This window comes from Micromys minutus (genome assembly GCF_963924665.1).
Source record: "Micromys minutus genome assembly, chromosome: 3".
Classification (NCBI taxonomy): domain Eukaryota; kingdom Metazoa; phylum Chordata; class Mammalia; order Rodentia; family Muridae; genus Micromys; species Micromys minutus.
In genome coordinates, this window is record NC_137972.1 from 3,909,645 (window position 1) to 3,970,592 (window position 60,948).

Below are 60,948 nucleotides of genomic sequence, written 5' to 3' on the forward strand. Positions count from 1 at the left end.
TCAGTGTGTGACTAGTGTATGGATGGTGTGAGAACAGGGTGGGAAGCATTCATCTCTCTCTTACTTCAAGCAACCTTGACTGTAATGGAAACCAGTCAAACTAAATATCTGAGAGACATATGTTCTCTCCCTGCCTCCTCCACACATTGAGGTGATCGGGAATGAGACACCATGATATCGTTTCTTTCAGGGTAAAATCATTCATAAATGATAAGCGACCTAGAGCAGAATAAGGTTTTCCGTGAGCACTTTGCGCTTTCATGAGCTTAGCTTCGTGGCATTTGCTCAGGAGAGCCATTGCTGAAAAGCTACGCTCATTTTGACCTATGTTAGGCAAAGTTTACGTCTGGGTAATTTGTGCTAGAGAAAGAAATCTTACAACACAGGCACTTGAAATTTGGTGGGGGAGGCTGAGGAAGAGCCTCCGATAAACGGGAAAACATGTCACAGAGCAGCGTGGCGTTCGGGACAATGGGAACAAGTGTTTCGTGGTACTTAGGTGGAGGGCTTTTGCTAGACATATAAGCTAGAAGATGTGAGGGAACAACACACTGCTCAGAGTAAAATAAAATATAGGGCGTGCCAGTGTGTCTTGTTTTCTAAACATGTCGCCTGTGCCTTCTCGAGATGCAGCTGGATGGCCACCCATCAGCTAGACTAGAAACCCAGATGAGGTCTTTGTCTAAATCTGTCTCCAGTCCCCACATCCTCTGCAGTGATTTTGCTGCACTTAAAACATCACCTGGAAATGACTCCAGCACCTCTTATATACAGAGGGGCCCCAGGCTTTCCTGAAACCTTATTAAAATGCACATAACACAGTCTACAGGGGAAAGGATACTGGCAGGTGACCCCTCCGGTGCTTCCGCCTCGAATTGACTGTGGCCTCGAACCGGTTCTATATGGAGTGTGTCATCTAGGTACATAGTCACGTGATTTTATTGGCCTTCTGCCCTGTAACAGCCTACCTCACACTCTGCAGAGGACCCAGAGATGAGTCGGGTGAGATCATTCCTCCAGGACTTATAGTCCAGTAGGAGCAGAAAACAGTGTGTACATAAAATCGCTTTAGGTCTAAGGAGTTCTGATTAACTAGTATCCTTATGGTCCCATTTAAAGTAAGACAGCTTCGACCAGTCTTTAAAAGAATACATCATATGTCTCACTTCGGGTGGTCCTAAACATGAGCCCTGCTCGACACAGATGTCCTATGAGAGCTACTCAGTGGCAGGGTCACTGAAGGTCACCTTCTAGACTTTGAAGGGGGAGCTCCAGGAGAGTAGATTTGTAGATGGCATGGATGAAGTTGGGAAGCAGGGATGAAGGGCGGCTAAGTCCCCAGGATCTCAGCAAACCAGAATTAGGAGCCGCTGGTGACATGTCCTGCGAGGAAGGGGGGTTGGAGCAGATAAAGATGAGTGTGACCGGATTCATGACCCATGCTGTCCCAGGGGAAAATAGCTTCATTCATTTGGAGTGCCATTTGCCCTTTCCCTGTCTCCCCATAACCCACAGTGGTGTGCATCCCTCTATTTTTTCGGAGTGACCTGGGTGTGCCCTTATTGGTACCCTCTAAAGTCCCTTCCAAATACAAGGTGATGTCATTAGCAACAGGATTTTCTTTCTTGTGGGTGGTCTCAACACCAGACAAGAGCCACACAGATGCAGGGACAAGCAGAATGAGAGGGGAGAGTGGTGGAATAGTTTCACACAGAGAGCCAGACACGTTTATCAGACGATGTCATCTGGACCTTCACAAGAGACAGTGCCTCACTGGAAGTGAGGGAAGAAAGTGTCCCCCCCCCAAAAAAAAAAATCCCAATCTCTGACACCAGGACTTGGAAGCTGTTTTTGAGGTACAGTATTGCCCTGTTTCAAAAGCCATACTAAAAATGCTGGAGAGAGCCCTGTGACATAGTGGTCGGGTGGTAGCGACAACTTGCCCCACAGACCCAAGAAACAGGAAGGACGCTCAGGTCCGTACTCTGTGATGAGGTCCAGCTCGGTTGTCAGCCTGGCGATTTAGAACGCCCTGGAACTCTGGGTGTGACATTTCCAGAGGTTTAACTGGTGACCCACCCTGGAGGAGGAAGGAGCCATTAGGCAGGAGACCCTGAGCTGAACAAAACGAAGACTGTAGAATAGATAGAGTACCGGCAGCAGCTTCTCTCTCTGCAGTGTTGGTGCAGCGCGAGCCTCTGCAGCCAAGCCCGCTCACCCGCCCTGCCATGGCGGACTGTGCCACCTTCAAACCGTGAGCCCACACGTGCCCTCCCTAAGTTGATTTCGTCAGGTCTTTGTCACAGCAGTGAGCACGGTAGACACCGCACCTTCCTTGTTAAGATCTGCCTTACGAATGCTGACAGGGTCAGGGAAGATTCAGATTTGGAACTAGGAACTGCAGGCAGTGTGGGGGCCCAGGCATGTAATGGCTGGAACTGAGGCTGGAGGATTGAGAGACCATGGCCGGCCCCAACTCTGTGATACTTTATGTACAAGCAGCGCACCTGAGAGGGCGTTGGTGGCAGAGGAGAATTGGAGAAAGCAGGTCTAGTCTGGAAAGCTTGGTTACAGACATCTCTGTGGGAGGCATTTATAAAGTCTAAACAATGAAGGGGCACTGGCAAATCAGCATAGTATGAGCTAGGACGAAAAAAATCACGGTGTGGAGGAGCCGGCTAGGCAGCCAGTGGGAAAGCCGGCATGGCAGGTCGGGTAGCTGCCCGCACTTTGCCCATGTTTTACTGCTGAGAACCGGGGTTGGGTGCCCTGCGCTGCACTTTTTTATCGTGTGTTTACTTATCGAGGCTCTCGGAGGCGAGTTGGTGCCATGGCAACCCACACAGGCTTCACAGCCGTGAGGTGGTACCCAAGAGTCGCAGACGATCACGGTCCATCCATGCCAACGAAGGAGAACTAAAAACCTCTCCACACGTTGCTGGCTGTCGTATGTGGAGATGCTGCTGAATCCGGAAAGGTCTCCTGTCCTTAATGAGAAATGCATTTCTCTCCCCCAGAAGCTCTGAGATTCCATACAGCGCAAAGCCAAACCAAACCAAAGCTCTGAAAGCTATCTACTTTGGGGCATTGAGGTTCCTGTGTTCACGTCCTGGGGTGTCACACGGAATCATTTGGGATTTATAACTCCAACTGTCAGACTTCCTGGCACTCTGAAACCAGCGATGGTGAATGACTTTCCACTGTTTCACTCCAGAAAGACCCGAAAGAGGTGGCCCAGCAGTTTACTGAGAACAGGACCAAAGTCTCCTTTGTATTTATAGAAAAGGAACCAGGCAGTTTTTGGTCTTCTCTGAGTGTTAAAAGACTGTCATGTTCACGCATACACTCCCCCCTAAGGACGAACAGCTCCCAGTCCAGGGTGCTGTGATGTGAAAGCCAGCATTGTGCTAGTCACAGCTTTGAACATGAATTAGAAATGTCAGAGCCAAGTCAGATGTGACGCTCTTAACATTAGTAATAAACGATTCGGGAAAGCCTTTCGCCTTGGGCTGGAGGGGCAGCTCAGTGGTTAGCAGTACCGATGGCTTCTGTAGAGGTTTGGCTCCTAGAACTCACGTGGCAGTTCACACCTGGCTGTGATCTCAGTCCCAGGGGATGTGACATTCTCTTCTGTCCCTCATGGGCACCGCATGCTACACAAGCGTACATGCAGGAAAAACACATAAACATTAAAAAAAGTTTTACAACCAAACATGGTCTCAACAGAGTGCCTACCAAGGGCTGCAGGATTCTATAGTACTGTCATTAACCAACAGCTCAATGTGTGAAAGGGACATTTGGCAATATGCCCCTAGTACTCACACGCATGCACACACCCCAGTACTCACACACTTGTGCACTCCCCAGTACTCACACACATGCACACATCCTAGTACTCACACTCATGCACACATCCCAGTACTCACACACATGTGTACACCCCAACACACATCCCAGTACTCATACTCATGTGCACATCCTAGTACTCACACTCATGTGCACACATCCCAGTACTCACACTCATGTGCACACATCCCAGTACTCACACTCATGTGCACATCCCAGTACTCACACTCATGTGTACACACCCAAGTAATCACACTCATGAGCACACATCCAGTATTCACACTCATGTGCACACACTCCAGTACTCATACTCATGTGCACACACCCCAGTACTCACACTCATTAGCACACACCCCAGTACTCACACTCATGTGCACACACCCTAGTACTCACACTCATTAGCACACATCCAGTACTCACACTCATGTGCACACACCCCAGTACTCACACTCATGTGCACTCACCTGCACATGACACAGACTCTTACTTTTCTTTTCCATTTCAGTCCCTATATCTTAGACTTTTCTGAGTTCAAACATTTACATAACTACAGAGACAACACTTTCTACACTCTTGGACCTTGTATAAACACTTATACAGCAAATTTTCATTTATAAAATTATATTGGGGCTGAGCATATAACCTGGTGGGTAGAATGCTCAGGCTTCTTGAGAGGGGAATGTAAAATTAGATTGGCTATTGAAAGTTTGCTAATTTTGTTTGCTTTGCTAAAAAATGACTTCAGGCTAACAGCTTTTCTATATCTTAATGGGGAAAGAGAAATATTTGGAATAGGTTCAGGGGCACTTAATCACCCCACATGAAATCATTTTCCCATCAGCAGAGACAGTCGAATGGAGAATTTTGTCCTTCGTTGTTAATGGAATAGTTTATTTCGGGGTGACGTTCTGGAAACACACGTTCACTTTCGAGTTAAGCCCGTGTTCTTGGTTGACCACATTCTTACTCATTCTGACACATGTCAATGTGTATTTTTGGACTTCTTAACATTTTTCCATGTAACATTTTTTTTGTGATTATTGTGTGCTCCAGTGATGGAAAATCCACACCGAATAAAATAGACTGAAAAACAGAATTTAAAAAATCCCAGATTAATTTCTACTTCAAATAAGACAGACTGTAGACAAGTAAAGAAATGAAACTTGGTGGGCGGCAAGTGGTGGCAGGTTCTGGTGAAAAAGAAATGTGGAGAGAGGGAGGGGGAGAAAGACTGAGTTCTGGAAGTGAAGTTGGTTTAAAATAAAAACAACAACAAAAAACAGTTAAGGTGGTTAGGCCTTGAGGAGAAAGTAGCATTTTAGCAAAGAGCCAAAGATAACAGAAGAGAAAAAGGAGGCAGCTTGCTGGAGAGGGGAGGGAGGCTGGCCACCAGGATTTACGCAGGGAGTGTGGACACCCAGCTGGAAAAGCTCACCCTCTGCTCACCATTATTAGGATTTGGCCTTTGAATGAGAGACATCTTGGGACGTCTTAAACTCCAGTGGATGGGACATAATCACCTGTGTGTGAGCCAGAGTGTGTGAGCTTGAGCAAGGCTGGGGAGTTTCACAGTTTTAGTCCTTCTGAAAATGCAAAGGGGAGGTTTAAAGGGGGGATAGGAAGGCAGGAATAAAGGAAAGAAGGGAGGGGGAAGCGTTGGGTAAGGAAAGAGTTTACAAACATGAAAGTTAAGAATAACGAAGACAGTATCCTAAATAACCCCAGGGCCGCCCTGGTCCTGATAAACTCAAAAGCCTGGAGAGCACAGAGCCTCTCGTGGTCATAACATCTCTCCTCAGCACAGAGCCTAAGCCTTCAAGCCAGCCAAGACCTACTGCCAGCAGCTCTCAACCTGTGGGGAACAACCCTTCTGGGGGTCGAATGTCCGATACCCTGCATATCAGATGTTTACATATGATTCACCACAGTAGCAAAATTCCAGTTATGACGTAGCAACAAAATTACTGTAAGGCTGGAGGTCACCACAACACGAGGAACGGTATTGAAGGGCTGTGGTGTTAGGACGGTTGAGAACCGTTGCCTACCACTTGGTCTGTTCTCTGTAACTATCCCCAAAGTGCCCGCAGTTTCACCTGGAAACCTTATTGTCAGTCTGGGAAGCCGAATCAATAACACTTGTAAAATACTTCAAGGTTTTCCTTATTCCAAGACGGACCTAAAACCAAGGGGGTTCTGTGACAGGATGTAAGGGGATCGTGTGCGGGCTGTTTCCCTTTGTGATTCATCTTAGTGGTCTCTCTTCCAGATCACCATTCTCGGTAGGTGCTGTACGAGAGTCTGGCCCTTTCGAAGTTCCGGAAAGCTCACTACTGCACGGCTATCATACTAGTAAACAGGTTAGTGCACCTGTCTTTTGTACAGCAGTGTTCCAAGTGTGGCCCAGGCGTTCTAGAAATTCCAGGACCTTTGCAAGAGGTTGGCGAGGTCAAGTCTATACAGGCCTCGACAGGATTTGGAAGTATTACTCTCCTGTTCCTTTTTCATGTTTCTCATTAACACACAAGAGACTTACTGGATGCAACGGTGATATCTAAACAGGATAGAGTATTGGGCAGATATGGGGTGCCTAGGTTCTTTTGCAAGCCAGTTAAAACAATGTCATCCTGAGAAGACCCACACAGGAGGACAGAAGGGCCAGGTACACAAGAGACAGAACCATTCGGTAGAGGAATCGAACTCAAAACCACGAGTGAGGTACCTGCTCACACCTGTTAGCCACACTGTCTGAGAGAAAACGAATGACAAGTCCTGTTGGATGTGGGGAGAAATGGGACTCCTTGCCATGGTGGGTGGGAAATTCAGTAGGAGCTGCCATTATAAAAAAAAAAAGGTGATTAAGGAAGAGCTTATTAAAAACAGAGCCGCCATATAACCTGGCAGGCCGGTTGCTGAGTTTGCTGTTGGATGAAATCTGCATCTCAGAGACAGAGCTGCAGTTTCGAGTTTCTTTCCAATGCCGTGGGGAAAATAAAATCAAAGACCTGAGCTGGAGGAAGTGTGCCCCCATGGGTGGACAGGCGAAGGGAATGCGTGCATACAGGATGGAATGCTAGGTGCTTGTGAAAAGAAGTGAAGTCTTGACATTCACCAGGCTGTGGACGACCCTGTAGATGTTAAGTGAGCTTAGCCAGGCACAGAAAGACAAACGCCCTAGGACCTAAAATGTGATGTCATCAAGATTGCAGAAAGCGGCCAGGCCACCTGAAGTGGTAGTTGGGGTGTGGAGAGGCCCCGGCCAGAGGACTTTAAGTACAGTTAGAGGGAATGGTGCTTTCTCATGTGCAGACAGAGAAGAGATGAAGGCCTGAGGTGGGAGGTGCAGGGCCAGGACAGATGGGGAGAAGCAGAGGCAATCTCATGGCTGTCGAGTTTCTTTTGGAGAGTATGAAATGTCCTAGAATTAACGGTGGTGATAATTGTACGGCCTCGTGAGCTGGGAAGCACTGGACCTTCGCTTTACAGAGACAAACGCATTGCAGTTCTCAATAAAGCTGTTTTAGAAGAAGGGCAGCCACGACTTGAGCAGTAAAGATCCTTGCTGACAAACCCGATGGCCTGAGCTCAATTCCTGGATCCCATTTGGTGGAAGGAGAGAAATAATTTCTAAAGATTATCCTCGGCAAGCACACACAAACGCACATGCCTTCACACCTATGTGAACACACACTCAAGATAAAGAAACATACAGCTTTCTAAAGCTAACAGTACTTTCCATTATTTTCGAATGCAGTTTATCTTGTAACAATTTGTATATGATAACATAATTTTAAGTATTAAAAAGACCTAGAAAGCAAATGGCCCACAGTCCATCTCTTCACAGGGCGAGCTCCAGGAAAGTAGAGGTTTTGTCTGGCTTGTGTGTCAGTGCATCCTGGACACCCCAACGTGCCCGGCACATATGAAATGCTCACAGTGCCAAGTGCTCAGATTACATTAGCTGTTACTCGAACCCACATTAGTTTACTAGGTTTTAAAGCTGAGATTAACATTTTAAGATAGGTGTTTTCTTATGAGACCCCCTTTAAAATTATCATCTGAAATGATGGCTTTCTATGGACAGGATTATTTTACACGAGCGCTAGAATTACTTATGGAAAGAATTCAGATCAAAGGAACATTATTATTTGTTCCAGCTAAATCTCCCTCATTAACAGACCCCAGACAGAAGAAACCATCTGCCAGTCACAGTGATCTTCCAGAGAGTCTAGAAGAATTTAACAAAAGAAGTTAGCTTTGTTCAGCTGAGGGTGTGTGGATCCTGAGTTCATGATGCTGGACTCCAACCGGTAAACTGAGGCAGGAAGTTAGAAGGAAACACCGTTTTAAACACCTGTTGTGATTTCTCATATTCCTGAAGATAATTTGGATGCTGAGTGAGATCTTGTTGTGTTGAGTACACAGACAGCAAGACGCCAAGATGAGCTTGTGGAGCCGTTGCTGTTTACCTCCTCAGCATTTCTTTCATTAGCTTGAAGTATTTTATTAACTTCTGCAACCACTCCCGCATAGGTAAAACTTACATATTTAATACAGTGCATGACTACTGTGGAAATGAAAGAAAATTGAGTTTCATTGTTTCTAGGTGAATATGACTATTAATTTCCACATACCATGTCATCATGGCAAACAACAGCAGTGTGTCTGCAGAGGCAACAACAGCAACAGCTTTCCAGGCTCTGCAGTCATTGGAACAAACGATTGGAGACATCCAGAATGTTCCGTTAAAAAAAGTCAAACACAAAATCCTGAAAAACAGCACAGTTCTGTCACTGTTGTGATATCTTGCATTATCATTATTTATTTTTTTTAATAAAGCTTAATTTGACCAAAGACTCTGGGTAGAGGTCTTTACTCTTGTTAGGTGAGATTTCTCTCTCTTTTTTCTTTTTCTTTTTAAATGTTTATTTATTTATTGCATATAAGTACAATGTCACTGTCCTCAGACACGCCAGAAGAGGGCATCGGATCCCATTGCAGATGGTTGTGAGTCATCATGTGGTTGCTGGGAATTGAACTCAGGACCTCTGGAAGAGCAGTCAGTGTTCTCAACCCGCTGAGCCATCCTTCCCGCCTGCGTTATCTTTTTAAATTAGCTTCTCACTCATCACCTAAAAAGAAAAACATCCTGAGTAACATCAGTCCAAACAGCCCTGAGTAATCCCAGCCACTGCTACATGATGTCACCGAGCAGACGCATAATCCATACATCTAACCCTAGCAGGTACACGCCCTCCCCGTTATCACAAAGTGACTTCTGTGTGCCCGCTTCTTTCGGGGCCTTGAGGGATTCGGTGGTCTCTGATTCATCAAGTTTTTATTTCACAGGAGGAAGCAGACAAGCGAGCCATCGAAGAAGTTTCAGATGTGAAAATCTTGAGTCAAAAGGACAAAGCAGGGCATGGCAGTATATAGTTGTAGGGTATGAGTTAGGGAACAGGATGGGTGGGGCTGGCTCAGACAGGGTGTTGGGGTCATTCTGTGAAGTGGTGACAGTGAGCTGAGCTGTGACAGGGAAATGAGCTCTCTAGCAGGAGCTCCCTCCCCACCTCCCGGAGAAACCGGTAAACTTTGCAGACGTACACAGACAGATTTGTTTTAGCTCACATGCCTAAGGGTGTGTGTGTGTGTGTGTGTGTGTGTGTGTGTGTGTGTGTGTATAGTGTGCACTGGGAAGGGGGCTGGTAGCACTGGAACCTTGGGAGGCCTACGGTTATACACGGTTATACACGGTTATACACGGTGTGGTCAGAAGCCAGCAAAAACCAAGTCGTTGAATGGCTTGGAATTGGGGTTTCCTTTCCAGTCCCCCGAGAAGTCACTGGAGTGCTGGCTCTGGACATATGACCCGTGTTGTATTTGTAGGAGTCAGTCCAGCCTCTCCTAGTGGAATGGGGTGTGTGGCTGTAGCCAGGAGCAAGGAAACTGTGAACAACCGGGCTGGTGACCGTGGGGTGAACTCCAGGGGCAGCCAAGGAGGGCAGAGACAGATGGGGACAGGTGTGGGAGACTTGTCTCATTAAAGGTATTTTATATCAGCGGCCACAAGGCACGGCCTCACCCAGCCACGAAGCAGCTTTCAGACATCCAGGGATTTGTTTGAGCTCACAGGGCAAGTCCACAAAGCCAGGCCACCGTCCCCACCACCAGCGGGCATGTCGTTGCCATCCTCAAAATGCTTTACCTCAGGTCTTTTCCCCTTTCGATCTTTCTGCTTGTAGCTGCCGTTGTAATCTCCCTCAAACACTGCTTTCCTCGTGTTTACCTTGCTGATAAGCACATACGTGTATTCATGGAACTCTTGAGCAACGGGAGGGAGCTAGTCTGGTTTGCTGGGTGCGGCTCATACACCTGAGATACAGCCCTTACTTCCTCTAGGATTTCATGAGAACTCACATGATGATGTTTTTAAAACACATGAAATGATGGAATGGGGAGGCAGGTTAGAGTTAACAGAGCCCACAGAGAAGGTAGGGCTTGAATAAAAGAGAATCTTAGCAGAGAAGTCAAGGGGGCTCTGTGAAGAAATAAAAAAGACACGCTATGCTTACACACACACACACACACACACACACACACACACACACACACACACACACACAGAGAGAGAGAGAGAGAGAGAGAGAGAGAGAGAGAATCTGGGAAACAAAGTCACAGGGTGCTGGTGCTGGACTAACAGATGCCTTCAATGTCGGGTACCAAGGCTTTGGATTTGATTCTGCTGGATATAAGCCATTAAAGATTTGCAAGCAAGACTAAGACTTAGGGGAGGCTTAGCTGACACCAATAATTATTGTACACTCTAATTTTTATGTATTTATCATCTCTAGTTATTATAAACTTGGCATGTAACTCCTTGCACTGAAAACTACATATCCTATGTGTGCGCAGCCTCTGTGGAGTCGGAACATAGTAATGTCTGGTGGTGGCGGCGGCGGCAGCGGCAGCAGGGGTGGTGACTGGAATCCATGCATAAGGAAGACTGATACAACAATAGCCTGTGGTCTGGAAGAAAAATTATAAATTTAGGAGGTGAGAAGTTAGTAAGGAAGATGCTCCAGAAATGCATAAGGAAGGAATGTGGAAAAGGCAGCCATGACAAAACAGGGCCTGGAGAGATGGCTCAGTGGTTAAGAATACATACTGCTTCTGTAAAGGAGCCAAGCGCGGGTCTCAGCGCTGTGCTGAGTGACTTGCAACTGCTTGTAATTCTAGCTCCAGGAGAGCTGAGTACTCTTCTGGCCCCCATGGATACAGCTTGCGCTTAAGCACACACATGCACACACACATACACACAGAGGCACCCACACACAAAGACACACATAAAATAAATAAAAAAGAATTATTTTGGCAATATAGTTAAAGGAGCTTTGAATGGGAAAACGCATTAAAAATTAAATTTTCATGTCTAACGTTTTGGGGAGCCATGATGCCAGTCAGGTAAGATGGAAGAAATCAGTGAGAGAATTAGCTCAGCAGAGTAAGATGGGTTTGGTTCTGGATGGTGTACGGATTTCTTTTCTCATCAGACACACTCGAGGGAGGGAAGAGGTATCTTAGATTCTGTTTTAAGGGACCACAATTCATCATGGAAGGAAGACATGGGGCTTTCTCTGTCCATGCTGTCTGACTGATCAGGAAACCTTGGGCAGAAACTGAGGCCTCAGAACAGGTGCCTCAGTAACACACTAGGGAGGCCTCACCTACTGAAGTTTTCACAAGCTCCTCACAGTTCCATCAGCCAGGGACCAGGTGTTCAAGCACAGGAGCCTGTGAGGGACAGTTCACACTATGCTCTAACACCCGAGACCTAGCTTTAACGGCAGGAGATTTAGATACGACCTGGAAGAGCAGCTCAATGGAAGCAAAGCTGCTCTGCGGAGACAGAGCTGAGGTTCTGTGATAGTTCGGTCACTTCAGCAAACACACACTGTGCTAGCTGCTCTCCAGGAATCCTGAGTTCAGTAGCTAGGGCCTGGATGACTGTGTAGCCCAGGGAGAAAAGCAGAGAAGCCAAAACAAAATTCAGGCTCATGAAATTCTGTGTAGAAGAGACAGCGTGCTGACTTAGTGAACTAGACGGGCTCCACTCACCTGTGCACACTTCCTACCTGAGCAAGACTGTCCCAGAGAAAGCAGCATAGATGGCTGCTGGTGCTTAACTTTCTTACCCTGTGTCATGTTACTGTGGCCACCACCAACGTCAGGACTCAGGATTGGAGCACAAAAGGTCAGAAGTCTTTTAATCAAATATAATCATAGTGGACACCAGAAGCCTAGAGAGCAAAGAAGCCTACACAGGCTGGTTCAGGGATAGAATAACCCGAGTTCAGGCAAAGATGCTTCCTAAAGAAGGAAGGGCGAGGCTTTAGAAACCACCACTGGACCACAAAAAGCACAGTTGTTCCTGGACGGAACTACCATTTTTTTGGCCAAAGATGTGATTCTTGTTTTTATTTCATATATATATATATATACATACATATATATATATATATATATATGTATGTATGTATGTATGTATGTATGATGTATGTATGTATGTATGTATGTATGTATGTATGATGTATGTATGTATGTATGTATGATGTATATATGTATGTATATTGGGCCTATGTAGCTCAGGCTTGCCTTACTCTCATAGTCTCCCATTCGGTCACTTGGATTAAGAGGAACCTAGCAGATGATATTTCCTCAGACGTCCTTATTTAGAAGAAATTTCTAACATTTGTGGTGTAGCGTCTTAACATTTCACAAGAAACACAACAATACTCCTGTTTTGTTGTTCAGGGCTTTTTGTTTGTTTGTTTGTTTGTTTGTTTGGTTGGTTGGTTTGGTTTTGACTCTATCTGCAGAAGAGGATGCTCCTTAGAGAAAGGGATCCGTTGATCCTCAGAACACAGATCAAAAGACTGTGTGCACGTGCATGTGTAACTAATTTTCCGGAAGAGTTTAACAATAGAGGGCAGAAACCCCAGGAGGCTTGCACAAGCCGTGAGTACCATTTAGGCTTGCTGTTACCCCTTCTTCCTTTCCTATTGTGATTTCAGTGCCTGTGTCCATGTTCTCAGGAAGCCTGTGGAAACAGGCAGACAGGTAGATTTGTAGTGCAGCCGCTAGGCTTGAGGAAAAGCCTCCCCAGAAGATAAATGTAGAAAGGACGGCTGCCAAGAACTGAGTATCAGTGTGCTAACTGCCAGGTTGGGATCTCTTTCTTGGTTTGTTAAAAGATTTCTGATCTACCGACTGCATGGCATGCCTGGTTGGGGGTGGGGTGAGGGATAGGCATTTGGTTTATGTTAGCATGGCAGATGATTCTGGAACCATGGAAAACCCAACCCTCCCACGTCCCGCCTCGGCCTCGGACCCTGTAGTGTTAAGAAAACAAAGGGAAGATCCCTGGGGGAGGTGGCTGTTCCTAAGAGAGTGCCAGGGCGTGGATGGAAAGGCCTGGCACAGCTTATGTAAGAATTGCTGGGGGGTTGAAAGGAGACGTCCTCTGTGAGGTGACACTGGAAAGCAGGGTTCACGGGACCTACAGAAGGAACTGTCCTACTTAGCTTTAATTGTCCATTTGGAACGGGTTATGGTTGTCTGGGAGGGAAGCCTACACTGAGGGACTGCAGTTGGGGGAGGTGGGAACTTCCCGGACTGTTAATTGACTAAGGATGATCCAGCCCATCATGGGCAACACTATTCCTAGGCAGGTGGTCCTTGGCTCAACCTAGCTGACTACCAGCCTGGGAGTGAGCCGGCAAGAGGTGCTCCTCCACGGTTTCTGCTTCAAGCCTGAGTTCCAGCTCTGACATCTCTCAGAGATGGCCCGTGACCTGGAAGTATAAGCCAAATAAACTCCTTTCCTAAGTTGGTTTTAGTCAGAGGGTTTTCTCAAAGTCACAAGAAGAAACCGGAACAGGAACTCGCCTTGGCGACCACGAGCCAAGGTGATAACTGAGACCCTGTGAATGGATAAGATTTCTGCGGCTGCCAGAATTTTTATAACCAGCATCGGAGTGCTCCACAGAGCATTGCAGTCCCTTTATGGTTAGCAGAGTACCAATTGCAGAGGACACTGCATTAGCAGCTGTGAGAGAGAGCGATGCTTATCGTGGGCTTAAAGTAGCACAGAATAATCTGTGATTTGGTACAAAACAACATTCCAATAAGCGCAGATTAATTTAACAAATTGTAAGAGCTTGCTGTGTAGCAGATAGTTTTCTCCTCACCCTAGGATGTGGTTCATCAGAAGGTGACCTTGGTGAGTGTCAAAGCCGATTGCATAAGACGATAAAGTCAGACACTGACGGGTTTAAAGAACTCTAAGCAAGGATTTAGTCTCAGGGTTCATAAAGAGGGTGCCTGGATTGTTTATTTGGCGTTTCATGTCTTTCCTGGATGTCTTATTTGTGTCGGGACTGTTACAGGCACTAGAACTTTAGCAGTCAACAAGACAAGGCAGAATCCTCGTACCCACAGAGTTTATTCTTTGTTGGGGAAATACAGGCGTTAAGAATATCAAGAGAACCAGGCATAGTCCCATAAGTCTTTCATCCAGGAGGCAGAGGCAGGAGGAGCTATTCGAGTTTGAGGCCAGCTTGATTTTACATAAAGACCCTCTCAAAACAAACAAACAAACAAACAAACAAAAAAAAAAAAACCAAAGAAAATCAAAGTGAAACTCTAAGACACTAAATGGTGATGAGTGTCTTGGAGAAAACTAAGAGTGGTGTTCAGGGGCTGAGGGGAGACTGCAGTACCAAGGACGTTCTTGAAGGAAGCTCTCACTTAAGAAAGGAGACATTTAAACAAGACCTATATAGCCTGAGGTATAGGAGGCTCTGGGCATTCATTGGTAGGTAGGAGACAGTTTTTGGAAACTGTCTCAGAGGAAGAAGGCAACCTCCCCATTCACAGAGCAGGCAGGAATCAAGGTGAAGGTGGAATTTGAGACAGGGCAGAAGATAAGGTAGCCAGTAGTCAATTGCAGTACAGGATTTTAGAATTTTGTTTTTATGTGACTTGGAATGTGAGCCACGGGGAAGCTCAAGGCAGACTGAGATACTCTTGAGTTAGGGTCCTTCAGCTTAGCAGTGTGAATGTGGACGCCATTTCTACCTTTCCGTAAATTCCTTCCTGCATCTGTAAACTAGTGGAGATGATTCTAACTCGCGGGGGTGCTGTGATAATTAAATACGGTCTGCCCAAAAACATTTAGCAGTTACTTGACACAGAGTAGGCACGTTCTTTCTTTCCCGTCTTCCTCCTTGTTTGATGGGCCTCCCGGGAGGGAGAGGTGATAGGGTACAAAGAGTGACATCACTTCAGAGAGCTAGTGTACAGTTTAGAGGGTGGCTGTGAGGACAGACAGTGGGTGGGTGGGCAGACTTTTGGGCTGAGGCCTTGGCTCTCCAGGCCTCAACTGATGGAATTTTCTAGAAGGGGTGTCCGTGAAGCCCATAGGAATGTACGTTTATTTGCCTCCCTCTTTAACTCTGCGGTGGTAACCGATGAATGAATGTCGGGTGTCTTCTGCCTCGCGTCCGGTGCGGGCAGGTCTCCTCAGGTCTGTCCTGTGGAGCAAGGGCACTTCCTACAAACCGGCTCTCCTTGTGCTATCCCGGCAGAAGGCCAGCCTGGTCTACACAGAGAGACCCTGTCTCAAAACCAAAAGAGGAGGTCCGGGTGGGGAGGCCTTGGGACCGTGCAGGGCAGCGGCTGGGGTCCGCCCCCGGCGGCGCCGCGCGCGCCCGGAGGAGCAGCGGGGCAGGCGGCGGCGTGCGAGCGGCGAGGCGGGGCGATCGGAGCCCCGGGTCGGGGTCCGCCTGGGCCGCCGCCCTCTCGGCACCACCCTCGCGCGCCCCCGCCCAGGCCCGTCCCGGCCGCCGCTTCCCGCCCTCGCTGTCCTCCGCTCGCAGCGCCGCGGCCGCTCCCTCCCGCGCGCGCGGCCGAGGCAGCGCGGAGCGCCGAGCGCATCGATCGGCTGGCTCTGCGGCCGCACGCCCGCCTGCCGGGCCCATCGCGCGCTCCGGGCTCGATTCGGCAGGCGGCGGCCGCGGCGGCTGAGGCGGCAGCGCTGTGGCGGCGGCTGAGGCGGCTGGGGAAGGCGGCGGCGGCGGCGGCTCGGCCCGGAGTCCCGCTCCCGCGCCATTTCGGACCCGGAGCGAGCGCGGCGCGGGCCTGACGGCGGCGGCGGGAGCCTGAGGCGCGGCGGCTCCGCGGCGCGGAGAGAGAGGTAGGGCGCGGGCGGCGCTCCTGGGCCGCTGCCCGGTGCGGAGCTCGGCGCGGCCGGGCGGGGCCGCGGCGCTGAATGAAGCCGGCTCGGGGCGGCGGGCGCGGAGCGCAGTGGTCGGGGCCGCGGCCGTTCCGCGGACCGGGCAGTTTCCCTTCCTCCTCCGGGCCGCGGCGGGCCCTCCGCGCTCGTCCGGCCTCCGCGCCCGGCCTCGGCTGCACCCGGCATCCGCGCCCCGCGCCCGGCTCAACTTGTCGGGCGCGCGGGCTGTGCTGGGACGCCGCTTGCCCCGGCCGGCCGGGCGGCGGGTCCCCGGGGAGGTCGCGGCGGGAGGTGCCGGGACCCAGTGGCCGGAGGGCGTCGTGGTTCTCCGGGGTTGGGGGGAAAGGCGGCCGCCGCCGAGTTCGCGACCGCTCCCCTCCCCCACGCCTGTAAGGGCTGTGACATTGCCGCGGCCACAAAGGAGGAGGTGGAGGTAGGGATGGTGCTGGCAGAACAGGTGGCCCACGCCCTGCGCGGAAAGCCCGCGAGCGACCCACACGGAAGCAGAAAAGTTAATGCGGCAAGTCCGAGTGGCTTTGTGTCGCGGAAACACAAGGGAACGAACCGGGCGAGAGCCGAGGCAGGGGGCTCTCCCCGAGTGGAGCGCAGGCAGCTCGGCTCACAGCGTCAAGTTTGAGTCGCCTGCCGTCCTCTCTCCCCTCAGTCCTGCGGTTTGTCCCTTGCCCCTTCCAGACTCCAGAGTTCATTGTAGCAATCGGGCGGACCACTGAAATTGTCTCAGGCCCGAGTAGCAGCTCAGGACTTAAGAGCAGAGTGGCATGCTATGTTTGTCGTGGAAAAATCATCCGAGAAGAAATGTTGAAAAAGTCTCCTCATAATAATCACTTCGGAATTGCCAACAAATGACTGGTGTCAGTCACTCTTAGACCAAGGGACAGATTGCTGAAACCCCCCCCCCCCATGTGATAGACAATAGACATCAGATAGGCTAGGTGTCAATATATTTAATTTGAAACTGTAGCCATTCACAAGCATCCTTGGTTGTGAGCGATGGCGGCTAGTAATTTTACTGCTGGAATCTAGCCCCTTTACTATTACTACCTTTTGTAACTGGGGGGGAGGGGTTGAGGGGGGGTGGGGAGGCGCTTTCTGGCTTAAGATTTTCTTGAGTAAGACTTTTTTTTTCCTAGTGGACTTAAATATTACTAGCTTTAAAAAACCCGACTCAGTTTTTATTTCCAGCAAAAGCCACTGTGTAAATAAGTACCAGGAGATGTTTCTCTAATCGCACAAGTGATTCAATATTTGTTCACAGTGTACCCTAAATTAGCCAACATTTTAGTCTGTAGAACTCCTTTACATCTGTAAACAAATTACTGAGGGTCTCAAAAATCTTTGGGGGGCATACCAGTATTTACTATATTGGAAGTAACATTTTTTCAGCTTATTTAGGATTAGAAATAAAATGCCTTTTGGTAACATGTATGCATTTTTAATGAAAAAAAACTTTTCTAGAACAAAGAATTAGAGTGGCATTCATTGTTTTACACATTAGCAATCTGTTTAATTGTGTCTTCATAGGAGATAACTGTATTCTTTCATATCTACATCTCATATCTGCATCTGCTTCTCTTTATTGTGATTACAGGGCCTAGAGAACCAGCTGTCCTTGTAATAGTAGGAGGCTAAAAAACAATTGTGTGAACATCGTTCTAACCTCCTAATCCTGTTCCCTACCCCAGAGTTTTAGGGACCCAAAATTGCTCTTGTAAGCTAGCCACACTGTTTGCAGGAGGGAGGGGCAAAGGTCACAATTCCATGTGATTCTTTTCATCTATCCTATTTGCCATGATCTACATTTGTTATAAAACTTGAAGGCAAACAGGTAAGTTAGGTTAGTAATGGCTCACAGGATGGCCCCAGACAAGCAACAAGAAAGGATAGGTGGGGCGAAGTGGGCAGGAGTTGGATGAAGGTCTAACAACCGTGGTTTTCTGACCTTGTGCTACTGTTCCTGAGAGCTTCAGGCACAGGGCAAGGAGGACGGTATGTTGGAAAAACAAACTACATTTTTCCCTCTTGGTGTCTGTGTTTCTTTACACTATATATACTTACATTGACCTGGAACTACTTATTCTATAATAAATACTTGACTTTAGTGCCGTTCTTTTGCATTCATATATTTCTTTATTTGTAATAATATGTGTTATACAAGGAAAGGAGATAAAGTGAATATATTAATTTTATTTAAAAAATGTTTAGAATAGCAGACTAGAAAATAACAGTGTTCTATTTGCCAGTGCTTAGTGCACCTGTTGGGGTGCAGTGTATTGTAAGCAAGGTAGAGGCCACAGGGTTACTGAGAAACTCTTTACATATTTCACATTTTTTTCTTGCCAAAAATAGTCTTTATCTCTGATTTTTATTCAATTTTATTTTCTTGTGCAGAGATACTGTTTTTAGTACTCAAAGGATATGTTATAATTGATCTGATCTCACACCAAATAGTTAATCCCATTCCCCACAGATAGTGTATAGATTAAAATGCCATCAAATATTATCTTTATTTGCTTCATTGTTTAAGTGTTTCTTTCCCCACAACAATTCAGTTTTGACCCCAGCTTCCTATTCTGTTGCCTATCATTGCAGAACTGCTTTGATGGCTTTAAGACAGTTTTCTGCAGCTGTTGGCAAATTAGGAGACCTAACTTGTAACTTTACAATCCAGTGAACAAAGAACACTGTAAGGGTAGGTGTTGGGATAGCTGTCAACAAGCTCATACGGGTGTGTCCACAGGGTATAGAGTACTGTGCAGGATATTGTACTGAGTGAAGTCATGATACATTCCTTTGAGAGCCATTAGCTGCTACAAAACAGTACTCTGGCTGTTTAGATCAAACAAGCTCATGATAGAAGATGAAAGTCCTGGTATCCCTGTATTTGTATGAAGTGTTGATGGGGGAAGTTATAAGTGATGTACCAGTTATTCTGTGTCTCTGCGGTCACTGAATTCAGAATACTTTATAGAGTTTTACATACAAAGATGAGTGTTAAAATATTGATAAAGTATTTGATAATTTTGTTTGATACATGTTCTAATTTAGTTATATTTTACTATTTTTATTATAAGGCCTGCTGAAAATGACTGAGTATAAACTTGTGGTAGTTGGAGCTGGTGGCGTAGGCAAGAGTGCCTTGACGATACAGCTAATTCAGAATCACTTTGTGGATGAGTATGATCCTACGATAGAGGTAAATGTTGCTTTATATCCTACATACAATTTGTAAAGGATGATGGTTTCCTTTGTTTGAAAAAGATACCTCTTTTATCATTTTATATGTATTAGAAAATTATATTAAAACTTGTTTCAGATATATATGATGTCCGTTAGTTGCAAGGCTTTAAAACTGAGCCACAGGTACAAGGAAACACACTTCACTTGAGAACATGTCACAGAGAATAAGATTCAAGATGCCTGCGGTGCCTTGTATTTCCATTTTACCTGTTCCTGGGAGGTTTGTTGCTGTTGTTGTTTTATGGTTTGTTGTTATTGTGTTGTTGTTTGGTGTCTTTTAGACAGGGTCTTACTATGTAGCCCTAGCTGTCTTAGAGTTCACTGTGTAGACTAGACTAGCTCTGAATTCAGAGATCCATTTACCTGCCTCTGCTGCTCAAATGCTGAGATTAAAGATACGTACCTCATGTACAGTGTTGAAAACATTTTATTGTTATGGATTTCTTGGAATGGTGATATGGGGAGGAGAGATTTGATTAAAATAGAAAAATAGAATCAATTGATGGTTAAGTTTTTTAAGCTCAGTACAGCTTGATGAGTAAGATCTTCAAGATTATATTCTGATATTTTCATTTCATAGAATCTTAACCAGTTAAAGGCCAACTGCTAAATAATAGAATTAGAACTTGGAAGAGATCTTGAAAAATCAGGTAGTATATTCTATTGCTGTCAATAGGTTCAAGTTTTCCAGACCAAAGAAGAATTTATTTAACCTCCAAGACTAGCAGGAAGGGCTATTCTTCAACTGCGCTTGTTAACTCCTTTTCTGAGGTAATTGTTCACATATTTATGTGTAGTCTAAATATATTAAATTTAATATCAGTGAAGTGTGAAGTAAATGTTACTTTGAAATAGCCTTATTGTTAGAGTAATTCTTAGGCGTCATTACTGCAGTGTGATGATATCCTGATTCTTGCCTTTTCTTTCTTTGTTCGAATGTACCATTCTTAGTTCTTAGATAGGTTCTAATGCACCCCAAGGTGGGCCTTCAGGTAGCTGAGACCTAGCATGTAGTCCTGATCATCTAGCTTCCACCCCTTGAGTGACAGAACTCCATTGCAGGATATGTGCCTCCATGCTCATTCTAGCTTGTGCTGGGGAGTCATTTACTCACCATGTTACATCCTTACTTCATGAACCAATTTAAAAAGAAAAAAAATGACTTCTGAAGGATTTTGTAGTGCTTCAGAACCCATAGCTATGAAATCTCAAGTAGGTCACAGTGCCCTGGTATGGTTCTCTGTTATGTCTTGAAGAAACAGTGTGCTCTGCTGGGTTTTGATGGCAGTGAGCTTGGGAAGATGGTTATATAACTTTGAACATTGAAGGTTGATTAAATAATTGTTAGGAAGTGTCAAATAATTTTAGTAGTAGTATACCACCCTCCAAAAAGATTGTACTTAAAAACGACTTTTATTTGCTTTCCAAGTTAGAAAAGTTACATCAGTGAAGCAGAGCTCCTGTGCACTCTCCTGTACACACTTATTTTGACATGTCAGCTCAGTGCTGTATGTAGTTCTGCTTCTTTGAGGACGATCAAAAAGTTCACTCATTTTGACTGGTATTCTAAATGCAAGGTTACTTGGCATGTTCAACCATTTAAATCAAATGTAAAAGGAAGTTTTAATAGAATGCATATGAAATGTGGAAGTTTTCCTGGAATTTGGAAGATGCTTTCAGCAGAAGAACCCTCCATTTTCCTTGAAAATGTGTTCCTTTATGCTGTCTCCTGTTATGTCAGAGGCATTGTGCATGTATACAGCCTGAGGTCAGACCTGTGGGAGCATGGAGAACTAAAGCTAAGGAAGCCCTTAGCTCACACTTCTAAAGTGTAATATACACCTAATAATCCATTATGTATAAGGAAGGCAGAAAAAAGTTGTACATTTAAATTTCTAATCTTGATTATGGTTCCTCCCAAGCCAGAAGACTTGACTCTGGGGAGCACTGATAACATGTGCACTTTGAACCTGACATTCCCCAAGGTAATCTTTGGCAAGTCTGAGGGAACTGACATGGTCCTTTCTTGGTGTGGTTCACCTATAAGAAGGGCAAAAGAACGAAAGATTTGATTGACCAAAAATGCCACCTTACAAGCACAAGAAGTTTCAATTGATGAAAAATGCCAGAGAGAAAATGAGAGCATAGAAGCTGGTTGGGGGGCAGATACTACTCAGTACTCTGAGGCAGAAGGATTTTCAGTTCAAGACCCGCCTGGGTTACAGAGCAGCTGCAAGGACAGCCCACACAGCTCAGTGAGACCCTGTCCTAAGGTGAAAATAAGGAGGGCTAGGAATGTAGCCATTGGTGAGGTGCTTGTCCTTTGGGTTCCATTAGTTTCTTTATATAAAAATGGCAGAAAGCTTTTTAAAGTTTTTAAATGATAATACCGCCACTTTTTAAAAAGTGATTTACAATTTGTAAAATATCCTAGGAGGTGAAAGAGAACAGTCTGTTGCTTCTTTGATTTTTATCTATAAACTTGTGAGGTATTCTAACTTGCCTCAAGCTAGTTAGTGGAAAGACTGAATTTAAAACTTTGTGAAACAGGTGATATTTCCACTCTGGTAAGTGAAAAAGTAGCTGTCTTTCAAACTAAGAAAATATTTAATAATCTTCTAGACTAAATAGTATACTTACTGTAACTTGACTTTACTAATGACTGCTTGATGGCAGCTACATAATAGAAAACTGCCGTAGAACTTGTTAATATCGGAGACAGTATATATGCAAATCACCTTGACTTCTGTTCTGAAATGTTTTATCTTTTATGAAGTGCACTAGTTTTTCAATTAACTTCTTAGTGGGACATGGTTATTACATCTCATGTGAAGTCCTCACAAAACTCAACTAGAGATAGCAAAGAAAGGAGCTAGCCCAGAATACCAGCCATTCTGAGGTTAAAGCCTTATGAGCTACATACAGTTTTAAACACTGCCCAGTTTACCAAATTCATGTCCCAGTGATAACTTTTATTTTGATTTTTAAGTATGACATAGATTTAAAGTTCACTTTTTATAAAGTTAGGTTACTGTGCATTATGTCTCCTTACTCCAAAGTTGTATTAAAACTTTTTGACTTGAAAATAGTCTTTTAAAGCAGTTTGAAGAAAACTTTCCTCTAAAGCTGCGACCAGCTCTTCTCCCCCTTTTGAGCGCCCTCTACTGGTAACTTACTTGCTTTTGTAATACATAATGAAAATTCAAGGTTGTTTTTTGTATTTTTAACCTGTAGATGCAACCTGTGATTACATCAGTTTATAACTCTGTATCAGCTTTCTCGGGAGTCTATATAGTGAATATATAAGAGGAGAGGAGCACAGGGTGCGTCTCCTTTGAGAACACCGACTGAGCTTGCTGGACGAAGGGACTGAAAGCTGCAGGACACCCTGAGTTTGCTTGCTTCAGCTTAATATGTGCCTTTTAGTGTCCTTGTTTTCAAAATTCCGATATTTCAGTTTATTCAGCATTTTGAACTAATGGTAGTTTTGCCTCTTAAGGAGTAGTACACATTTTATATTCTCTAATGTTTGTTTTCCTAATTTCAAGAACTTAGAAATAAGTTTTTGTTTCCTTTATTCCTACTTTAAAAGAACTTTATAATCTTCTATTTTATTATGACAAGTTCTTTAATATCCTTATTCCCCCATCAAAATAGAAATCTTGAACTGTTGGTTTCAGCTTTTTTCCCTGGGACTTATCTAGACCTTTTGTGTTGTGACATGGTGACTAGGACGGCACAGACCATCTAAGTGCAGATGTGCAGTGACTGTCAGGACAAGGTGTGCTCTGGGCAGTCAGTAGCAAAACCCTTCTCCTTCCAGCCCCTGACAGCCAGTAACTACTATCTGCCTTAATGTGCACATTCCTAATATGTCATTTAAGGGAATCATGTATCATCCAGTATAGCTTTTGTGTCTGCTTTTTATTTAGTCTCATGGCAGGGTTTCTCTATGTAGCTCTGACTGTTTTGGAGTTTGCTTTGTAGACCAGGATGGCCTCAAATTCTGCTTCCCGAGTGCTGACTGGGATTAAAGGTGTGCGCCACTGCTGCCTGGCCTTGTGTCTGATTTTTACATACATGTTTCCAGGGTTTGTCCCTGTTACAATATTAGTACTTTGTTCTTTTTTATAGAAGGTGGTTCTCTCATGTAGGTATTCCACACTTCACTCATCAATTAGTAACGTTTGGGCTCTTCTTTAGGACTCTTGAATAGTAGTTTTGTTTTGCATTTATGTACAGATTTTTTTGTGTGACCACTCTTTTAGTTCCTTTAAGATTGGCCAGGTTTAACTTTTTGAGGACCTGCCAAGTCACTGTTCACAGCAACTGTACCTTTTCTACATTCCTGCTAGTAGCCTGTGAGGGCAGCTGTGCCAGTTAGACCGGCTATGCGTTCTCCATCCCAACTGCTTTGCCGCCTTAGTAACTTTCCCTTGTCTCCTGTAAGAGCTTCCTTATTCCCTCCGTTCTTCCTTTTCTCCCTTTTTATTGTGACAGTCACTTAAGTCAGCAGTGCACTAGATACTTCCAAACTGAGAAATTCATATGGAGGATTAGTTAGGTATGAGAAGACTAAAAAGACAACACTAAAAGTAATATAACATCAGGAAGTGGCTACCACCCTTGATAGTCAGGGATTGCAGCAATGATTTGGGGGATATTAGAATTAAAAATTCAGTCTTCACCTGCAACTATTGCTGGTACCTCTGAGTATATGTGTTGAGCTGAAGCAGTGTCTGGAAGGGCAAAAAAAAAAAAAAAAAAAAAAAAGAACAAAACCAAAACCAAAAAAAACCCTCCCTGTCCAGTTTGTTACAATGCTTGCAGTTAGCTTGGAGAGTCTGAGTGTCCCTTTCTACCTAAAACCGTCTCAGAGGTGACGGGACAGTATGAAGTACAGTTTGTTATGTGCACTGTTTAAGACTCATGGAAACTGGTTTTTGCTTGATTGTCTGTCTTACTCCCTGTTATTTACCTTTGTCTCCACTAAGTTAAGATGAACTGAACTCTGAATCTGCAGTGCTTGGTGTGGTATTTTGTACTTGTATGTTTTCTCTGCTTCTGTCTTGAATGACCTCCTCTCCTGTCTAAGGCAAAGTCGATCTCTTGTGTGGTACGATTCCATCTTGTCCTGCATAGTGTTTACATTTATTTCTGTTTACTTAATTGCTTACATTTCTTTTCCTCTGGATCTGCCTCTTCCATATACAGATTGAGCTGGTTATGGTGGTACACACCTGTAGTTCTATCACTTGGAGGACTAAGGCAGGAGGATTTTAAATTTGAAAACAATCTGGGCTACATAGTGATTCTGTATCTCAGAAAAAACAAAACAAAAGGCAGGCATGGTAGTGCATGCCTTTAATCCCAACACTTGGAAGCAGAGGTAACCCATCTCTCTGAGTTCTAGACAGCCTGTTATACATAGCAACTACCTGTTTCAGGGAGAAGTAATAAAAAGAAAGATAAAACAGTTTTTTGGTGTCTTTTTGAAACTATATACAGATTGAATATCTTACATGAAATGTTTGGAACCAAACATTTTCTAAAATTTCAGTTCCCATGATTTTGGAATATTTGTGCAAATTTACTGGTTGAACATCCCTAATCCAAAAATTTGGACTTTTGAACATTTCTGTAGAGATTAAGGAGCTGTAATACATAGCACAAAATGTGACCTTTAGGATCACAGTAAGTACTGGAGTTTAACATAGTAGGTACGAATGAATTTGCAAATCTGTTTATGTACTTCACATGTTCCCCTCTCCTGCAGTTGATTGGAGCTTTTAAAAAGAGTGTCGTGGACCCTAGACTGGCCTTATACTAAGTTCACCGACTGACCTCAAACTCCTGATCCTCAGCCTCCCAAGTGAGTTCTGGGATTATAGGCACGTGTCACCCAAGCCTCAGCCTTGGCTCCTCAATTCTGTTCTGTTATTAGTCATAGCCAGCCGCTGTGCATATTTCTCGCTATCTTTGGGAACCGACTGAACAATCTTTATAAACAGTGGTATGGAACACATTAGTCTCTAATGGATTTAAATCTTTAGAAAGAAAGGAAACAATATAAAGTGTTAGACCATTAACAGAGAAAGTAAACTCCATCATCCCATAGGTGTTACTAAACAGTGAAAGTACTTATAATACATGTTAAGAAAACAGCAAATCACTGCAAAAATAAATCCCTAAATAAGACATGAGCTGGTATTTCAGCACCCCTATTCATAGAAAGACAAAAGCACAGCTTGAAAGTAGAGATTGGATGAACTAGTAAAATGTGTGTATCACACTGTTTGGCATATAAGTAAGGGCTCAGTACACATTGGCTGCTGTAATTACTATTATAGTAGTAAGAGTCCTTTCAGTGAAAGTGTCATAGTTTTCTGTTCACTGTTGCCTGTCTTCCCAAATTGATTATTCCAAAAAAATGAGCATGCTCAATATAATCAAGTTGCACTAGAAAACCACATTGAATTTTTCTTCTCTTGAGTGATCTCCCACCCTGACCCCAACTGTTAATGGTTCCACAGATAAAGTTTATGTTCATTAAAACATAAAGGCAGGCAAACACTTTTTAAATCATACAGGTTATCAAAAAAGATACAAAGGAATCAAGACATAGAAGTATGAGGATTCAAAAAGTAGTATTAATCCTTATAAAACCACAACCATTTTTACTATATGGAAACATTTTTTCAAAATACAAACACAGAATCTCTGCTAGTGATGAATGGGTGTGTTTGCAGTGTTGCTTGGGAAATGCATAGCTTGTGTACACCAACTTTTTTGTTTTTGTTTTTTTTTTAAATACTGAGTTTTCCCAGGTAGCCTAGACTAGTATTAAACTCAGTATATAATAGCTCAGACTGGTCTCCTCCCTCCCAGGATTACAGATCTCTTACTCAAAGTTGGGCAGTTTTGTCATATTTTAACAGTTGTACCTCAATTGATGTCATTCTTCATTGTCTAAAATTTAAGATACTTAAACATCTTAAAATACTTGAAAAACCTAAGCTTTCTCAATCTTATTCTTTTTATATCATAAATGTTCTAAGATAGTGTATATTATCCTGACTGTGCCAGCATTATATGATTTGAATGAAAGTACCATATATTAAATTTGTTAGCATTTTGTAATTAAAAATGACTTACCTTATTAAAACTTATGACATCTTTTAAAAATTTATCTTAAGCTTATACTTAACTTTAGAAGACACTTAAAACACTGAGAAATATTTAAAGCTGAACTGCTAATTTAAAAAAAACTTTGCAAACTAATAAAATGAATAAAAGTAAAAGCAATAGTTTTCTGTGGTTTCATTTCAGATGAGCGGTGTCTTTAGTACAGAATATTTAGGAGAAGTTGGCACATTCTTTTAAAAATTCTGTTGTGTTTACATTAACATAATTGTAATTAAAATTACATTTATTTTTTTGTATTTGCTTGTATTTATATTAAATAGATTCATCCATTCAACAGATAATTATTGATTCCTGCACTCTTTAAAACTTAGCACTGATAGTTTTCAGTTCAAAACCTGGTAGGGGTGGGCAGGCATGAGCTTAAATAAATACACAGTTAAAATACATGTTCCAAAGTAAATGATGGAAGTGTTGGAGAAGGAACGTTCTTCGGGCTTTGTTTTTAAGATAGAAGAGAAATAGAATCGAGAGATTAAGCAGATGATATGATCAACATTTAAAGAACAATCCTCTGCTTCCTTGAAGAAAACAAATTCTGGGAGTCCAGGAAGCACACCAGTGCCTGCCTGAGACTAGACAGCCGTGGACTCAGTGTCTCAGTCAGTATCTTCAGGTGTTCTAGGGGTGACTGATGGGGTATTGGTGGTGGTGGGTGCCTGGATTTATGGTATATTTTGAGAATAGACAGATGGTGTGATATTGTGAGTTGTTATTGCATACCTATGTAAAATTTTAAAGACCTTTTAAGATACCTTGTTAGTGTATAACTTGTCATTTTTAACTAAACTGTTACTTCCTTAAAATCATCATAAATGGGATTGTGTCAAAGGCTATGAACATTTATTTGTATTACTTTAAATAAATACAGAATTGCTTTCTGAAAGGAATATGCCTCATTTTATCACCAGAAATTATTTCATTCTACCTGCAATGCCTTCTTGCTAGCAGAGTACATTTTATTTAGAAGTTTTATACTACTTCACACATGGAAAAAAGTCACTTTTGTTGGGGATAATTCCCCTACATGGAATAACTTTATTCATTCTTTTATTGTTTTTGGTGAGTTTAAATGACTTTATTTTGTCCTAATTTCCTGAGAATAGTAGTAAGTTACTATTTGTTGTGCTTCTTCCAAGGCTGGAAATAACACTAACTTAAAACGTGAAATATTGGTGCTTTTCTTTGTCCCATCATTAACTAGTTTCCTTGTCTAATCTGCTTTTAGATTGGTTGAATTTTGATAATATGTACCTTGATAATATGATTATTTTTAATAAAGGTAATACATTTGTTTTCAGAATACTTTAAACCTATGAAGTTATTTTACTAGCTTACTCACAGGAATTGGCAGATTTTTCTGTAAGGGCTACATGGGTCTTTGCCACATTATCTTTGGGGACTTGGAGTTACTGACTTCAGAATCATTTTAGTGTGTAAAAGCTAGTTCTTGGGACATATAAAACAACGGGCAAGTGGCCATTGTGGAAGTGTGTTAAGCTTTTTGTTAAAACCTCTTGGGGTTTTAGATGCTACATTGATACAGACTTTTGTTTTGTTTTCCCCTATTTTTTGTCAATAACATGAAATTGGAACAAAATATTTAGTGTACACATATCATTTTAAGTTAATTTATTAATTTCTGTGTGTGTACAAGTGTGCATACTTTGGTGTATGAAGTAGTTAAATAACAAATTGTGAGTGTTCTCTCCTTCCACTATGTGGAATCTTGGGACTAGTCTCAGGTTGACAGATTTAGTGACAGGTACCTTTACCTGCTGAGTGTCTCTTCAGCCCTAAATGCCACATTTTGTTCTGCCTGCCTTTTGCTTTCTTTTCAGACCTATGGTTTCTTTCCAGATCACAATTTGTTATTTAGCATTTTTGACCCTTAGTTTTTGTCAAGTTGCCCTGCCTTTATGTAGCACAGAAACTGCATGTTTTTGAGGCTACTGACTGTAGTTAAATAACTTCACAGTGACTACATTTTTAACACAAACCCATTGTTTGCAGTTAGCAGCATTGTTTATAAATAGGCTGTGGATTACTCTTTATGACAACTGTGCGTGGCTCACGATTGTGCTGTCAGTCGGTATACATCAGGAAGGAGCAGAGGGAGACAGCTTTCCCAGTGCCTCCCTCGTTTGAATGAGTGAATGTTCGTCACAGAACCATCTCTTATTTTATGTGTGTACTGTCAGATGAGATTTGAAAGTTTTGTAAGTTGGTAGGTACAGGGGCACCTGTCATGCTGTTACTTAGGAAGCAGAAGAGACCAGAGTGTGAGCTATAATCATAGCTCAGGGGTAGACCATATGCTTAGCGGGTGTGAGGCTCTGGGTTTAATTCTCAGCATCTAGAAAATGAATTCAGAAAGTAAAAGCAAAAGCTAAACAAAAAATATATTTAGCATCAGTGCAAAAGAGAGACAAGCAAGAGCTGAATCTCTGAAATTACCTCTCTTAAGGATGTGAACCCTTCGGGCTGGTGAGATGGTTCAGGTAAAGGCACTAGCCATCAAGCCTGATGATCTGAGCTTATTATTTATAAATTAGTTGATCTGACATCTGAGTCATCATGAATAAGAGCTGTGAGAGCTATTTTTGTAGTATTAATATTTTATACATTCTTAATCTAATCTGTATAATTACAAGTTTTAATCTTCACATAGTGTGTGTGTAAATTAAAGTTTGTCCCTGGCTTCGTTTTGTTTGGTTTTGTTTGGTTTGTTGTAAGCCTGACCTTTAACGGCCAAGCCATCTCTCCTGGAATCTTTAAGTGTGTGGTTTAGCGGCATTAATATAGTCACAGTGTTGTGTGAACATTAGCATTGTTTGCATTTAGAACTTTTTGTTCTGTACCAAACTAACAGTTCTAATTGTCTCTTTCTTAGTCCATAGGGGAACCTCACTTTTGTCTCTTGAGTTTTCCTATTCTAGGTGTCTGTTATATATGAAATAATAAAAGGTTTGGTGTCTGATTTATGTGACTTATATGTATTCAAGACTCATCTATTTTGTAGCATGTTTTCAGACTATTATCCCTCCTTATGATTGAATGATACTTGATTGATTTACATAATTTTGATAATTCATTTGTGATTCAGTATACACTTAGTTTGTTTCTATGTTTTAACTACAGAGTTCCTGCTTTCATTTCTGTGTATGTGTGTGTAGGAATTGAGTTGCTGGACCATACAGTAATCCTACATTAACTTTCAATGATAAACTGCTTTTCTGTGGTGCCTGTACCATTTAGCATTCTTAGCAGCACTGCCTAGCAATTAGTTTTTCCACATCCCTTCTAATACTCAGTGTTGTTTCCTGTTTTTTGTTTTGTTTTGTTTTTGTTTCTTTGGCCAAAGGTGCATTAAGACAAGGTCTCACTATGTAGACTTGGCTAGCCTGGAATTTGCTATATAGACCATGCTGGCCTTGAACTCAGAGATTTGTCCACCTCTGCTTCTCAAGGTGCTTGCCAGTAACCATCCTAATGGGTGTTTAATGATGTCTGATGTTTTTGATTTGCAGCTCTCTTAATGATCTCTTCAAGTGCTTATTGACCACTTGTCTGCTTTGGAGAATATCTGACTTGCTTTGCCTATTTTGAATGGGGCCGTCTATTGCTGAATTGTTTATATACACCTTCTAAAAGATGCACTGTAATAATCCAGATTGTTTCTACCTTCTCAGGACTCCTACAGGAAACAAGTAGTAATTGATGGAGAAACCTGTCTCTTGGATATTCTCGACACAGCAGGTCAAGAGGAGTACAGTGCAATGAGGGACCAGTACATGAGAACTGGGGAGGGCTTTCTTTGTGTATTTGCCATAAATAATACTAAATCATTTGAAGATATTCACCATTATAGGTGGGTTTAAGTTGAATATGAAAGTTGGCATGTGAAGTAATGATAGCTTACACTTTTTCTTTGCTAATTGTTATGCCTGCATGATCTATTCAAATTGGAAAACATTTGTGTCAAGTATGCAGAATTCCTGTTTTACAAACGCATCCCTTAGGGTTACAGCAGTTGCATAACTTGTCCCTGTTTGTATAGATAGCAAAGGTGCTGGATGCCAGGGCCTTTGTACTCTAACCTATCCTGCACTAGAAAAGAAAGGTTTTTACTTTGTTAGATACCTAGAAGTACTAACCAGAAACAGAAACACAAAAAGAAGGTTTGAGATGGTGCCACTCCAATGGTCTTAAAAATAATTATATTTTATTACAGAATTCCATTGGTTGGATAAGCAGTAGCCTTAAGTGGGTTGGTTATTATTATTTTTTTAAATATGTTTACATGGTTGTAAGAGGTTGAAGAATTAGAACAATTACTGGCTTTAAGAGTCTGAGAAATGTACATAAGATTACTTAATCATTACATGAAATGTATTTTGTATTCTTTCCTTGGTAGTTTTACAGTGTTCACTGAACTGCTTATTAAGCAATTATCCCCCTTCCTGGCTGTGCCTCATAACTGTGTGTTAGCCTTGTTTAGTGTAGCATCTTCATTAAGAATAGTTGCCTGGGTTTAGGATGAAGTCATTGGGGGAATACTTTTCTGTAGATATGTCCAGGTGAACTTTGTTGATAGAAGACCTGGGGATATGGTCCTTCCAGCCAGCATCTTGGATATTCACAGAAACTGTGGAGGAATGAATTTTTTCCCCAAATTAGAATTTATTTACACATTACATTGATAACAAAACATAAAAAGGATTTTGAACAGAATACACATTGTATTCCCTTTAGTGTTGCTCTTAAATAAAAAAACAAAACAAACAAACAACAACAACAACAACAAAAAAAACCTGACTTCAGGGCTGGAGAAATGGCTCAGCAATTATTGACTATGTTGCTTTTCCATAAGACCAAAGTTAATTCCCAGTATCCATGTCAGGCATCTCCTAAGCACATGTAAGTATAACTCCAGAGAAGTTAAGACCTTTGGTGTCCACTGGCACTTGAATTCACATGCATATACCTATACACAGACACACATAAACATGGTTAAAAATTAAAACTAAAACCAGTCTTTAATGATTGTCTTTGTGTGAGACGTGTAGGAGCCCCTTCCCATAGCTTGTTGTGTAATGTTTCTCTCATGATCACCTCATCTAAGTATGAAAATGTGAAATGGGAATTTCAAATGATAAAGGATTCCTAAGTTTGGAGTCTTTTATTACATATTATAATTTTTGTTTTACTCTTTCCTACTCTGTTGTCAAGTGTCAGACTGTTATTGACGTGTACATAGAGGAGAAAATAGTATGAAGAGTTGGGTACTATCCTCAGTTTCAGTCACTCAGTCAAGACTCTCAGAATATTTACCCACAGATGGTAGGGAAGAGTCTCTGAAATGTCACTTACGATGATTTCATGTTTGGGTAAAACCAAACACATTTTTTTCCTTGAGATAGGGTTTTACTATGTAGCTTTGGCTTGCCAGGAACTCACTGTGTAGACCAAACTGGCCTGGAATTCACAGAGCTCCTTCCGCCTCTGCCTCCCTAATGCTGGGTGGGATTGAAGGTGTGAACCACCATATCCACCGGATGAAGATATTTTCAATTGTAGACATACACATTAAGTATGTATCTTGTTTCTAAGATAATCTTAAACATTTTGAATGGAAACTTCGGTATATTTCTTTAAATATGCATACGAACAAGCAGATATGTAAGATTTTTATCTTAGAGGAAAAATAAGAGAAGTGAGGAAAATTTGGTAGAAACTAGGATTCATATAAAAAAACATTCAGTGATGCTTGTAAGACAAAGTTAAGGGCAAAGTTTGAAGTATTTTTGTGTTACTTATGCCTCTGTTTCAATTTGTTTCTTCCCCAGAGAACAAATTAAAAGAGTAAAGGACTCTGAAGATGTGCCTATGGTCCTAGTAGGAAATAAGTGTGATTTGCCTTCTAGAACAGTAGACACGAAACAGGCTCAGGAGTTAGCAAGGAGTTACGGGATTCCATTCATTGAGACCTCAGCAAAGACAAGACAGGTGAGCACAGTGGGTAGATGAGACAGATGGTGGTCACCACTGATCTCCATTTCCTAATGGCATCATTGCGGTATACATGCTACCATAGCTCTTGTTACATGTTAATTGTTAAATGTGATTCTCCAGTCTTTCTCTTATCCTAACAGAAAATAAAACAATGTGTATTTGGCAACTGTCTTCACTTGAGTGGACAGTAAAATGTTTTTTTTATCCAAGAACCATGTTATTACCTTGGATTCTCCCTCTCCCTGCCCCCATCTGGATCGTGGGGATTTAATTAATCTCTCTGTGTAGCCCAGCGTGGGGTTGAACTCTCAGTCTCTTAAGTCTGTCTTGCAGGTGCTGCGAGGACAGGTATACTTCATTGTGCTTGGTATATTGTTTTCTTTTCATATTGAAATTGTTTCTTCTGCCTAGAGTACATTTTACATTTAGGATTCAAGAAATGTGAGAAAAATTTCCCACTGAAATGATAACGACAGAACAGTGGAATATAGTTTGAGTTTCCTGTTAGAAGCAGTTTTAAGGATTTGTTTTTTTTTGTATTTGAAGAATTATATTTTGACAGAAAGTCTTTAAGGATCTATTCTTTAGGGAGAAAGTTGTGATTAATATAAGGGAATATTTAGAAAACGACTAGATATTCTTAAGAAGTGAGTTTCAGTAGTTAGACTGTCACATGGGTATTTCCTGAGTTCCAGTCTGTTCTCTGTAGACCTAGTGTATGAAGACTGGTGTACATCACCTGGCGTCATGGTAGAGGTCCATTTATTCAAGTCCGTCCCACATTCCAAAGACAGGAAGAGGTTTGTTTCTATGTTCTATTTGCAGATCTTACTGATTTTATTTAGAAACAGCCCAGAAAATATAATATCTGTAATTTTCCCTAAGACTTCTTATGAAATCAGTGTAAGGAATTTTATTGAAGACATATTATATAGATTTTACCATTAACACTTTACTCCTTCCATTGTTTAAACATGTAAAGGTACCTTTCATACTAGTGAACATTGTAGTTGACATTTCACGGGGAAAAGAAAAAGCCAGAGACTAGGTTGTAAACACAGACTTGAATATGCACACAAATCAATTGACCTTATTAAAGTCAAAATCCAGATTTTCTGTTTGTGTTGAAGCCCATGATTATACATCCTTTGCACTGTTGGATGGTGCTGATCTGAGAGTTGGGCCACAGTTTGAGTGAAAGGAGTCTCTAGGTTATCCTCTCTGTCGCTCCTATTTCTCATTTGGTAAGAGCCTTAAATGCTACATTTAATTTATTACTTGTGTTTGGCATCAATGCTCTGGTATACTATGGTTCATCATTGATTAGAACATTGCCTACTTTCCTTTTAAAATAGCTTTCTGGCTTAAATAGAGTTTGTGACACACAAAAAATTTAGAAATTTAAAAAAGTGTTTGCTTTTTTCATTTGTGTTTGGTTTTGGGTATTTTGACATTGACAGCCCAGGCAAATCTTAAACTTACTGTGTAGTAGAGGCTGGCCTTGAACTCTGCCTCTACCTTCCATGTGCTGGAACTGCAGGCATGTGCTGTCAGGCCAAGTTCACTTTGTTAGTTTAAAGGCATATGGTATAGAAACAGACGAGCTTAAGTTTGGATTGTAGATGATGTGAGTTGTCTAACACGTATACAGGTAAAACAAACAGAAACTTCATAAGCAGTGCTTAGCCCGTCTTGATTTATTTGTATTTTATGGATCTGTTTTATACAATATGTTGCCTAACTATGACTTGGATGCTCACTTTTCACTGGACTTGTTTTATTTAGAAATTTGCTTTGAAAAGTCATTAATAGTTCTTAAATTTAATTTAATATAAAATTTTGGAAGATTCTAAAGAGTTACTCAAATTATTTTGGTAATTTATAATATCTGAGGTACATTTTAATAAATTTTACCTCCAATTTTTGTGAAGATTTGAAGCTCCTTTTGGGGAGTATTTTGCTACTGTCTTTTATTTGCTTATTTGTTATTTTAGCTATGTATACCTGTTCTTAATGTATTTTGTCTGCTTGAGTTTTTGTTGTTTTTCATCAGCTTAACAAAAGAACCAAAAGACTTCTATTTATGGTAGTAGGAACTGAGCATTCACCCAGAAGTTCTGTGATACAAGTCAGAGCATGGCAAGTGTTTTCTACAGAGGCCCAGAGAGCAATGTGGTGTCTTACACTTTATCTTCCCCAGAAAGCCTTGAAAATGAGAACTGTCAGCTTACACAGCGCAGTTGGCCCTGCCCGGGTCTGGCCTGTAGCTTGTAATGTGTTAGTCTCAACCTCCAGACGGCGACTGACGGGGCTCTAGTAGATGCACAAGGCCTTCAGCCTAAAACCACAGGATGATTTCTACCATTTTAAAACAAAACTTGTATAAGAAGTCATATTCTATTTTTAAGCTGTAGGTTATAGAATATGCATTTTTATCAGTACATTTCTTGCTAATTTTAAAATGCATATTACCTTGCCACTATATAATGATTAATCGTGTGTGTGTGTTTTCAAACGTAAAAATCATCTAATACTGGTGATGTTTTGGTTTCTAGTTACTTTCTAGATATATGAAATTAGTTGATAGAAGGCATCATAAAGCTATTTCATGAAGCAAAACAATTTTTAAAGCCTCAGGTGCTATGAAATGAGTGTCTTGAACTTTATGAGTTAAAGTTGACAGTTTTTGGACACTTGCTGTGTTGCACATTAGTTGCACTTGAGATGGGTTATAGTTTGGTAGCTTCCTTGTGAGAAAATCGGGACCCCGAGGTTGGTACTGAGAATGTGGCTGGTTTCTCCACCCCTCCCTTTAGAAAGCTGGTGTTGTGTTGTTACATCTGCATAGAGTCATAGTTGATGCTGCATGTATATCTTATCTCCTTGACAGATTTCTGAAAGTTTTACAGATTCAACAGTAATAAAATACTTACTAAATTATAGTCTTACTGAGAACAAATAGAGAATATTATTTGTTTCCAGGTCTCTACAGGAGTGCTCTGTTCCCATAGTCTCAGTTTTGAGTTGAAAACATTGTCAAATTTCTTTGTTTAAAAAAGGAATTATATACTTAAACTTGGATATTGTTGATTATATGTAGATACATTAATTTGCTCTTAGAGTTTACTAAGTGTCCTTTGAAAGTGTTCAAATGTGATGGTATGTCATATCCTCAAAGATAGATCACTGTGTCCTTAGAGGTTAAGCAAGTAGTCATAATTGCCTATCTTTAAAAATTAATTCAAAGTTTGCAATAATAAATCAATATTCCACACTGTAATGATGTAGCTTACATGGTATTTAAAAGTAAGAGCTGGTGTTGGTGGTAGGGCAACAGTGTTCTCACTCTCCTGATATCTGTGCAACTTTGAAGTTTGTTTTCAAGAAATCACTGCAAAATGTGGTAAATAACTTCTTTAGATAAATTTAAATTTTATATTAATAAAGCTAAGAAAGAAAGTTTTTCAGTAGTAAATATTTCTTGGTTTTAATTTTCTTGGCTACTGAGCTCCTAATGCTAAATTCCTGGTGATGGTGTTGTCTCTTTAATTATTGGCTTCCAATTCTCTCTCTGCATTGCTGGAAACAACAATCACACAGTCTGGAGTTGGTGATGGGGATGCTTTCACTAAAGCAGCAGACACATCAAACTGATTTAGAAGTATGTTAAAATCAAACTTTGCTTCTGTTAAATTAGAGGACAAAGACCCTCTTTCTCCTCCCTTCCTTCATTAGCACATTGACCTTCACAGTGACATTGAACTTTTTTTCAAAAAGAAGGAATATTTACATTCTTTAAGATTTTTAAGGAAATATGAGCTGTTGCCTGGTTTGTCTCTTTCTAGAAAGGAATGTGTGAATATTTGGAAAAGTTTTTCATTGGCTTTCAAATTAAGTAAAGAATAATTATTTATGAAATATAAGTTGACCAGTCATATTTTACATTTTAAATAATTTGCAAGCCATTTGTCTTAAATAACTTATTTTATATCATATGACCATTTGTGATACAAAAATAAATTAATAAGTAAATGTCTTGAGACTAAATTTGTCTTGAGAATAAATGATAAAATTACTAAGAACTAGTACATTCATACAAATAGGGGTTTTGTTTAAAATGCCAACATTTATTGATTTTTAAAAGTTGAAAATGTTTTTTTTCCTTGGTAGGGTAAGTAGTGTATTAAATTGATTTTATTAAAATAAAATTGGGTTGGGATGCTAGAGAGGTGGCTCAGGGGTTAGAGTGCTGGTTGCTCTTGCAGAGGACCTGGCTTGGTTCCCACCTCCATAGCTGGCACTCACCAGTTACTCCACCTCCAGATTACCATAGGCACCTGTACACACACACACTCACTCACACACACTCACACACACACTATTTTTTTTAAAAGATTTTTCTGGGGGTGTAATAATTTTTATTATTACAAAGTAATTAAAACTATGGAAAAATAATTTGAAAGTAATAAAAAATACTTTAAAAATTGTTTTCACTGGATGGCACACAATGTTTGCTAGAAGTATATACTTTAATATGGAATCATATTATTTAAATGCCTTTTTTGCTGAAACTAAATTTTATGAAATAGAGGTAAATTACTAAACTTCACTGATTGAGTTCCTAGTATACTTTAGAGATTTATACAACATAATATGCCCTAAATAACTAAGCTATCTTTTCCATAACTGTTAAAGGCTGCAAATGATCTCCACATGCAAAAATTAAGCCTTAGTTGTTGGCTTATTGCTTTTAATGCCAAGAGCCTGATTCTTTTGCCTGGTTTCAGGTTTTTAGTGTATTAGCTTTGTAGGTGCTAGGTGCATTTTATCATATTTGGTTCACAGGAAACATTGATTTTACCAATTGTAGAAAATAAAAAAAAAATCAGTTACCTACATAAGCAAATATTATTAAAATGAAATAAGTTTTAAATTAAATAGGAAATCTAGCATATTTTACTACATAAGATTTTTTTTTTTTTTTTTTTTAGAATCATGGGCACATATTATATCAGAAGCTAAATTTGTACTACATATATGTGAAGTTTCTGGATATTGCTCTTAGAAGAACTTGGCGCTATAGTTATAAGTACTTTGCACTTTTTAGGTTGTTGCCTAATTTTTTCTTTGAAAAAGTTGAAAACCTTTTTCTTAATAAAGGCTATTTATGATTGTAAATCAGAACATCCGTTAGAGTGGCTGGAGAGATGGCCCAGCAGTTAAGAACACTGTTTCTGCAGAGGATCTAGGTTCCAGGACCCACATGGTGGCTCACAGCCACTGTTAACTCCGGTTTTAGGAGATCAGACTCATTATGACCTTTGAAGGCTCCAAGTATGCACAGGGTGCACAGACATACATGCAGGCAAAACATGCATGCATATAAAACACAGCAAAAGTAGAAAACATCTGAACAGTGCTCTGTAAGCTGTTTGAAACTTGTATAAGGACACATGTATTGCTCCTACTTCACATATTTCAAGTGGTTTATGAAGGTTTCTTCTTCTGGCAAATGGCCCCTGTTTTACCCCTCATTTAAATATTGTACTTTCCCATTCACTCACTGTGATAGCAATCTCAGATGGACTGGGGACTTAGAAATTGACTAGAAACCATCTAGTTGAAGATGAAACTGGGGTCCTATAGGAGTATCTGGACTCAGGTTGGTTAGGACATGGATTTTTTGGGTTTGGTTTTAACAAGGCCTCATGTTTCTAATACGCCTTTCACTCTGCTTCTCATTGGGTAAAAGATGGGCATCAGTGGCGTATGGCAATCATAGGTCTTCCCTTTATCCAAGGAAAGTCTGAACCTTTCCTAACTGCAGTCCATCAAATTAATTATTGTATTGAGAAACATACACATATAGTTAGGCTTTTCATCTAAACTCTTAATTCCAAAAAATGTAAACACTTTAGAGAACAAACCAGGTTCTAGCTCATGTTTTAATGCTGCATCCTCAATTTAATTCAGTCTGATGTCTGCTTTTAAAAAAACATTCTCAACTGTAAAGCTCATAATTCCAAAGGTCGTACACATGGCTATCCCAGTAAATTACTCTTCCAAATGAAACAGACTTTAAAGAAGTTGTGTTTTACAATGCAGAGAGTGGAGGATGCTTTTTATACATTGGTGAGAGAGATCCGACAGTACAGATTGAAAAAAATCAGCAAAGAAGAAAAGACTCCTGGCTGTGTGAAAATTAAAAAATGCGTTTTAATGTAATCTGGTAAGTTAAGCATATTCATTTTGGTACAAAGCAGATGTCTTTCAGAGGTAACAAATCAGTCAGAAGCACTTAGATGTGGTATTCTGCTTTGAAGTGTTAAAAGATGAGAGACTTGTCATTTGTTTCTGTAATGAGTACATTTATTTTAAATGTGTTTATTATAATTGACCCTATTTGATAGCTGCAGTAGACTAATCTGTATTTTTCATAAGCTCTATTGACTTTAAAGTAAGCTAAACATTTGGAACTGACACATAATAATAATAGGACCCGGAGGTAGGAAAGGCCTAACAAGGCTTCTCCTGTACCATTTAGAAGCAGCTGTAGATTCCTGTGGTATGGCTTTGTCTCATGGTTATGTTGTTACTGATTTCTCCTGTGCTGTTTGCTTGAGCTAATGTCATTCACTGTACAGACTGCTTCAGAGGAATGCCAGTCTCTTACTTGTAAATCTAGTCCCTGATATCGACAGTGAGAGCACACACTGTCAGCATCTCTGAACACGTCTAATGTGGTCCTTAACACCCTCCCTTTCCTCTAGCGTTTTGAAATTTTATATCTAAAACAATATCATCTTGCCTGTTTGGTTTGTACACATGCACATGTTATTTCTGCCTATTGTTTGGATCACCAGTATTCCTATTTTTCGTTTGATTAATCAGCTAACATGTGATTCCCTTGTTTATAAGAATCTCCACAGTCCCTTAAAATGGCCATTGTGACTTTGTGTATTTCCAGTATACTATTTTTAATTGGCTTATACTATTTTATATGGCTTCTTATGTTGCACTGAAATAGCTTATGTGTCATTCCTTTATTAGACAATAGAATCCTAGAGTGCTAGACCATATGTTTTATCTTTGTGTGCCCATTGCATGTTGGGATTCTAGCATATAGGCACTTCCTAGTAAAGAATGAGCTGATTCTTTAACTCTCCTGTCTAAATTAACCCAGATTATATTTTGTCTAACTCAGCAAATTCTTCACGTAAGTGATAAAAACCTCAGGTTAAAGTTTGTGCTTTTGCTGGAGGCCATTTTAATATATGTGTTTCTTGAGGACATGAAGCTATCACAGTGTTTAAGACTACTAAGAGATATAGGGCCATCCTTGCAGGGATTCTGTTGGGATTATGAACTCAAAACTTTTATGACTGGGTAAAACCATACTTTAGTTTTAGAAACTGTAGTACAATTTAATATTAAAATGTAATTGAAAAGTTAAACTTTGAAATAATGGCTATGACCAGATTAAAGTGGTAATTTTAACCCTACTGCCCTTTCTACAGTCTCACTCTTAGATGACTTTAAAATTGAACAATATTTAGAGAATGTGTTACATTTTACATTGTATTCAAGCAAATGCTGAAGCTCTCTGCTCTGAATGTCTAAATTACGCAGTTTGCAGCAGTGACTGCTGTAACTGTTAATAGTGAGTGGGCCCTATGAATTGAATCACTAATTTTAGTGCCCACAGTACTTTCTACATAAAGGAAAAGTGTATTTTATATTTAAAATTATAGTGAGATAAATATTTAAAATTTATATTTGATAGTGATAAATTAGTTTTTCATCATTCTAGGAAAGGAGTAAGTCTAAACAAAATAATTAAGTATGGAGTGCTACTTTGTGAGAATTAGTTCCCAGTAGAACAAGGAGTCCACTGCTCTTTGTACATCAGCTATTACATATCTCTAACATCAGTCATTAATTAGAATTAACAGAGCTGGAGACTCAAATACTGTCAGAATTTGACAGAGGGTAAATGCTGTCAAGTTCTGCTTTCCTAGTCTTCTAAATGGTTACATATTATTCCATCTTAAAAATTGTCATACAGCTATCTTTCTCAGGATCTTTATTTTTCTGCATCATTGTTTTAGTATCATTGGTAATTTTCTTTATTGTTAAAATAGTTGGAAATGGCTCTCAAGACTGAGGACCTGAGTTTGATCCTTTAGATTCACTTGGTGGGAAGCGAGAACCTTAAGTTGTCTTCTGATCTTCATATGTGTTCCATGGCATGAACACAAATAGAGAAATTGTGGTAACCTTTCCAACCCAAATAAGCCCATGCAAAGAAAACACAGCTCATTTAATATGAATATGAGCTGCGCCTAGATTGGAAAGTTCACCAGTACACTACTCTGTTCCCCAGCTATGAGATCCCTACACTTGGCGGTTTCTCTAGGTCATGTGCTTCAGCTCCATCTTCCTTCCACCTCCTCTTCCTCTGTTGACCCCTTCTCTCACCTCTCCTTTCCCTTCAAGCTTTTCAGCTCCCCCTTCCTTTCCCTGCTCAATCACCAGCTCTAGCCTTTTTTTTACAAGTTAAAATGGGGAGAAGGTTCCAATGAAGTCACCTGAGTAGTGATTCACTACTTGTCCTAAGCAGCCCTTCTTGGGGAATTGGAATTAGCATCAAAATACAGCACGAGGGCAATCCACAACAAAAAATAAGTGGTGATGAAATAGAGTGGATACCATAGTGTGTGATCTAAGGGAATTCATGATAGATAAGGGAGTTAGGTAAGACTCCATTTCTGGGGACTATCTGGAAGATAGTTGTCATTAGTGAATATGCTAATGAGAATATGCATGCTTGCTGCACAAATATGAACATGGAGTTCAAATCCCTACAACTCAGGTAAAGAGCCAGCCAGCAAACACCTTAACCCCAGTGCTGAACAGGGGCCAGAAGTAACTGGTGGAGTGTGCTGTTTACCAGCGTAGCTCCAGTGTCACGGAGACATGTGCATCATGGGAAGAAGGTGGAAAGTGAGGGAACAATACTCTCAGTCCTGCTCTGGTCTCCACTTAAATGTACAGGTCCCCCACCACACACCCTCACTCACATACAAGTAGACAAAATTCTATCTCATTCCAGGTGTCTGTGTCCCTAAGTCCCTAAGTGCTGTTGAATTTTTGGTACTTTTATTATGTCATTGGAAAAGTTTCTCACTAAGTGTTAAGGAAATGCCTGTCTGAATTCAGTATCTGTCTGAGTGGATCTCACAATCTAGTTAGGCCTTGACTGTATTGCTTGTGATATCAGTAATGGATTTCAAGAGCTAAAAAGCACCAGTGAGTGCAGATTGGGGATTTGGGGCAAAATATATTTATTTACTCATATTCAGACAGACGATACTGACGTTACCCAGTTTCTGTTTGTTAAGTGTGAGCAAGTGTCATTGCCACTGTACAGTACTGGGCACGCTTTCCTGAACTAGAGATCTGCTGTCAAAATGAGTTAACTGTCAAAACTTGAAAGTATGTAAGTAATTATTATGTTGAAATTATAAAATATCTTGGTGATATGGTAAAGGAAAAATCTTGCCACTTAAGATGCTCAATTATTTTGAAGATAGTCTGTTTAACACAGGTGCTTAAATACATACTGTGCTACTTATTCAGTTCATAATGCTGAGACAGAGGTACAGTAGTGAAGGCCTAGTGTGCCATTGCTGTTAGAATGGCTTTGATTTGTTGTGTACTTGTTTTCCAGACTCCCTCTAATACCTAGGTTTGGAAGCATTAGCAGGTTAAGATTTTTTTTAGTACTTCTTACCAGGATGGACGGATAAAACACAGCATGGCCACTTTTTTCTTCAGCTTCACTTTGACTCCAGTGTGAGCTTGTGATTGAAGGTCTAAAGTTGGTTCTTCAGGTGCCCTTTCTATAATGCACTCGTCATGCCAGGGTTTAGGAGGTTGGGAATTACTCTGACTGAATCAGTTTTAGTCACAAATAATTTAGGTATTTTGCTTTAATGACACGTAGATGTACACCTTGATGAATAATGTTGCATGTTCTTTGAAGACAGGTATTTATATGACAAATTTTGAATAGCTAAACAGTAAAATGTAATAAAAGGAATTTGGTGGGTGGTCAAGTACACCACCAGTCAGACGATTTCGCTCATCTCAAGAGGTCAGGGGCACCACAGCTTTTAAGATGCCAGTATCTCACAGATAACGTGGCTTACTGTATAAAGTCCAGAAACTTGGGAGACAACTACGTTTTTTTCTATACGAAGGCACATCTACCATACATGGAGGCAAACATGGGGAGTTAAGTACTAAGTTTGCCAGTAGAGAAAAATTAGTAGAAATCAAGTCCTTTCGGGGAAAAACGTCATTTGTAAACTTATCTATTGTGTAACACTTATTTTATTGCCTGTTGTGAAAGTCAGAGTTTCTATTTAAAATATCAGCGTACTAGAGCTGGGAAATGGCCCAGCGAATCCATCTAACAATTACTCCTGTCCCTGGGAATCTAATGTCCTGTCTGCCTCCAGTGGGTACTGTACTCATGTGGTACACAGACATACATGCAGGCAAACACTCATACCATAAAACAAAGTTGTTTAAATGTCAGGTATTTTGTTAGGTACTCTAATAACTAAATTTAAATAATAATCTAAAAAATTTTAAATGTCAGAATATCCATGAAGAGATATATCCTAAAGAATCCTTAAGCCCATTCAACCAGAACATCAGCATAAAACAGAGCTACTCTCTGTGTACTCACACCTCATTAACAGTTAAAATCTGTCATCTGAGCACATCAAGTCATTGTGTATTACCGTGTTTTATATATACTGTTTTTATATATTTCAGGGTGTTGACGATGCCTTCTATACATTAGTCCGAGAAATTCGAAAACATAAAGAAAAGATGAGCAAAGATGGGAAAAAGAAGAAGAAGAAGTCAAGGACAAGGTGTATAGTTATGTGAATAGTTTGTACTCTTTCTTAAGGCACACTTAAGTAAAAGTGTGATTTTTGTACATTACACTAAATTATTAGCATTTGTTTTAGCATTACCTAATCTTTTTTTTCTTCTGTTCGTGCAAACTGTCAGCTTTTATCTTAAATGCTTATTTTAAAAGGACAGTGGAAACCTTCTTTTCTCTAAGTGCCAGTATTCCCTGGGTTTTGGACTTAAACTAGCAATGCCTGTGGAAGAGACTAAAGACCTGAGACTCTGTCTTGGGGTTTTGGTGCATGCAGTTGATTCCTTGCTAGTTCTCTTACCAACTGTGAACATTGGTGTGAACCAGAATAACGAAGCTTTGAACCATCCCTGCTCTGTGTTCCATGTCGTCACCAAATGGAGTCATTAGTAATTGCAGCTTCACTTGAGACCTTGTGGTTGGTTCTCCTAAGACTAAGGGATCACAGATTTATGGGCTTCCCTTTGATTCACTTCCAGCATGTCCTAGAATTTATCCTCCTTCATAAGTGTAGTTAGACTGTTCACAAAGGCTTTCTCTAGCTTTCCACTGCTATTAATCTTGGTCATTCCCCCAAATAGTATATTTTTTCTAGAAAAGGGGAAAAATGAAAAAAAAAAGTCAATGGAAAATGTTGAAATCCATTCAGTTTCCATGTTAGCTAAATTACTGTAAGATTCCTATAATAGCTTTTCCTGGTAAGGCAGACCCAGTATGAACTAGTAACCATTTGGGCTATATTTACATGCTACTAAATTTTTATAATAATTCAAACAAGTTTAACTTATGTAAAAAGTTCTCATAAGAATTAAATACAATTCCCCTTTGTCAGATTGTTCTTATCCTAACTTTCAAGTCTTTTTTGAATTTATGTTGTTGAAAGTAGTTTAATGGTTGTGAAGCTGAAGATGATTTGAGACAGTTAGAGCTTAGTGGGTGTCGAGACCAGAGTTGCGGGGTGAACCTGTGATGAACCTGTGATGAACGAACGCTACTGGGTATCGTAGCACTGCTGCATTCAATGTTGGCCGTGCATTGTTTGGTCAACATGGGGGGTAAGGAGAGTCTGATGGCTTAGTAGAATGCATTCTCACCATGTAACAGTCCTACTGACAAATCAAGAAATTTCCTTTGTTTATAATAATAATAATAATAATAAACAATTTAAAATAAGTTTTGATGTTCGCTTCAAGGTGAGATTTTGGGGTAGTAGGCTACAGGAGAGTAGATAAATCTTTTAAATGGTGAAGAAAGAAACTTTGAAAATGCAGATTTGACTAGTCTCTCAACTAACTGAACAGCATTTCCTAAGCACTTCCCAGACCTGATAGGTATTTAAAATTATCTATCTAATGCTTTAAGAATAGATAACAGGAAAAAAGTCTCTTCAATGCACTTAAAGCATTCCTTCAAATAATTTGAAATGAGATGGAAATATCACTGGATTATGATGACTGGATATCTGTTTTTCAGAAGTCTGATTTTAAACAAATCACTATCTGCTTAGTGTGTTGAATCATCTCAAAGACACTAACTTCACAGCCGTGTAACTTACAGTCAGTTTACATGCTGACACACCTAGTTGTCATGCTCAGCACAGTCTGTAACTGTTTTACATGGTTTAACATCTTCACTGCCAGACTTGGGCAAATTGTGCAAGAGGTAAAATTGAATTTCAGGATCCATTCTCCAGTTTCAGAATTCCCTCCATTATTATACTGGCTTTCAGCCTGTCTCCCACATGTCCATGACTTGGTGTAGCTTTAATAATTTCCTCCCAGCTTCAAACTTTGTTTCCACTGTGGACAACTTCATGAACGTTGCCCACTAAGGTAGGTACATGAAAGCTGCCCTGTGGCTTTCTTCCCCAGGACTTAAAATAACAGACACCGTAGTGGGATGTGAATCAATAGCTGGTTTTCAGGACTACTACAGCAATTCAGTCACAATCCTTCAGACTTCATCCCTGCTGCCCAGTCCACTGGTGCAAATTTAGTGTGAACAGAGCGCAGTCCAGTGGAAGGTGAGCTTGATCTTTATCCAGCCATCATCTGGGAAGTGATGCACACAGTCTAACAGTGAAAAACACCTCATTAGAGTTTATTTACTCAGCATTTATTCTGTGTGTCATATTCTGGGCATTACACTAGGCACTGGGTGTGTGGTGTCCCCAAGAAGGGACACAGTCCATGACCAGTGGTATGTAGCATGATCTCTACTACTATTAAGTAAGGCATGTGGCATATGACTTAGAAATAATGAAATACATGATTTTAATTTTGCAGAGAGGGTTTGGGTTCCTACATTTATTTTTCCTCAGTTCAGCAGAATTGTTTGTTGTGAGTCTAATGCAATTTTTAAATCAAACTACTTTATATATAATTATTTTCTTTTTCTAAAGGAACAGAAATTTCCTAATCTCCTTTTTTGAAGTGTTCTAAACTGTACATGTTCACAGAACATTCTTTGGGTGGATTTTAAGTCTTAAAATGCAGTTATTAATACCTTTCATTTCTATTCAGGGAACGGGTGTACTTCAAGAGCCACAGTGTGTAATGAGATATTTTTCATGCTTCTGAGCAACGTGTTAAAGTAGTGGTAATTACCACTATGGGAATTTTGAATTGTGTTGCACTTCGATTAACAGAAAGGTTTTGTAGAGTTTTTTTTTTTTTTTCCTTTTCTTTTTTAAAGGGGAAAGAATCCTAGAAATAATGTTATCTAGTAACTGCAGTCTTCAAGTCCTTGCTGAAGATGAAAACCAATGCCAAGTTACGGTCATAGGCATTAACATGTCTGTGGGAAGAATGTAGCGGGCAAATACAATTCGAGTAAATATTTTCAATAGGGATTCCAGGCTCTACTGAGTCACACTGCAGAGGTTATCAAGACCACTGCCACCACTGCACAGCTGCGTCCTAACATACAAGTCTGTAAGGCATGTCAGAAGTTACAGTTTGCACAAATTCATCTCATTTTGTATTCCACTGACTTTCCATTTACCCCAAACAATTATATATATGAAGGTTTTTGTTTGTAGGCAATAAAAATTAAATAATTTCCATGTGTTAAAAAGTAGTGGTTTCTTGATAATTGTGTAGTCATTTTTTAAAACCCAAAACTCATTTAAAGGTGGATTTATACTTAATAATACTGGGTAACACGAATTCTGCATTGAAAAACTGAACCGATAATACCCAATGGCTGTACATTCTGTCAAAACATGAAAATTATTTCTAAAGAAGTACATTAGTTTTCAAAGAATAGTTATTAATTAGATTCAGATTTGTGGTTTAGTTCAGTAGTTTGAAGTGCCTGTTTGGGATGGTGGTAGGCATTTTAGATGAATTTGGGAAAAACAAAGTTCTGCAAAAATGCCAGTTTCAGACTCAGCCCCAACCAGCTGAGTGGGCTGTGTGGTGTTTTATCTCTGGGCCCCCAATTCCACTGTCGCATGTCTTCACATTGAAAACACTTTTGCATTTTTATTTGAGTGCCAATTTCTTACTAGTGCTGTTTCTTAATGTAGTGTGTTTACTGGAGTGTACTCTAACTACTTTGTACAGTGTAAACTGAAACGTGCTCATTTTGTACATTGTGCTGTCCTTTCCTTTCTTTTTTGTTTGTTTGTTTGTTGTGGGACATATGCAGTGTGATCCAGTTATTTTCCATCCTTTGGTTACACTGACCTAGGGAATGTTGGTCATATCAAACATTAAACTTAAAAGTGACCACTCTTAATTAAAATTAACTTTTAAATGTTTATAGGAGTATGTGCTGTGAAGTGATCTGAAATTTGTAATATTTTTGTCATGAACCGTACTGCTCCTAATCATTGTAATGTAATAAAAATAGTTATGGTGACTATGAAGTGTGTAATTACGTAGTTTTAATTGTGGCTAAGGCTCAGATTTAGAGCCATGTTTGTTAGACAAGTACTTCGCACTGAACCTCATCACCACCTGCTTATAGGTATTTCCTGATGGGAGTCTGGAATGTCTGCATGGTAGTTGATACTGAATCCTTTAAGATTTTAAGATTTGTTTATTTATACGAGTACACTGTGGTTGTGTTCACACACACCAGAAGAGGGCATTGGATCCTATTACAGATGGTTGTGAGCCACTATTTGGTTGCTGGGAATAAAACTCAGGAGCTCTGGTAGAGCAGTCAGTGTTCTTAACCACTGAGTCATCTCTCCAGCCTAGTACAGAATCTTTTAAGTGACACTATTTGCAGCTTTTAAGTTATAAATGTTCTTTATTTATAAAGTTGCTAAGAACTTTACATAAACATTTAAGTGTTTGCTTAAATTAAGAATCCTGTCTGGGTTAGGTCCACTGCCCCGAACTTGGTTACAGGTAAACACAAAATACAGCAGCTTTAGTGGCAGAGGTAGAGGAACATTACCATTCCGCATGAGAGCCAGTTGAAACCATTCAGAACTGAAGGCAGGTCAGCAGCACAAAGAACAGTGAGGATAATAGCTGCATAATGCTAGCATCTGCAGATACCTCAAGATTGAAGTCACCTTCACATGTCTTATTTTAATAACTGCATTCCAATCATTTGAGGTGTCTGTAGAGAGCCTTGAATATGCACGTCAGTATACTAGATGGGGTAACAACAAACAAAGACACTCCACTAGCCAAAGGGCAGGCCTGTCAGACACCACTTGCTAATGACGATGTCATCTGTAAATGAAGAAATAGAATCATTGGCTATAATATGTTAAAAATTAGGTGTATTTTTTTTTTCAAAATTGTATTCTCATGAAAGGTGCTAAAGTTACTATTTCAGTGATGAAAGGATTACAGGCAAAGCTCTCAGTGTCAATAAGGTTGAAACCTATTTTAGTACAGTAAGGCAAAAAAACTCATTTTTTAAAAACATGTATCTTGCCCCTTTAATTGAATTACTTCATATTTGGTACAGGCAAACAGATAGCTCTGATTGTCAGCTGGGCTGGTGGCGATGACTGGTCAGTTTTTGGTATCTGAATAGTAACGTTGTTTCATAGCTCTGTATTTCCTAAGGAAGTATAAGGCCTCTAGTTCCTTCATTACAAACTCTCCTCGTGCAATAAGCTCTTTGATCTTCTCCGGGTCCTTCACATCCTTGTTTTTAAGGAAAGCGTTCTTCAGACGCCTTTTAAAATAGTCTGCTCCTTTTGGATAGTCCCGTCCAAGATACAGCAGCTTTAAAAAGAAAGATGTGTTTCTAAGCAATCATGTTATGTAATAACATTTATAAAGTTGGCAGAATAAATTACTTACATTTTTATAAAGAGTCAGCACTTCTCCTCGTAAAGAATTGGCCATTTTCACTTAGCATGGAATTAATCCACCTTTATACATGACATACCTAAAAAAAAGGGGGGGGGAGGAGATTTTCTTTTTCTTTTTGCAAATAACTGCACTGTAATCTTAAAGAATCAAGGATCTTACCATTGGAAAAATGAAAGCTGGCTTTTCATTTGTGTGTAGGCATTCACTTGCCACAGTGCACTGCTCAGATACCAGTTCTCTCCAGAGTTTGAGACGGTCTTAGTTGTTGCTTCAAACACCTAATCCGTTTAGGGATTCCTCTCTACTTCTCATCTCCCTGTATGTACACTGGGATTACAAACTCGAAGGTCTACACGATCCTCTTGTTTGGGCAAGTGCTTTACCACTAAGACCTCTTATTCCCCAAAATGGAAAGTTGTGCTGAGAGCTTTTTGATTGAGGCACTGGGCTAACACCACTTTTCCAAGCCTGTTTTCCTTACCAAAAGTAAAGCTGTCTACCCTGCTCTCAAGGCTTGGCTTGATTATTTGGGAGATACTAAGAGTCCAAATCTAAAAGAGTATTCTCAGAGGAAAGTTAAGAACTAAAATAAATTGGGTTGGAAGATCAAAAAGGTTGGGCCTTAAGGAGAATGTATAGTGATGGGCAGAGGGTAAAGGGAGCACTTGGAAAGGTTCCACAGGAAGCAGACAGCGTCCATGCTGCTGACCACATTTTTATGATTAAGTGCTTTAGCTGCAAGGAGAGGAGCTTGGGAAAGGCCTCATTAGACCAAACCTAAAAAATATCCCCACTGTGCTCCATCCATTATGGCTGATGATAGTTCTGATCACTCGATTAAAGTGCTTGCCATATTTCTTTACTGTGAGATTATTTCTTTCCAAGAACCTAGTTCATGTAGGCAATTTATAAACCACCACATGGAAGATATACTAGAAGACTATTTCTCAACCTTAGTGCTGTGACCCCTTAATACAGTTCCTCATGGTGCAGTGATTCCCCAACATTAAAATTTTTGTTACTTTGTAACTGTAACATTGGTACTATTATGAATCAAATATCTGATAAGCAGATGGTCATAGGCCACCTCTGTGACCCAGGGGTTGGGAAGCACTGCAGAAGCAGTGTGATGGGAACTGTCCCTTTGGACCTCAAAGGTGTACACCTGTAGACAGTACAAGATTTACTTTCATTTTAGCTTCCTGTCAGTAATTCTAAAACTCATGTCCAACAGTGAAGAAGCTGGTTCACATTTTCTTCAATAAATTACTTTTTTGGATCATTGCTTCTCTGCCTCCTGGAACCAAATTCTTATCACTCACCCCTTGGCACATTCCCTTCCCAGATCCCCCTCCTTGTTCCTGGAAAGCTCACTGTCCTACCTCCAACAACCTGTACCACCGCCCTCTCCACCCAGTCAGTGCCCTCGTGCTAGGCTGCTGTGCACAAACCACTTTTACCTAAGACCTATTTCCCTTGTTTTGAATTCTTAAGGGACCATAATTCATTCTGTCCCTTCTCTGGCTGCTGCCTTTGCTTAGAGCCACCTAACATCTTTTGGACTGAATTATTTGGGAAAAGCAAATTTTCAAAGTAGATTTTGTTTTTTAAAGAACAATTAACTAGCAGGAAATAGAGATTCCCAAAACTGTAGCCTCATATTCATCCCAAAAACTATTGTGCTGAGGTTGGTTGAAGCTCAGGCAGGGGAGACACCCTATCACTGCTTGTTTCCTCTTGAGCATGATCGTGTCCACTGAGGTTTCCTAGGGTTGACTCATAGTCACCCATGTTCTTCTCCAGCTTCTAAGGTCTTAATGCCATAGTCATCTTTCTCTTTTCTAGTTTAATTTTATGGGTTTTTTTTTCCTGAAGATTTAGTGTAATACCGGAAGATAATGAAACTGGTGTGTTTAACCCATAATATTAACAATGGGGGAGGGAGGCAGAGTCATTACCTTGTTGAAGAATGACTTAAAAAAACTATGCGGTTTTAAATTATATAGATAAAATTTGGCATTTGTAACTCGAAAGGCTTTAGAGACCTGGCTTCTCCTTCCCAATAGCTTTTCCCACAAATTATGAATAATAAAAGACTGGCTCCCCCACCCCCATGCAGTTAGTATTGTCAAAGTAGGTTAGTCTGGCACTTTACTGTTAATTTATGATACAGTTGACTTTCAGGAATTTTTAGTTTACTTTTTGCTGCAGGGAAAAAACTAATTTGCAAACTAGGAAACAACTTAAATCCTGCAGAGACCCCATGAAGTTCTTGAAGTTACCAAAGTTGGATGAGTCATGGCTTGAAGTCACCTGCTATTCCAAGAACATTGATATGAGGGAGGAGGAGTTGTTGTCTTTTTCTCCCTGGGGACTTTGAGTAAAGGAATGATGGTGGGGTTGTCATTTTAGTAGGACACTATTATTTTCTAATGTAAGGGCTTGATGCTTAATGATGTTATTCTGCCCCATGATGTTCAAGTGACAACAAAAGCTGAAGGAAATGCAGACAGAACGGCAGTGTGTCGTTCCAGTGGGTTCGTGGACAGGACTCAGTGCTCCTTCAGACTGCACTGGAAACTGTCCCATCAAACGTCCCAGTGCCAGAGGGGAGACTGCCATACACTTGGTAGATGGTACAGTACACGCACATGACAGGAGACGAACCAGTATAGCCCTGTGTGGAGGCGGAGAGACGCTAGAAAGCAGCCCTACCACTCGCAAATCCTGCACACGGACCAGCGGACATCGAAGCTGAAGAGAACATTTACAGAGTCTTGCACCATGGGATCTAACACATCTCTACTATTAGTCTTCCTCCTCAGGAGAAAAGCTGATAGTGACAGTGATTTTGAGTAAGGCCTTTCCTCCTGAGTCGCCATATTAATTACAATACCTAGTTGAGACTGAGGTTTTGTCACTGAACACTAGTAGTTGCCTTCAAAACAAAAGCTAACTTTCACACTCAGCAGCTATGATAAACCAAATTTGAACTTAAATGCAGTAGATAAGTTTTTATCCCATTACCAGGGTTCAGAGGGTAATAAGATCTTAAGTGTTGTGCAACCAATGATGTTAACCCACAAAAACTAGCTGTCAGTACTAGTGAACAGAGCATTTAGTGAGTGTGTAAGGGATAGAACTAAGTTGGAAACTAGGCACGGGATAGAACAAGTACTCCATCTTGTTTTTAATGGATTATACGGGTAGAAAGCTGGAGTTGGGTTAAAGGAACTGATATGGGGAGAGGCGTAAATTCTGAAGGCTGCTTCAACAGTACAGTACAGCATCCGGTGACCTTGGGACAACAATGGCTTGCTAGTTCCTTAGAGGTCATTTGAGTGTGTAAGCAGCTCTTGAGGAAAAAGGGTGAATGTTTTGCATAGAAACTAAACCACCACGATCAGTAAAGAATCTGCAGTACTTTAATCTCAAGGTAAGGACCCTTTTGGAGCTCGCCTAAGTGGCCAGATGACTCCCTGGGGGACCCGCCTAGAACCAATGGTTTGACCTATGGTGAGCAGGCGCCATTCCTTCCCCAGATCCCCCGGAGAGGGCTCGCCCAGACACAGAAGCAGCGAAGGAGAAACCCCTTTACACAGCCGGACAAGGAGGCCCTCGGCTATGACCTCTCAGGAGGAGGGTAAGGGATGCCCGCGTGTTTCAGGTCAGCCTGCGTTACAGTGTGAGAAACAGCTCATTTTCCACGCCCGGCAGCCCTCTCCTAAGTCATACTTCACCACTAGCAGGTCTGGGATCCGGACGACAGGTTGCTCAGACTGCCACACTCCAGCGCTTTGCGGCACCACCGCCGTAAATGCTGACAGCAGCCGCCCTTAGAGGGGGGCGACCTACGGAAGTAGGCGGAGCTGAGAGACGGGGGTGGGGCTCAGGGCCGCTTTCTTTGCTGGGGCGGGGCACCAGGCGGAAGTGGGCGGGGTTAGGTACAAGCCGTGGTGTGGGCTCGCCTTGTGTGGGAAGTGTGGTTTGGGTAACACGACTTGGGCAGGACTCACCGGGAAGCTACAGTGCGACTGCGCAAGCCGACCTTCACGGAGAGCTAGAAACTTTGAGTGGGCGTGGCCTGTCGTCCTGACAACCGTGAGCGTTCGGACTCTACAGAGTTCATTTTTCCCTAGGCTAAAGTCCTGCTTCTCTCATGGTAAGCCAGGAAAATGAGGGAGACGGAAAGGGGCAAGTGCGGGTTCCCCTTCAGCGCTGTGAGGGGGGACAGGCAGGCGGGCGCAGTGTGAACCAGAGTTGGCGAGACCCAGATCTCTCCAGTAACAAAATTTTACTAACGTCCGGTGATGTACGTTTCCACTTTTGCTCTGACCACATCTTGTCAGAGATGCTTTCATTCCAACTCACGTTTTCACGAAGGAGGGCAGAACAACATGGAGCTAATGTTTGTTGTTTCTCGTTCTCCGTCAAGAGATCATGTATTATCACTCAGCGAACTTGAAGAATACAATTATTGATTACGTAATGCACTCGTTGAGGGGAAATTCAGAGTACCTTTGTGTTTGCTGGCTGGAAGCCAGGGACACAAAGGGACTATGACAGCCCTCCTGCGCGCCAGTCAATTAAACATTGTAACTACCACAAGCTTTACCATGGTAACAGCTGGCGTATCTAAAACTGGGTAAACAAGCTATAAAGGGTGGGGAGAAAAAAAATAGTGCTTTTCAACGCTTTTAAAATATAAATATGTATTTTCTGTAAGTGGTGGGAAGAAATGGGTAGTAGAGGACTCCTTTGACAAAACCCCTGTGGGCCATAAGTCACGTTAAGAATGCTGGCAAATTACAAGAATAAGCACTTGCTTGCTCCATCCAGAGGTGGATTTAATCACCCCCCCCCCTTTTGCATAGCACCGTTTCTCTAAGACTGACCATGCAGCACTGTTTCTCAAAGACTTCCAAGCCACTTGGGAGATTTTTTAAAAATGTAGATTCCGGGAGACCACAACTTCGAACATACTGTATCATGGGGCTTCCACGAAACAAAGTACCATTAAACATGATTGCTTAAACAGCAGAAACTGCCTCCTTCACCATCCTGGAGACTCGGGGGCAGAGATTTATTCAGATCTCTCTTCTAGTTCTAATAGTCCTTTAGTGGATAGCAGTGTGAGCTCGTTTTCCCACGGTGTTTATTTTCTTCCTGAGGGCCTGTATCCAAGATTCCTTTTTATAGCCTATACCAGCCATATTGAACCAGACGCCCACTCAGTTCCAATATCCGGTCATCTTAATTTGGTGAGATAACCGCAGACCCTTTTTCTAAGCAGGTCAAGTGCCAACACCCAAGAACTGGAGATTTCAGCATATGAATTCAACTCCTCAATCTAAGGAAGAATAATCCAGGAAGGGAAGCAGCCACACTGGGTCTAGGAGGACAAATTTCTCAAAACGCTTGTCAGGACGCCCTTTGCTGCCTGAGTGTTGAGAAGTTTTTCTACTCATGGCCTTTATGTTTACATGAAGGATAAAAGTGAGACTTTCACCATGTTAGGAATACTAATGAGGGATAAAAATGTGCCCATCATCTTTGGGATTTGCTATTTGAGAGGGATAGTTACATAGTCTGCCATACAGAATTTGTTTCAAGACAGACATGTGTTAACAGTTGTGCCAGTGGATACTATAACCAGGAAAAACCAATCTGTAAAAGTCACATGAGAGTAAAGCCTCCCTCCTCACTCTTTCCCTGATGAACATTCATGAACAGGGTTTCTGAAGTGTGTGCACCTTACAGGAAGATGTCATCTAAACCTTGTCCACTGCGTGCCGACTTTGGCACTGGCTTCTTAGAATGGTTGCCCCTATGGCTTGAACCAGCCTTTCCTATGTGGAGCTCTTCAGACATGTAAAACGTATATTTATAATCACACAGTCTCTTACACATTCTTTACCAGAAAGCCGATAGGCGCACAGGACTGCTCAGGAATTTACAAAGTTTCACTGAGAAATACTTGTAATTGTAAATCAGCGTTGAAGTGCAGAGCTTTTCACAAAGAACAGACCGACTTTAAAGCTTGCGCTGGACAGTCTTCAATTTATCATCAATTGGCAAACTTGAAAAAACCGATTTCCTCCCCCATAAAACAAAACAAGACAAAACACTATCAACCTAATGTAATAGAAAGGTTTCTTGGAGACAGCAGCCACATATGCAGATTTGAAAGAGTACCAATAGTCAGTAATGTGTGGAGATTTGGGGAATCTTCAGCCAGGCCCCTTTTAACCCGTTCTATTTTTATAGACTCTTTGGCTACCTCAGAAAGATGCTCCCGAGGAATCTTGTGGGCTTTCTTGCCTGTGATTTTAGTTTGTTCTGACTTCTTTTTTACTTTTCAGTGTAAGGTAACCAAGCATCACAGAAAAGTTGTAGTGGAGGCACAGAGAAAATTCCCTTGGGCTCTTCTCTAGCTTCTCCTAATTATTGTTTTTGTTTGTTTGTTTGTTTGTTTGTTTGTTTGTTTTTTGTGGTGCTTTGTTGAAAGTATCTGAATTCTTTTTAAAATGTGTCAATTCTTTTGTTTTCCAACTTTTTAGGGTCCCAAACAAAAAAAGGTATGTAGAAATTATGTTTTCAACATAAATAGTTTTATGAATATACTGTACAAATGAAAGTCTTATGGAATTTTGTAATAATTTTCTAGTTGTAGTTTGTTGAATTTATTATGCTCACCTTTTAGATAATAATGTTGTTTACGTCACTGGATAATTCCTCATAATTACAGATGTGTTTCCCATTTGATGATACTTTTAGTTTGGAAAACACTTTATAAATCGCTTTTAGTTCTGACCTGGCTTTGAGGCTTCAGTTTTTTCTTCTCCTATATAATATGTTAGGTTAGTCTTTCCTTTTATTTATTTCAGATAAACATAAACCATAGTTACAGACCTGTTATGACTAAAGTAGGACCTTCAAGCTAGCATGCCTTATGGCTTTCTGCTTTTGTTTGTACAGGGTAGAAATTGAGGTTGGGTAAAGGATATTCTACCCCACATGTCTGAAATGTCTTTTTCCCCTCTTTGCTTTGTAGATCAATAACTTTAAAGCAGACATTTTAATCTCCCAATTACCATATTTAGTCTACCAACAGATTCTGTTGCACTTGGAAAAAAAATCTTTCTTTCTTTCTTTCTTCTTCTTCTTCTTCTTCTTCTTCTTCTTCTTCTTCTTCTTCTTCTTCTTCTTCTTCTTCTTCTTCTTCTTCTTCTTTTTTAATATTAGTTCTTAAGTGTGCCATAGTCTAACATCTGTAATCCCAGCTCCAGTGGAGGCTGAAGTAGGGAGATTATGACTTTGAGGACAGCTTGGGCCGAAAACAATGAAAACCCTCATACATGGCCAGACATTCCCCTCCCAAAAGTGTGATGACACAGTTAAAAAGCAGTTACCAAAGAAATTTGACTTGTTCTAGTCATGACATGAAGCAGCAGTTTGTGGGGTCCATCAGAAGCCACCCCCAGGAATATAAAAAGCATGTTGATCTTGCCCTGGTCCTGTCTGTGCTCAGAACCTGATCTTTGCTGCCTTCCTGGCCACAGCAGGGGCTTAGAGTTAACGCACCGTTTTTAAATATCAGTGGTCTGTTCTCACCATTCTCTCTTGAAAAACCAATTACATTCAACCCTCCTTATCTTGGGCTTCTGCCACCCGTGGATTAAACCAAATAGAATCTATCTCAGAAGTATGACCAGAATGCTGGGTGTCATTGTCCTTTCTTGTAATCCCGGTGTCAGAAGAACCACAAGTTCTAATGTAGCCTCTGCTACCCAGTGACCTTATCTCAACAACAACAGCAAAGATAATGGAGGACAGAGCGATGGCCCCGTGGTTAAGGGCACTTGTTGCTCTTGAAGAGGACCTGGCTCCCAGCATCCATGTGGTGGCTCTCCATTGTATAACTCTAGTTTTAGGGGATCTGACCTCTAAGCACCAGGCATACATTCAGGCAAACACTCATGCACAGACAGTTTTTAATAAACTGTGATATGGGGCAGGCCCTGTGTGTCTCTGAAAGTCAGAAGAAACACTTTGGAATGTTTGGATGATAAAGATTTGTGAACTCACAACCACAGTGAACACGTCAGACTTTTCCATGAAGCAGTTCCTGAGTGGTGAATATGGCCTGCTGCCGAGATCCGGAATGGTAGAGTTTAACGTGGAGGAGAGGATGCGTAGGTTGCCTGTAAATACTGTGGCTTTATGTATGGTCTGGAGTGTGAGAACTTCAGCTCTCATGGGGTCCTGCATCTAGTGTCCGGGCATGCTAAGAATTCATTGTGTACTGTGCGGGTTCTCAGCACATATGGAAATGTGCCTCAGTTATGTCTTGGATCTTATTGCACGTGTACATGTTTGAGTTTGTGTAGACATGCCAAGACACACACGTGGCATTCAGAGGACCACTTACAGGAATCCGTTCTGTCTTCCTACCATGTGAGTCCTGGAGATTGTACTGAGCAAGCCTTTACCTCCTGAGCCATCATGCTGGCCTGTGAGCTACCTATGACCAGAGCATGTCATCTGCGGACTGAGCCCGGGGCCCTGTGTATATCGGACAGAGGCTCTGACGTTTGCTGCGTTCTCTACCGTGTCTCACGTTTACTTTTGTGTCTTGAACATTTAGTGCAGTGCCTGATCTATCGTGGAAATTGAATCGATGTTGGTTGAGTAAATGTGTGGAAGCCATTGAATTCTAGTCAAGCCAGTTTGGCTCTTAATAGCTCAGAAGAGATGCCTCTGTGAATGTGTTGTGTGCAGTCTGTGTTTGTGTGGCCATTACTAGGATGCACAGCTGTGCTCTCTCCACTTCAGGACCTCCAGCCTCCTTCTCCACCACCTCCTTCCTGACTGCTGGTGCAGTCTTCCCAGAGCCCACTGAGTTTGCTGCTCTTCCAGCTCCTCCCTTGCAGCTGTACTGCCCTCTTCTCGCCTGCCTTCTCCTGAGTGCAAAACGTCTCCGAACACAAGTTGACCTACCAGTTGCTTCGTAGACTTGATCCGTGTAACTGAAAATAATCTTTCCACCCTCCAGACTTGCAAAATAACCGAAAGCCTGCTTGCTAATCATTGGAAACATCTTTGGCGTTTATGGTCCGCCATTATAACTGTGTTATTTTCTACTCCAAATTGGAAGCTGGAAGGTTACTTTGGTCAAACATTCTTGTCAATGTCGTCCCTGCTGTGGAGTGCTGTGTATGATTTATATTGTTTTTCTTGTGTTGTCCCTGCTGTGGAGTGCTGTATATGATCTATATGATTGTTTTTCTTGTTTATTCCAGACTAATCCCTGCAGTTCCCAGAGTCTGTGTTGACATGAAACTTGGTTTTATAAAAACCAATAAACATTTTCATAATTGCTATTTTTAAAGGCTTATCTTTAAAATGTACGTGCCCTAGTGCAGGCCTGTGTGATTTTATCTGTACCATGAGCGCCCGAAGAAGCCAGAGGAAGGCATTGAATCTCCTGGAGCTAGAGTTACAGGCCTTGGTTGTGAGCTGCTTGTGAGCTGCTTGTGAGCTGCTTGTGAGCTGCTTGTGAGCTGCTTGTGAGCTGCTTGACGTGGGTCCTGGGAAGAGCAGTAAGTGTGCTCACCTGCCCAGCCACCTTTCCAGCCGCTCACACCACTGTTGGAAGGGAGGCATTCTTAAGTCACGGGGGAGCATGCTGACAGCCTCTTTAATGTTGTGGTCTTTGTTAAGACTCCGGCTAAGAAAAAGGTGTCCAAAGCTGAGCGTCTGCGCCTGCTGCAGGAGGAAGAGGAGAGACGCCTGAAGGAGGAAGGTACTGAATGCCCGCGGGATCTCATAGCGCAGAGCATTAGCCAAGGGTTGATCCCCACACAAGCACTCAGTGGTTCCAACAGGCTTCAGTTCCATCAAGGATTCCTGCTGTTCAGAGTGTAGACCACCAGTGCACACAGTCACATCTGGGTGTGCACTGAGGTCATACTGCATGTAGAGTTCAGAACTCAGGACAATTCAGCTGATCTTTTGAAATTTTGCCCCATACAATAGTTGGGCCATATTTAAATTAGCAAAAAAAAAAAAAAAAAAAAAAAAAAAAAAAAAACCCAAAACAGACAAACAAACAAAAAAACATTGCTTCTCAGAAACTCAAATCAGGTGACCAGCCTACGTTTTTGTCTACTGATTTTGTCTGGCCTGCCTTCAAGTGTTTACAGTCGACTGGTGAAAAAATGGGCACATCTGTGCCGACTGTGTGGTAAGAATTCTGAACCTAAAATTTATTAGCAATGAGAAGTACACACTAGCAAAAGCTACATCGATAGCCTAACTTTTTTTTTTTAACCCTGAGGGTTTTGAAAAAGATCCATGCTGTTTATTTTTGGTTACGTGTGTGTCTGAGTGTGGGTGTGTCTGAGCATGGGTGTATCTGAGCGTGGGAATCAACACGTGCGTTCAGATGCCCACAGGGGCCAGAGGGGCTGTGAACTACATGTTGTGGGTGCTGAGAACTAAATTTGGGTGTGTCCTCTGAGAGAATAGTGCACGCTTTCTGAGCCCAGTTTCTCAGTGTTTACCAATGTCTCTTTGCTAGTTAAACTAGAAATCCTGTTCATCAATATTGAACAGTCATAAAACGTATTGCCAAATTAAATTATTAGAAAGTGTTGTTAAAGACCGCATGGTTCTGGAGGGTACAGCCATTAGAACTCAGTGTCTGTAGGTTTATATTCAGGGGTCTTAAGGACTCCGTTGACTGTCAGTGTGTATTTTCCTGTTGTAAATAATAAAGCACATTGTGTTGTTTGCCGATTGACTTTTATGGGCTTGTTTATTCTTGAGGGACACTTTACCACACTTGTGGAAGTCAGAAGACTACGCGTAGAGTGTTTTCCTTCACAGGTAGGATCTGGGAGGCAAACTTGTGTCATTAGATGGCTTGGGGGCATGTGCCTTTGCCTTCTGAGCTGTCCCGCTGGCCTTTCTTAGTTCATTTTAAATACTAAAGATAAAAAAATGCCAGGATCTAACTCCTGGGCTTATGTCCTTCACCATAGAACTTATAAACGAGGATATATTTATTTCATGCATATGAGTGTTCGCCTGCATCTGTGTCTGTGCCCCACATACGTGCAGTGCCCAGGGAGGTCAGAAGAGCGCAGTGGATGCCCTGGAACCACTACAGATGTGAGCTGCAGTGTAAGTCCCGAGAACTGAGCCCAGGCCCTCTGCAGGAGCGGCCAATGCCCTTAGCTGTGAAGCCACCTCGCTGGAGTTGATATGTCACATATTATTTTAACTAGTGAGAGCAGACGCTTAGGGCAGTAGTTTTCTGACAGTATTGATGTCAACTATAGACCTTTGAAAACTTTATTTCCCCTTCATCAGCCAGGATGGAACTGATACACATTAAAACCATCATTGAATTGTTACTGTTTTATCTATTTATATTCTCCCCCACTTTCTGTGTGAGTGTGTGTGTGTGTGTGTGTGTGTGTGTGTGTGTGTGTGTGCATACCTGTGCTAGCCGGTGTGGTCTTAGAGGTTAGAGGACAACTTGCAGAATTTGCTCTACTCTCCTTCCACAAATGTGAGTTCAGGGCTTGAACTCGGGCTGACTTGGCTGCAAGAATCTTTACCCAGTGAGCCATCTCACCAGCCCAATGTAATTTTCTCTTTAGACTCATTTTTATTTTATGTGTTTGAGTGTTTTTGCTTGTACACGTGCTGGCACACCATGTGTGCGAGGTCCCCTTGGAGGCAAGAAAGGGGCATCAGAGCCCCTGCAGCTGGAGTGACCGTTGTGGGCCTCGTCATTTTCAGAAACTGAGTCACTGCTTTCAAAGGGGTGCTCTCATACAAGGGTGATATGTGTTAGACTCATGGGCTTTGGCTGGAAAGTGAACATTTTCTCCTCTCTGCCACACAGACCTCCATAAAAGGTTCTGCTCTGTGTTCGAAATGCTCAGAGAAACTCCAAGAATTTTAAACACTGTGTCCAAATCCCTGCAGTTGATTCTTGATTTCTTTTTGGTTCTTTAGAGGAGGCTCGGCTGAAATTTGAAAAAGAAGAACAGGAAAGGCTAGAAATACAGCGGGTT

At 41.3% G+C, this 60,948-nt stretch overlaps 2 protein-coding genes across 3 annotated transcripts; one reads left to right on the forward strand and one right to left on the reverse strand.

Annotated features, from left to right (window-relative positions):
- Positions 1-15,927: 15,927 nt before the first annotated feature.
- Positions 15,928-47,415, forward strand: KRAS (KRAS proto-oncogene, GTPase). 2 transcript variants are annotated; one of them, XM_080913927.1, is made up of 6 exons: positions 15,928-16,096; positions 19,228-19,349; positions 30,289-30,467; positions 32,446-32,605; positions 38,717-38,840; positions 43,457-43,554. In XM_080913927.1, the coding sequence occupies exons 2-5, from the start codon at positions 19,239-19,241 to the stop codon at positions 38,834-38,836; spliced, it is 570 nt and encodes a 189-aa protein (XP_080770053.1). In that variant the 5' UTR covers positions 15,928-16,096; positions 19,228-19,238; the 3' UTR covers positions 38,837-38,840; positions 43,457-43,554. The 2 variants fall into 2 exon arrangements, with proteins under 2 accessions (XP_080770053.1, XP_080770054.1); XM_080913928.1 differs by lacking the exon at positions 38,717-38,840 and having other exon boundaries at positions 43,457-47,415.
- Positions 47,416-47,783: 368 nt separating this feature from the next.
- ETFRF1 (electron transfer flavoprotein regulatory factor 1) lies at positions 47,784-52,715 on the reverse strand. The gene is made up of 3 exons (XM_080915086.1): positions 52,595-52,715; positions 48,848-48,935; positions 47,784-48,769 (listed from the first exon to the last, which is right to left on the reverse strand). The coding sequence occupies exons 2-3, from the start codon at positions 48,890-48,892 to the stop codon at positions 48,554-48,556; spliced, it is 261 nt and encodes an 86-aa protein (XP_080771212.1). The 5' UTR covers positions 48,893-48,935; positions 52,595-52,715; the 3' UTR covers positions 47,784-48,553.
- Positions 52,716-60,948: the final 8,233 nt, after the last annotated feature.

Excerpts from the sequence above, each read along its gene's own strand:
- ETFRF1 (XM_080915086.1), bottom strand. The coding sequence starts at position 48,892 with ATGGCCAATTCTTTACGAGGAGAAGTGCTGACTCTTTATAAAAAT. Across the intron at positions 48,770-48,847 it reads TGCTGACTCTTTATAAAAAT|CTGCTGTATCTTGGACGGGA; the intron begins GTAAGTAATTTA and ends TTCTTTTTAAAG.
- KRAS (XM_080913927.1), top strand. The coding sequence starts at position 19,239 with ATGACTGAGTATAAACTTGTGGTAGTTGGAGCTGGTGGCGTAGGCAAG. Across the intron at positions 19,350-30,288 it reads AGTATGATCCTACGATAGAG|GACTCCTACAGGAAACAAGT; the intron begins GTAAATGTTGCT and ends CTACCTTCTCAG. Across the intron at positions 32,606-38,716 it reads CCTCAGCAAAGACAAGACAG|AGAGTGGAGGATGCTTTTTA; the intron begins GTGAGCACAGTG and ends TTTACAATGCAG.